This window comes from Triticum aestivum, chromosome 5A (assembly GCF_018294505.1).
Source record: "Triticum aestivum cultivar Chinese Spring chromosome 5A, IWGSC CS RefSeq v2.1, whole genome shotgun sequence".
NCBI lineage: Eukaryota > Viridiplantae > Streptophyta > Magnoliopsida > Poales > Poaceae > Triticum > Triticum aestivum.
The window spans coordinates 219,667,881-219,739,969 of NC_057806.1; positions in this window are offsets into that span (position 1 = coordinate 219,667,881).

Sequence of the window (72,089 nt, forward strand, 5' to 3'; positions counted from 1 at the left end):
GTCCGGCGTGAATTTCTGCCAAAAGCATCCGCCCTTCCTCTTCGAAGATGCACCTTTTAAGGATCTCTGGTAGTGCTTCTTTTATACAACTCTCCCTCATGGACCTTGTAGGCTTTAGATCGCCGCACTATGCAGCGTGCCTCATTTTGGTCCTCGGGAAGTTCCTACCTAGTTAGGTAGGCTAGGAAAGGTTCTGTCCACGGGGTGATGATGGCCATTATTATGTGGGCTGAAGGTGTTATTTCGGTGGCAGAGCCTTCGATTATGTCAGAGTATTCGGTATCGGGCGTTTTGGCCGGGTCTGGACTATTGTTACCGGTGTCCCCTTCCCATACCACGGTTGGCTTAAACAACCTCTCCAAAAATATGTTGGGGGACCGCATCGCGTTTTGCGCCGATGCGGGCGAGGATATCTGCCGCCTGATTGTTTTCCCGAGCCACATGGTGAAATTCGAGCCCCTCAAACCGAGCTGACATCTTTAGGACGGCGTTGCGATATGCCGCCATCTTCGGGTCCTTGGCATCAAAGTCTCCATTTATTTGGGATATTGCGAGGTTCGAATCCCCACGCAGCTCCAGGCGTTGAATGCCCATGGAGACTGCCATCCGAAGACCATGTAACAGGGCTACGTATTCAGCTGCGTTGTTGGAGTCTGTATACAGTATCTGTAGTACGTATTGAACTGTATCTCTGGTTGGGGACGTCAGGACGACGCCAGTCCCAGACCAGCCAGCATTTTGGAGCCGTCAAAGTGCATGATCCAATTGGAGTATGCGCCGTACTCTTAAGGGAGTTTGGCTTCCGTCCATTCGGCAACAAAGTTGGCCAATACTTGCGATTTAATGGCTCGCCGGGGTTTGTATGTTATGTCGAACGGGAGGAGCTCAATGGCCCATTTGGCAATCTGGCCCGTGGCGTCGCGGTTGTTTATAATATCGTTAAGTGGCACTTCCGAGGCTACTGTAATTGAACACTCTTGAAAGTAGTGTCGCAGCTTCCAGGATGCCATGAATACCGCATAGGCTATCTTTTGATAATGTGGGTACCGTGATTTGCATGGAGTGAGGACAGTGGATACATAATATACTGGCTTTTGAAGGGGGAATTCGTGTCCGTCCGTTTCTCGTTCGACGACGAGCACTGCGCTTACAACATGATGAGTTTCTGCAATGTACAACAGCATTGGTTTGCCGATGTTTGGCGCGGCCAGGATTGGGTTGGTTGCCAGTATGGCTTTAATTTATTCCAATCCGGCTGTGGCAGCGTCCGTCCACTCGAAGTGTTCAGTGCACCGAGGGAGGCGATAAAGGGGTAATGCCTTTTCTCCTAAGCGGGAGATAAAGCGTCTTAGAGCCGCCACACATCTGGTTAATTTTTGGATTTGTTTGAGGTCCGTTGGTATAGCCAACTGTGACAGAGCTCGGATTTTGGCCGGATTTGCTTCAATTCCTCTACTGGAGATAATGAAACCTAGGAGCTTTTCGGCTGGTACACCGAAAACGCATTTTTCCAGATTGAGCTTGATGTCGTATGTTCGGAGGTTGTCGAATGTGAGCCTCAAGTCGTCTATTAGAGAGTCAACGTGTTTGGTTTTGACGACCACATGATCTATGTATGCCTCTACTGTTTTGCTGATCTGTTCCTCCAGACATGTCTAAATCATGCGCTGATATGTTGCGCCGGCGTTTTTGAGCCCAAAAGGCATTGTGTTGAAACAGAAGGGGCCGTATGGTGTGATGAATGACATTGCGGCTTGGCGGGACTCCGCCATCTTGATTTGGTGGTAGCCGGAGTATGCGTCGAGGAAACACAATGAATTGTGTTGTGCGGTAGCATCGATAATTTGGTCGATGCGGGGGAGGGGGAAGGGATCCTTTGGGTAAGACTTGTTGAGGTCCTTGAAATTGACACATAGGCGACAGGATTTGTCCTTCTTTGGTACCATCACCAGGTTTGCTAGCTAGTCCAGGTGTTTTATTTCTCTAATGAATCCGGTCTCCAATAACTTGGCTAGTTCCTCTCCCATAGCTTGTCTCTTAGGTTCGGAGAAACGTCGAAGAGTCTGCTTGACCGTTTTGAATCCCTTTATAATATGCAGGCTATGCTTGGCCAGCCTGCGTGGGATTCCTGGCATGTCTGAGGGGTGCCAGGAGAAGATGTCCCAATTCTCGCGCAGGAACTCTCGTAGTGCGGTGTCCACAACGGGGTTTAATTGTGCCCCGATGGAGGCTGTTTTTGTAGGGTCCGTTGGGTGGACTTGGAATTTGACTATTTCATCCGCTGGTTTAAAAGAGGTGGACTTGGATCTCTTGTCAAGTATCACGTCGTCCCTGTCCACTATGGAGCGTAGTGCAATTAATTCCTCGGCCGCGAGGGCTTCCGATAATGCCTCGAGGGCCAATGCGGCTGTTTTGTTTTTGCCGCGGAGTGTTGTGTCCAGATCACTGCCGAGAGTGATGATTCCGTTGGGCCCGGGCATTTTGAGCTTCATGTACCCGTAATGGGGTATAGCTTGGAAGATCATGAACGCCTCCCGCCGCCCTAAAAGGGCATGGTATCCGCTACTGAACGGGGCCACTTGGAATGTAATTTCTTCGGACCTATAGTTCTCCGGCATGCCGAATACCACATCTAGTGTGATTTTCCCAGCACATCATGCTTCCCGACTGGGGATGATTCCTCTGAAGGTTGTGCTGCTTTGCTCAATGCGGTTCTAGTCTATTTCCATTTTTTGAAGAGTTTCCGCATAGATGAGGTTTAATCCACTGCCGCCGTCCATGATTACTTTGGTGAGTCGAAAGCTGTCCACAATTGGACTGAGGACCAGTGCAGCTGGTGCTCGGGCTGTTCGGAATTTAGGTTCGTCACTGGCATTGAAGGTAATAGCCGTGTCACTCCATGGATTTATTGCTGCCACGTGGCAGATTTCGGCAAGGCTACAGAGTGTTCACTTGCGCATATTGTTTGATGCGAAGGTTTCAAAGACTGTTAATACCATATTGTTATCCCCGGGATGGTGCTCTGTGGCATCTGGGATGAGAAGATCCTCACCACTTTTGGCCACCTGCCAGAGTACCCAACATGCTCTAAGGTTGTGTGTTGGTATGGTATCCGTTGTACTATGAATTTTGCAGGGTCCGTTGAGCCATCCCTCCAATACGGTTCCACGCCCTGTAGAGGTTCTTTGCTTCTTCATAATTAAATCGGGTGTCTTATGATAGTGAACCCTTTTACATCAGACTGGGTGTATATTTGCAGCCGGATTATCCCAAAATTTTGTTTTGGTTTTCCAGGCGCTTTCCATCACACAGTACTTTCGTACTATGGACGCCAAGTCGGCGAAGCATGATATGTCATGGCGACTTATGGTGTTAAGGATTCCCTTGTCCGTGTAATTATTACAGAAAAATGAGACTGCGTCTTCCTCGCGATAGTCCTTAACCTTGTTCATCACAAGGAGGAATCTGGCCCAATAATCATGCACTGTTTCCTGGGGCGCTTGCCTGATGTGGGAAAGATCTTTTATGCTTGGGTGGGTGGGTGGATTTAAGTCCGAACCCTTACCCAATCTCAGTCCCGGGGGCCGAGGAGTTTCCAATTTTGGAAGTTCGGGTTCCGGGATGTTGCCCGATAAATCGGGGCCGCCGCCTGACTCTAGGTTCAGGGCTTGGGTGATGTCCTCCCGTAAACGGGTATCCGGCTCAGAGAGCTCAGGAATCCGTACATAATTAGTCCTCAATATAGAGGAAGAATCACCGCATTGTTCCTCCACCACCGCTATATGATGGGTGACCGGTGGAGAGTTAATCTCCCTTTGATCGGGTTTAACCCCAATCCGTTCATAGCCCATAGCGACTCCCAAGGCGGAGATGCGATCCAAGAGCTCGTTTAGAGATGAGAGCTCCATTGAATCCATCTTCTCGGCAAATTCCGAGCCAACGTGGAGGTTGTTCTCGATGACCCGAGAAGTCATCGTCGGTGCAGCAGCCGAACAGGCGGTCATGATGAAACTGCCTAGCCGGAGAGTTTGGCTAACAGGCAGGGCTCGCCCGGCGGTAATGTTGTTTTTAACAACGAGACGAGGCATCCTCCCTTATGGTGACAGCACAGTGGAACTCTCAATGAAAGCACCAATGTCGGTGTCAAAACCGGCGGATCTCGGGTAGGGGGTCCTGAACTGTGCATCTAAGGCAGATGGTGACAGGAGGCAGGGACACGATGTTTACCCAGGTTCGGGCCCTCTTGATGGAGGTAAAACCCTACGTCCTGCTTGATTGTTCTTGATGATATGAGTATTACAAGAGTTGATCTACCACGAGATCAGAGAGGCTAAACCCTAGAAGCTAGCCTATGGTCTGATTGTTGTTGTCCTATGGACTAAAACCCTCTAGTTTATATAGACACCGGAGGGGGCTAGGGTTACACAAGGTCGGTTACAAAGGAGGAGATATACATATTTGTATTCCCTAGCTTGCCTTCTACGCCAAGTAAAGTCCCATCCGGACACGACACGAAGTCTTCAATCTTGTATCTTCATAGTCCAACAGTCCGGCCAAAGGATATAGTCCGGCTGTCCGGAGACCCCCTAATCCAGGACTCCCTCACGCCCACTCACTTCCTTCGAGAGAAACTCTTTCTCTAGAAAGGATCCATTCTTAGCAATGAGTGTCTTGCCTTCGGATTCGTGATACAAGGTGTACCCAACAGTGTCATTTGGGTATCCTATGAAGACACATTTCTCCGATTTGGGTTCGAGCTTATCAAGTTGAACCTTTTTCACATAAGCATCTGAAATGATCGAGAAGAGGTGTCTAGAGGGGGGTGAATAGACTCTAATCAAGAAAATTTGCAGTTTTTAATTCTTTAGGTTCATGTGGACTATTAACACAAGTTTAAACATTCACAATACATATCAAGCAAGCATGCAAGCATAGAAAGAGTATATGAGCAGCGGAAAGTAAAGCATGCAAGTTGCAAGAATGTAAAGAGAAGGGATTGGAGTGTGCAAACGCAATTTGGAGACACGGAGATTTTTGGCGTGGTTCAGATAGGTGGTGCTATTGTACATCCACGTTGATGGAGACTTCAACCCACGAAGGGTAACGGTTGTGCGAGTCCACGGAGGGCTCCACCCACGAAGGGTTCACAAAGAAGCAACCTTGTCTATCCCACCATGGTTGTCGCCCACGAAGGACTTGCCTCACTCGGCTAGATCTTCATGAAGTAGGCGATCTCCTTGCCCTTACAAACTCCTTGGTTCAACTCCACAATCTTGTCGGAGGCTCCCAAGTGACACCTAGCCAATCTAGGAGACACCACTCTCCAAGAAGTAACAAATGGTGTGTTGATGATGAACTCCTTGCTCTTGTGCTTCAAATGATAGTCTCCCCAACACTCAACTCTCTCTCATAGGACTGGATTTGGTAGAAAGAAGATTTGAGTGGAAAGCAACTTGGGGAAGGCTAGAGATCAAGATTCATGTGGTTGGAATGGAATATCTTGACCTCAACACAAGTGTAGGTGGTTCTCTCTCAGAAAATGTGTATTGGAAGTGTAGGCATATTCTGAGGGCTCTCTCCATGAATGAAGAGTGGGTGGAGGGATATTTATAGCCTCCACACGAAATCTAACCGTTACACACAAATCACCGAACTCGGTGGGACCGATCCAGAGAACTCGGTCAGACCGATTTGGTTCATAATGTGACCATTAGGTGTTTCGGTGGGACCGACTGGATCAACTCGATGGGACCGATGTGCTAGGGTTAGGGTAAATCCAAAACTCGGTTTGACCGATTACTCAAACTCGGTGGGACCGATTTGGGTAATAAGCGAAATAGTGAGTTGGCCAGGCAAACTCGATGGGGCCGATTGTATATCTCGGTGGGACAAAAAATATTGCAATAGGTAACAGAGAGTTTGCAAGCCCATCTCGGTTAGACCGAGATCCCATCAGTGAGACCGAACTGATTAGGGTTTCTGGCAGTGGCTATGTCAACTGTACTCGGTGGCCCCGGATAGAAAGAATCGGTGGGGCGGAGTTGGATATTTGGTGTGGGACATATTTGGAAGTGAGAAAGTGGTTGAGGGCTTTGGAGCATATCACTAAGCACTTTGAGCAAGCAAGCCATTAAGCAACACCTCATCCCTTCTTAATAGTATTGGCTTTCCTGTGGACTCAATGTGATCTTGGATCACTAAAATAGAAAATGTAGAGTCCTGAGCTTTGGGCTTGAGCCAATTCTTTGTCCTTAGCATATTGAAGGGGTTCCACATCCTCTAGTACATGCCACTCCATTGTTGAACTTGTCTGAAACATACTAGGTAGAAACATTAGTCCAACAAGAGATATGTTGATATTAATTACCAAAATCACCCAGGGAGCACTTGTGCTTTCACTCTTCCCCTTTTTAGTAATTGATGACAACATACGTCAAAGCTTTAGATAAAGATATAGAGAACAACAAGTAAATCTTTGGAAAGACATGTAACATGCAAAGGATCCCCCTATATGTATGCAATGATATAAACATGAAACATAGGAGCTTGTGAATGCATAAGCATGACAGAGTAAGCCATGTGTTACATGTATCTTGGCTATATGCATCAGAGTAAAAGATATAAATGTAGGAAATGTGCCTTCATGCTCATGAGTCCTTCTTGCAACCAATATGTACATCAGCAAGAAATCCTCATGCACATGACTGTGATGCATATACTTACCTTGTGTTCTTGAGTTGGCTGAGAAGGGAATGGACCTGAGTAAACAAGGTTAGATAACACAGATACATATACTAGCCAGAGCAAACAAAAGAACCACAAAGGTACCAAGACTGAGATGACATGTAGAGTGTGAGTACTGAGTACTCTATTGGATATAGACATGTCCCCAAAGTTAACAGAAAATCGGAGCAAAAGAAAAGACAACAGAGCTAATGCAAGCAGTCAAATATGATCAAATATGAACATGTCTTTCCCCTCTTGAAGACATGTAACTTCTCTCCTCTTGAACACCAAGCATCTGGGGTTTTCTTACTCTCTTCCCCTTGAGTGTTCTCTCCCCCTATAGAAATGACTAAGCATAGAGCTTTGATGTGATCTCTCTCTCCCCCTTTGACATCAATTTCCAAGAAGGGATCTTCTAGATTTTTTTTATTACAGCAGGGTTTGGTCCTTGAGTCACAAAGCAAGTTGAATGCGATGCTGGTAGAGGACAAGAGTCGTTGAGTGGAGCTGGAGCGAAAATGAATGCAGGAATAAGTGGCAAGTTGTCTTTCCTGTAGTGAAATCGATAGCACCGAGTTGTTTGCTTCGGTGGCACCGAGCGAATTTGGTTGGGCTGAAGGAAACAAACCAGTGTGACCGAGTCCATCACAGAGAAAACACTTCTTTCCTCAGCTCACTAGGCACTTAAGATCTCACAAGGATTTTCAAGGAATTTGCTGAAAGATTTGCAATGAATTAGATGCAGAAAATGCAGAATGACAAGAAAGGAAAGAGATAAAAAGATCTAGATGATGTTTTTTTGAAAGGGGAAAACACATATGCATGAGACAAATGCAAGAGGAAACACAAGAGAACTTCATCTAGAATTGGGCGGTTACAAAGTCACCTATGTTAGAGTATATTGACTTAGGAGTCTAGTGAGGTCACTTGATCTTTGGTCATACTCATCGTTTAAGCTCAAAATGGGGTTACCATTTTTCGTTTAAGCATCTTGATATATTCACATATTGTTGAGTTGCTTTAACCCATGACTTGGAGTAAAGCTTCTCTAAGATGGAATAACATACCTTGGGTGGCGGTGTTGATCTTGATCATGTAGTTGAACTTGTGTGGGTTGCTCAAGGTTGATGTAGCTCATCAAGAGTTGGGAGCACCACCTTGGAATTTTGAGTTCATCTTCCTACATGGGTTAGCTTTTGCAAGGAAGAGCACTTGTGTATCCAAAATGACAATCATAAATCTTAATGTAGAATGTGCCAAAGGATATGTTTGAAGAGTTTTGTGCTTCCTTGTCTTCAACCACCATTATGTAGAGACTTCATGATGTAGATATTGCTCAAGATATGAGTGAGTTGCAATCTCATGGATTTAGATTCATCCAAGTACCTACAAGGGTTAGATAGCATGCAAGGGTGCAAAAATATCCAAGACATATAGGTAGAATCATGAAAGAAATATCAATGATTAGTCAAAGGCTCATGACTTGCATGTATTCAAATGGAGTTCCTACTCCAAGTTTGAAGCATCAATGATGTTCAATTCACCTCTCAAACGGCAAAAGACTTTCTCATCAAGCGGTCTGGTAAATATATCCGCTAATTGCTTATCGATGCGAACATGCTTAAGATCAATGTCCCCTTTGGCAACATGATCTCGAATGTAATGATGACAAACTTCAATATGCTTAGTTCGAGAATTTTGCACAGGATTGTGAGCAATATTAATAGCAATTTCATTGTCACAAAGCAATGGAACATGTTTCACATATATCCCATAATCTTTAAGAGTTTGGGTCATCCAAAGTAATTGAGCACAACATGATCTAGCAGCAATGTATTCCGCTTTGGTGGTGGATAAGGATACCGAGTTTTGTTTCTTGGAGGACCAAGACACAAGAGATCTACCAAGAAATTGACAAATACCCGAAGTGTACTTTATATCAACCTTGTCTCCGGCATAGTCCGAATCGGAGTAACCAACAAGATCGAAAGAAGACCTCTTAGGATACCAAATGCCAAAATTTTATGTGTGTATTAAGTATCTCACTATCCTATTCACAGCCTTAAGATGACACTATTTAGGGGCCGTTTGATATCGTGCACACATGCACACACTTAGCATAATATCAGGACAAGAGGCACATAGATATAACAATGAACCAATCATAGAGCGGTAAACTTTTTGATCAACCGGTTCACCATCTTTGGTCAAATCAAGATGTCCACTAGTAGGCATGGGTGTAGACATACCTTTGCATTCTTGCATATTGAACTTCTTGAATAAGTCCTTGGTGTACTTTGTTTGAGAGATAAAGGTACCTTCCTTAGTTTGCTTGATTTGTAAGCCAAGAAAGAATTTGAGTTCAGTCATCATAGACATCTCAAACTTCTCCGACATTAGCTTTCCAAACTTCTCACTAAAACGAGGGTTAGTTGAACCAAATATAATATCATCAACATAAATTTGGCACACAAATAGTTCTCCATTAACCCTTTTAGTAAAAAGAGTAGAATCAATTTTACCAATTTCAAAGCCTTTTTCAATAAGGAACTTGGTCAAGCATTTATACCATGCTCTAGGGGCTTGTTTAAGACCATAAAGGGCTTTGTGAAGTTTGTAAACATGATTAGGTTTCTTAGGACTGACAAAGCCGGGAGGTTGCTTAATGTAAACTTCCTCCTCAATTTCACCATTTAGAAAAGAACTTTTAATGTCCATTTGGTACAAGGTGATATCATGGTGATTAGCATAAGCAAGTAACATGCGAATGGACTCAAGTCTAGAAATGGGAGCATATGTCTCACCATAGTCTGTACCTTTGACTTGAGTGTAACCTTCGGCGACTAGGCGGGCTTTGTTGCGGATGACTCGACCATCTTCATCTTGCTTGTTGCGAACACCCATTTGGTACCAATGTTGTTGTGGTTGTTGTCGGGCTTCTCAACCAATGTCCACACTTGATTTCTCTCAAAGTTCTGTAGCTCTTCATGCATATCCCTAATCCAATCCGAATCTTCCAATGCTTCTTCAACCTTCATAGGTTCAATGCTAGAGATGAATGAGTAATGTTCACAAAAGTTAGCCAAATGAGTTTAGAGCGAGTGATTCTCTCGGTTTGGATATCCTTGTAGATTTGCTCGACGGGATGATCTTTAGCGATTCTTGCTCGAACTCATGGAAGTTTTGGCTTGGCTCAGGCTGGAACATCCTCTTCATCTTGATATTCTTCTTGGCCTTCTTCATTGTTGACGTTGTCATTCTCTTGTCATGGTGGAGAAGGAGGTTGTTGACGTTCATCTTGGTGTACTTCCTTGTTTTCTTCATCTTGGTGTGCCCCACTTGTGGATGCTTCCATATCAATTCTTGGTTCACCTTGTCGTGAGTTGGAAGCTTCCACTTGGATGGACGAGGTACTCTCCTTCACCTCCGTTGGACGAATCTTGCCAATAGACAAGTCTTGGATTGCTTCCGAAGGGTCTTTGTCTCCTACATCAATTGGCAATTGCTCTACTTGCAAGCCGTTAGATTCATCAAACTTCACATCTACCGTCTCTTCAACCTTTCGGGTGAAATTGTTGTAGACACGGTAAGTGTGAGAGTTTGAGCCATAACCAAGTAGGAAACCGTCATGAGATTTAGGAGCAAATTTCGAACGACGATGCTTATCAAGAATGTAGCACTTTGAGCCGAATACTCGAAAGTATCCAACTTGGGGTTTGTTACCGGTGAGGAGCTCGTATGCCATCTTGCCGATTAGCTTGTGAAGATACAAGCGATTTGTTGCATGACAAGCTGTCTCAACTGCTTTCGCCCAAAAGTGTTTTGGATTCTTGTACTCTGAGGGAGTCCTGGATTAGGGGGTCCTCGGACTGCCGGACTATATAGTTTGGCCGGACTGTTGGACTATGACGATACAAGATTGCAAACTTTGTCTCGTGTCCGGGTGGGACTCTCCTTTGGGTGGAAGGCAAGCTTGGCAATTCGGATATGTAGATCTCCTCCCTTGTAACCAGCTCTGTGTAACCTAGCTCCCTCCGGTGTCTATATAAACCAGAGGGTTTAGTCCGTAGGACGACAATAATCATAATCATAGGCTACCTTCTAGGGTTTATCCTCTACAATCTCGTGGTAGATCAACTCTTGTAATACTTATATCATCAAGATCAATCAAGCAGGAAGTAGGGTATTACCTCCATCGAGAGGTCCCGAACCTGGGTAAACATTGTGTCCCCCGCCTCCTATTACCATCCACCTTAGACGCACAGTTCGGGACCCCCTACCCGAGATCCGCCGGTTTTGACATCGACATTGGTGCTTTCATTGAGAGTTCCACTGTGCCGCCATGATAAGGCTTGATGGCTCATCTTTTTGTCAAGGACAACATTACCTCGGGGGGAGCCCTGGCTGTAGGCCAAACTCTCCGACTAGGCGGCTTCGTCATGACTGCCCGTTCGGCCATCGCGCCGATGATGACTTCTCGGGTCATCAAAAACAGCCTCCACGTCGGCTCGGGATTCGCCTAGAAGATGGATCCAATAGAGCTCTCTTACTTGAAAGAGCTCTTGGATCGGATCGCCGCCCTGGGAGTCGCAACGGACTATGATCGGATCGGGCTTAAACCCAACCAAAGGGAGATTAACTCTCCGCCGGTCACCCATCAGTTAGCGGTGGTGGAGGAGCAATGTAGCAATTCTTCCTCAAATTTGAGGACAAACTATGTTCAGATTCCCGAGCTCTCCGAGCCGGATACCCGTCCATGGGAGGACATGGCCCAAGCTTGGAACGTAGAATCAGACAGCGGGCCAGAACTATTGGGCAACATCCGGGAGTCCAAACTGCCAAGCTCGGAAATTCCTCCGCCCTTGGGTCTCAGATCGGGTCAGGGTTCGGACCTAAATCTGCCCGCCCACCTAGACTCAAGTGATCTTTCCCAGATTAGACAAGAGCCCCAAGAGACAGTACATCACTATTGGGCCAGATTCCTCCTTGCAATGAGCAAGGTCAAGGATTGTCGCGAGGAAGATGCAATTTCATTCTTTTGCAAAAATTGCATGGACAAGGGAATCCTCAACGCCATAAGTCGCCGTGACATTGCACACTTTGCTGACTTGGCGGCCATAGTACGGAAGTACTGTGCGATGGAAAGTGCCTGGAAAACCCAAACAAAATTCTGGGACCCCCCGGCTCTCACTAACCCCCCCCCCCCTCGTCCGAACTAAAAGGGTGTACTCTCGTAAGTCACCCGATCCAATTACAAAGAAACAAAAGCCCACTACAGGGCGTAGAACTGTATTGGAGGGATGGCTCAATGGGCCATGCAAAATTCACAACACAGCGGATACCATGCCAACACACAGCCTTAGAGCATGTTGGATACTCCGGCAGGTGGCCAAGAGTGGCGAGGATATCCCCATCAACAATACAACAGAGCACCATCCCGTGGAAAAATAACAATACAATATTGACAGTATTCTAGACCTTCGCCTCAAATAATAGGCGCAAGCGAACACTCAGCAGCCTTGCCGAAGTCTGCCACGTTGCAGCAATAAATCCATGGAACGACACAGCCATAACCTTCAATGCCAGTGATGAACCTCAATTCCGAACAGCCCGAGCACCATCCGCTTTGGTCCTTAGTCCAATTGTGGACGGCTTCCGGCTTACTAAGGTGCTCATGGACGGTGGCAGCAGATTAAACCTCATCTACGAGGAAACTCTTAGCAAAATGGAAATAGACAAGAGCCGCATTGAGGAAAGCAGCACGACCTTCAGAGGAATCATCCCTAGTCGGGAGGCACGATGTGCGGGAAAAATCACACTAGATGTGGTATTCGGCACGCCGGAGAATTATAGGTCCGAAGAAATCACATTCCAAGTGGCCCCGTTCAGTAGCGGAGACCACACCCTTTTTGGGCGGGAGGCATTCACGATCTTCCAAGCTATACCCCATTACGGGTATATGAAGCTCAAAATGCCCAGGCCCAATGGAATCATCACTCTGGCTAGTGATCTGTACATAGCACTCCACGACGAAAATAAAACCGCTGCACTAGCCCTCGAGGCGTTATCCGAAGCCCTTGCGACCGAAGAACTAACTGCGCTGCACTCCACGGTGGACAGGGACGATGTGATACTCGACAAAAGACTCAAGTCCACCTCTTTTAAACCAGTGGACGAAATAATCAAATTCCAGGTCCACCCAACGGACCCTACAAAAATAGCATCCATCGGGGCACAGCTGAACCCCACAACAAACGCCGCACTACAGGAGTTCTTGCATGAGAATTGGGACATCTTCGCCTGGCATCCTTCAGACATGCCAGGAATCCCATGCAGGCTGGCCGAGCATAGTCTTAACATTCTAAAGGGGTTCGAGCCAGTCAGGCAGACTCTTCGGCGTTTCTCTGAGCCTAAGCGACAAGCCATGGGAGAAGAGCTAGCCAAGTTACTCGAGGCCGGATTCATTAGAGAAATAAAACATCCGGACTAGCTAGCAAACCTGGTGATGGTACAAAAGAAGGACAAATCTTGGTGCCTATGTGTCGATTTCAAGGACCTTAACAAGGCTTGCCCCAAGGATCCTTGCCCCCTCCCCTGCATCGATCAAATTATCGACGCTATTGCAGGACACGACTCATTGTGCTTCCTCGACGCATACTTCGGATACCATCAAATTAAGATGGCAGAGCCCGATCAAGCCCCAACGACATTCATCACTCCATACGGCCCCTTCTGTTTTAACACCATGCCTTTCGGGCTCAAAAACGCCGATGCAACCTATCAACGCATGATTCAGACATGCCTAGAAACACAAATCAGCAAAATAGTGGAGGCATACGTAGACGATGTGGTCATTAAAACAAGACACGTCGAATCCTTAATAGATGAATTGAGGCTCACGTTTGACAATCTCCGAACATATGACATCAAGCTCAATCTGGAAAAATGCGTTTTCAGCGTGCCCGCCGGAAAGCTCTTGGGCTTCATCGTCTCCAATAGAGGAATTGAAGCAAATCCGGCTAAAATCCGAGCTTTCTCACAGTTGGCTATCCCAACAGACCTCAAGCAAATCTAGAAGTTAACTGGAAGTGTGGCTGCCTTAAGCCGCGTTATCTCCCGATTAGGAGAAAAGGCACTATATCTTTATCGCCTTCTTCGACGCACCGTACACTTTGAGTGGACGGATGCGGCCATGGCCGGATTGGAAGAAATAAAAGCCGTATTGGCCAGCAACCCAATCTTGGCCAAGCCAAATGTCGGTGAACCAACGCTGTTATATATAGCAGCAACACACCAAGTTATAAGCGCATTGCTCGTCCTCGAACAAGAGAGGACGGACATAAGTTCCCACTTCAAAAGCCGGTATACTACGTATACACCGTCCTCACTCCATGCAAATCACAGTACCCACATTATCAAAAGATAGCATATGCGGTCTTCATGGCATCCCGGAAACTATGACACTACTTTCAAGAGTGTTCAATTACGGTGGCCTCCGAAGTACCACTCAATGACATAATAAATAACCGCGATGCCACGGGCCGGATTGCTAAATGGGCTATCGAGCTCCTCCCGTTCGACATAACATATAAACCACAGCGAGCCATTAAGTCGCAAGTACTAGCTGATTTCGTTGCCGAATGGACGGAAGCGGAACTCCCTAAAGAGTACGGCCCATATTCCAATTGGATCATGCACTTTGACGGCTCTAAGATGCTGGTTGGTCTAGGGGCAGGCGTCATCCTGACATCCCCCATCGGAGATATAGTCCAATACATACTCCAAATATTATACTCACACTCCAACAAAGCAGCAGAATATGAGGCCCTGTTGCATGGTCTCCGGATGGCAATCTCCATGGGCATTCAACGCCTAGAGGTGCGGGGGGATTCGAACCTCGCAATAGCTCAAATAAATGGAGACTTTGACGCCAAGGAGCCAAAAATGACGGCTTACTGCAACGCCGTCCTCAAAATGTCAGCTCGGTTCGAGGGCCTCGAATTCCACAATGTGGTCCGAGAAAACAATCAAGCGGCATATATCCTCGCCCGCATCAGTGCTAAGCGCGACCCTGTCCCACCTAATATCTTCTTGGAAAGGTTGTTTAAGCCATCCGTGGTGTGGGAAGGGGAGACCAGCAAAAACAGTCCAGATCCGGTCACAACACCAGACCCCGAACACTCTGACGTAATCGGAGGCTCTGCCATCGAAATAACACCTTCAGCCACATGATTATGGTTATCATCTCCCCGTGGACAGAACCCTTCTTGGCTTACCTAACTAGGCAAGAACTCCCTGATGACTCAAACGAGGCACATTGCATTGTGCGGTGGTCTAAAGCCTACAAGGTCCACGAGGGAGAGCTTTATAAGAAAAGCACTACCAGAGTACTTCAAAGGTGCATCTCCGAAGAGGAAGGACGGCAACTTTTGGCAGAAATTCATTCTGGACTTGGCGGCCACCATGCCGCAGCTCGGTCTCTTGTAAGCAAGGCCTTCCGTACATGTTTTTACTGGCCAACGGCCCGAGGAGACGCACAGGACCTTGTTCAACGTTGCATCGGTTGCCAGCTTTTTGCAAACCAAAGCCATCTGCTAGCTACCGATCTCCAAACAATCCCCATTACTTGGCCCTTTGCGGTCTGGGGGCTTGATATGGTCAGACCCCTTAAAGGGGGAAGCCATAAGAAAAAATACCTATTGGTCATGGTGGATAAATTCACCAAATGGATAGAAGCCAAACCAGTTAAAACAGCCGAGTCCGGACCAGTGATAGACTTCATATCCGGGGTTGTACACCGTTACGGTGCCCCCACAGCATCATCACCGATAACGGCTCGAACTTTACAGCCGACAATGTAAAAACTTGGTGGAGCAACATGGGCATTAAGCTCGATTATGTCTCTGCCTATCACCCACAAACTAACGGTCAAGTCAAGCGAGCAAATGGTCTTATCATGAGCAGCATTAAACCTAGATTAGTGCGATCCCTGAAGGGAATCAGATACGCACTGGGTGGAGGAGCTTTACTCCGTACTATGGGGGCTACAGACCACGCCGAATCACACTACTGGATACACACCATTCTTTATGGTGTACGGCGCAGAGGCGGTACTGCACTGCGGCATCATTCATGACTCACCTCGAGTGCGCATGTACGAAGAGAAAGAAGCCGAGCTTGATCGGCAGGACAGTTTGGACGCCCTGGAGGAGGAGCGTGATGTGGCAAAAGCCTGCTCCGCATTCTATCAGCAACAGGCTCGGCGGTATCAAAGTAGAGAAGTACGGGCCAAAACTTATAACATTGGGGAACTCCTTATACGCCTATCGAAGAAGAAAACGAACAAGCTCAAACCCAAATGGGAAGGTCCCTTCGTTGTTGACACAGTTTTGACCGGTGGAGCATACCGTCTGCGGGATGCATCGGACAATCGACTTGAGCCAAACCCATGGAACGCAGCCAGACTCCGAAGGTTGTATGCCTAGTGCCGGACTCTGTGTTCGTCTCCTTACCTCCTTCAATTTTTTATATATTCGTTATCTGTCTTTTCTTTCTTTCTTTCTTTCTTCCCTTTTTCTTCACGGCCTTAAAAGGTTAAAATGTGTCTTGACTACACAGTCTTGATACGCTAGGCGTGCTCATTATACCTGGTGGCTTCTTATACAGAAGCTTAATATAACTATATTCAGGGCTCTATGCCCCCCGCACATGTGTTACTTTCCCACATGTACATTTTCTTCGCCATTATATGCATCGATATGACATAAGTTTTGGACAAGGTGGGTTGCCTGGCTCTTGTGTTTATGCCCTACGTTCCCGTTAATTCGGCTAGGGCATAAGGGGAGCACCTCTGCGATTGTTACCGCCGGGTCAGCCGGATGTGTACCTCAGACTGGGTGAAGCCGAAAGCTAGCGTTCTTAAGGGAATACTCGATTGGTGAACAAAAGATGACTTTTATTTATTGTAATACATGCCCCCAGATCTTTATATCCTGCGTCTCTTTTCGCAGTTCGGACATGCACATTAATGCATGCGTACCCAGGGAAAGGAACCCTTAACGGAACTATTCTCCCCGGAAGATGTTTCTTACTATCCATGTAATATAACATAGCTAGTTGGGTACTTCTCTGTTCAAGCACTTATGACCCCTACTCCCGGTTTCCACGCGTACCCCAGTTTTTACATAACTGAGCAGGTATTCGGATACACTCCGGACTGTCGGGTCCGGAGGTCGAAGCGAAAAGGTCCTCCATGACAAATGATTTACAATCCGGCTAGGGACAATATATGTCACTTGATGTACACAGTCACTTAGACTGACTAAATTCTTCTTCTATACCATCCAACAGGCTGTCTAGCCTACAATCCTATTGGGAATACTTTGCGGCTAATTTCACCTGGTCATACACCAAACTGACAGAGATCTCTTTCCCATCAGACCCCATAGGTCCGGCCTCGACCATGTGGTTCGGGTCAGCCTTGGTATATCACGTCTTCACCATGGCCCAGGCTTCCCTTACACCTTGTCGGCAGGCTGATACCTTCCATAATTGGAAGCGCTGCCGTGCTCCCTTGAGCATCTCTACAAGCTCCCCCGTGCCTCCTGGCAGGGAGGCGGATGGCCACAAGGCTTGGGAAATGCCCTGCATCACCTGCCGAACTTGTTCGTGCAGTTGTGAGAGCTCTGGCAGAAGATCACCCGCAAACCTGGGCATCTCCTCTACAGGTCGACCCGTCAGCATACCTACAGATATAACTCTGTTAGCCAGTTTCTTCGCCGAACTCTATAAAAGTTCGTTCAAGCACTTACTAAAAATGCTGCGTCGAAGCCTCTTATTCTCCTTTACGGACGCAGCAAGTTGGGCCCGAACATCTTTCAGTTCAATGCCCAGCCGGGTATTGGCATCTTGGAGATCGTTTTTCTCCCGCCTAACCTGCATAAGCACGTGCTCACCAGCCTTTAGCTATCGTTGAGCATGTTTCTCATCCCCTCGCACGACCTCCGGATTCACTCCGGGATCATCTGCAGAATCTATTCTTAGATTTGCATGCATGCCAAATACTAACTGGTACATGTCATTCTTTTAGATAGAAACAAGTGTTACCAGATGGGGCCTTCTCGGACTCCTTCATTGCGGAAACTCTGGCCCGTAGCTGGGCTTTGCACTCCTCCACCTCTTGAGACAACTGGGTATTCTTCTCCGTAAGAACCTACGCAAACAGTGATCCTTAAATCAGTTGTGCCAACTATTTCAAGTCTCAGGGGCTACTGATATACATAATTATTAGATTTTCTTACCCGTATATCCTTTACATACTGGTCCGTGGCTCGGGCAAGACCATTTTGAGCAGCTCGGATGTACGCGTCTCCTGAGTTGAAGGCATCAAACGCCTCTTGAGAGAAACAAGCGTCGCGGAGTATGGCCCAGCGACGCCTGTGATTCATGGCACTCTCCACTTAGGAATTCGTAGCAAACATCCTATCTGCATCCTCTGTAGGAGGAACATCCGGTGTTGGCCCCATGTTAGTGTCTGCCTCTAAGTCCGGCTCCGGAGCCCAGCTGGTGGAGGCTGGGCCAGCAGGCTCTCCGAATATGGTCCGACAAGCATTTTTCCTGCCAGGAACCATGGACGTTATTATATTTTAAAAGACGACAACCACGGAGCTGGGTTCTTTTTCATACCTCTGTGATGGCGTCTCAGTCCTAACCGCCTTCCTTTTAAGCCTACCCGGCTTCGGTGCCCCTTGTTTGTGAGTCACTGCAGGTGCGACATGGCGTCCCGAGGGCCTTCCCTGTAATACACCATTTGTGTGCGGTAGCCGAAGTGCGAAAAAAGGGATCCTTCTCGGAAGTTGGGACTCCGGTTTTACTTACATGTGATGTAGGGAGCAGTCCAGGATAATCGGGTATGATGGACACCAAGGCACCGTTGGAGCTTAACTAATGGAACGTCCTATCGATGAGCTCCACAAATATGTCCAGATCTTCTTCGAGTCCGGGGTCGAGGGCCCGGTCAGGGTCCTTTGGTTGTGGAGACGGGTTGTGGACCTCCCTCACAGCTTTTCGCAGTTCCTGCTATGAAATAGCAAGGTAAATACTTATGACGAAGAATGCTGGAAGGTCTGGGGTAGAAAGTAGCTGCTCACCCAGTTTGGGGGGTTGTACATGGAGAATCCATCCCGTGGCTTAATGCGGATGAACTCCTCTTCCTCACCTTTATATAAATCAGAAAGTATTTTCGCTAGAGCAGCGATGGAGTCCGGTCCCTTACGACCATAGCGGGTGGCATCGTCTTCTCCATTAAAGTGCCACATGGGTTGTCCCCGATATTGAAGTGGCTGCACCCCCCGCATTGTACATATTGACATAAGCTCGATTATTGTCAATCCTAATTTGGCCAGCATTTTTATCTGGCCCATCAGGTAAAGGACCTCTCTGTTATCTTCCTCCTGGGGGCTCCAAGGGCGCCAACTGCGGCGTTTCTTCAAAGGGGCGTTATTGAACTCAGGAAGGCCCATCCAAATAGGGTCCGGAAGGGGGATGTCCTCCATATAAAACCACTCCGAAGGCCAGTCTTCGGATGTCTTCTTCGGAGTACCAAACAGGTATCCGGTCCCGGCGATGCGCCATATCTCGGCTCTGCCCACTTGATATATTGACCCCTCCTGTGTACGGGGTACGAGGCAGAATATCCTCTTCCATAGCTCGAAATGAGCTTCACGGCCCAAAAACAGCTCGCAAAGGGCGACGTAGTCAGCGATGTGTAATATGGAGGCAGGAGTAAAGTTATGTAGCTGGAGGCCGTAGAACTCCAGGAGCCCGTGGAGGAATGGATGGATTGGAAATCCAAGCCCCCTTAATAAGTAAGGGACAAGGCATACCCGCTCCCCCATGGATGGGTTGGGAAAGCTCTCTGCTTGCTCCCCGCCGTTGTAAGTGGCAAGTCCGGCTCGAACGGGGACCATATACGCTGGAGGGAGAAACCCCTGGGTCTGTAACTCTACTAATTGGCTGTGGGGGACGAAACACTTCTTCCAATTGCTTGGATTAGGGCTATGGGAGCGAGAGGAGGAGCTGCGATGGCTGGCCATGATGGGATGTACTTTTCCGGGCGCGCTCCGATGGATACTCGTTGTGGGAGGATGGTGTGATCTGGATCTGAGGATCCCTGTCTCTTTAAATAGACGATTTACTCACATGGTTAGGGTGGCAAGTGTAAAAATGCCCCGACTTCTCGCATTCGCTCAACACATGGAGGATAGCCATTATTAGGCATAGAAGCCAAGGAGTGCAACATCCATGGGAAGCCGAACACTACTCGACAAGTATTCGGAATTTGGAGAAGAACCTGCCTTGCAATGCCGAAGACAATCTGTGCGCCGGACTCATCGTCATTGAAGCCTAGTTTAGGAGCTACTGAGGGAGTCCTGGATTAGGGGGTCCTCGAACTACCGGACTATATACTTTGGCCGGACTATTGGACTATGAAGATACAAGATTGAAGACTTCGTCCCGTGTCTGGGTGGGACTCTCCTTTGCGTGGAAGCCAAGCTTGGCAATTTGGATATGTAGATCTCCTCCCTTGTAACCGACTCTATGTAACCCTAGCCCCCTCCGTGTCTATATAAACCGGAGGGTTTATTCCGTAGGACGACAACAATCATAATCATAGGCTAGCTTCTAGGGTTTAGCCTCTACGATCTCGTGGTACATCAACTCCTGTAATATTTATATCATCAAGATCAATCAAGCAGGAAGTAGGGTATTACCTCCATCGAGAGGGCCCGAACCTGGGTACACATTGTGTCCCCCGCCTCGTGTTACCATCCGCCTTAGATGCACAGTTCGGGACCCCCTACCCGAGATCCGCCAGTTTTGACACCGACATACTCATCAAGCATTGTTCTTGCCTTCTCAATAAGAGTCCGGTTCTTCCTCTCAACAACTCCATTTTTTGTGGTGTGTACGTAGTTGAGAACTCATGTGAAATCCCCTCTTCATCAAGAAAGATATCCAAATTTGCGTTCTGAACTCCGTTCCGTTGTCGCTCCGAACCTTCTTGATTTTCACGTCAAATTGATTTTGGGCCTTCCTAGGAAAGTTTTTGAAGATCTTTTGGACCTGCGATTTGTCATCAAGAAAGAACACCCACGTAAATCTTGAAAAAACATGAACTATGACTAGACCAAATGAGTTACCACCGAGACTCTTGTAGGCATTGGGACCAAAGATATCCATGTGAAGTAGCTCGAGTGGTCTTCTAATGGTCATGATGTTCTTCGCGAGATGACTTCCTCCAACATGTTTTCTTGCCTGACAAGCACTAAAGAGTCTATCCTTATTAAATATGACATCTTTTATTACAAGGATATGATCACCTTTAATAAGCTTATCATGATTTCACATACGCACATGACCTAGTCTTCTATGCCACAACCAGCCTTTACAAGATTTAGCAATTAAGCAATTCTAGGTTGAGCCTTTTTAGTGAAATCAACAATGTAAAGATCACCTCTACGTATATTGGTAAAGACCATTTTACGGTTGTGTCTACGAAACACTTGGCAATCTACCTCAGTAAACAGGACATTGAAACCGAAATTAGCAAGTCTAGATACTGAAAGCAAATTGCACCCAAGAGATTCAACGAGCATGACATTTTGTATGTAGCTATCATGTGAGATGGCCACCTTAACTAGGCCAACCACCTTACCCTTTGAGTTATCACCAAAGGTGATATACTTTCGAGGGCCGTCGTTTTCAGCAACCTCACGGAACATATCTTTATCTCTGGTCATATGATTAGTACATCCACTATCAAGGACCCATTCCTTCCCTCCAGCCATGTAGCCGCGAAGATTTGCCATAAGACCAAAGTGTCTCATTGCATCATCAAGATCAGAATCACTATCATCATCCTCGTCATAGTATCCATGTTCAACATCATCTTGTGATCGATCAACTCCTAGAGAGGGTAATTCATTAGATAGATTTTCATTTCTATGGTTGTCTTTATGAATTCTAATAGCTTTGGGAATGATATTGCTAATGATTCCAACATCTCCTTTGGCACTCATAAGATTTGTAAGTTCAAATAAGCAGTCACCAAATTTGGAATCATTGAAATTCATCTTAATCAAGGCAATGGACTTATGAAGAATCTCATCTAAGTTCTTCAAGGAATAGTTTGGAAAACGTTCCTCATGGAATCTCCATATAGTGTAGGCACAATCAAGAGTAGGCAAACGTCCAATCAAGTTTCTAGGCAAGCCTCTAGTGATAAGATCAACAGTTCTAAGGTTGCGGATCATGTCAATAGACTCATCAAGGGTAGGATGCAAAGGATCAACATGAGGTGCACAACGGCTAGTAATGTACTTGTTCAAATGATATTCATTGAAAATCTCAAGCATTTCATTTTTCCACTCATAGAAGAACTCTCCATCAAGAATGGGAACTCTACGTCTAAGACTCCCCAAAGTAGACACATCCATCTTCCTCCAAAGGTGTTTAAACCAAGGCAATGGAGACCAATTCTCTGATACCAATTGAAAGGATCGAGAAGAGGGGCCTAGAGGGGGGTAGAGGGGGGTGAATAGACTCTAATCAAGAAAAGTTGCAGTTTTTAATTCTTTAGGTTCATGTGGAGTATTAGCACAAGTTCAAACATTCACAATACATATCAAGCAAGCATGCAAGCATACAAAGAGTATATTAGCAGCGGAAAGTAAAGCATGCAAGTTGCAAGAATGTAAAGAGAAGGGATTGGAGTGTGCAAACGCAATTTGGAGACATGGAGATTTTTGGCGTGGTTTCGATAGGTGGTGCTATCGTACATCCACGTTGATGGAGACTTCAACCCACGAAGGGTAATTGTTGCGCGAGTAAACGAAGGGTTCACGAAGAAGCAACCTTGTCTATCCCACCGTGGCCGTCGCCCACGAAGGACTTGCCTCACTCGGGTAGATCTTCATGAACTAGGCGATCTCCATGCCCTTACAAACTCCTTGGTTCAACTCCACAATCTTGTCGAAGGCTCCCAAGTGACACCTAGCCAATCTAGGAGACACCACTCTCCAAGAAGTAACAAATGGTGTGTTGATGATGAACTCCTTGCTCTTGTGCTTCAAATGATAGTCTCCCGAACACTCAACTCTCTCTCATAGGATTGGATTTGGTAGAAATAACATTTGAGTGGAAAGAAACTTGGGGAAGGCTAGAGATCAAGATTTATGTGGTTGGAATGGAATATCTTGACCCCAACACAAGTGTAGGTGGTTCTCTCTCACAAAATGTGTATTGGAAGTGTAGGCATGTTCTGAGGGCTCTCTCCATGAATGAAGAGTGGGTGGAGGGGTACTTATAGCCTCCACACAAAATCTAACCGTTAGACACAAATCACCGAACTCGATGGGACCAATCCAGAGAACTCGGTCAGACCGATTTGGTTCATAATGTGACCGTTAGGTGTTTCAGTGGGACCGACTGTATCAACTCGGTGGGACCGATGTGCTAGGGTTAGGGTAAATCCAAAACTCGGTTTGACCGATTACTCAAACTCGGTGGGACCGATTTGGGTAATAAGAGAAACAGAGAGTTGGCCAAGAAAACTCGGTGGGGCCAATTGTATATCTCGGTGGGACCGAAAATACTGCAATAGCTAACAGAGAGTTTGCAAGCCCATCTCGGTGAGACCGAGATCCCGTCGGTGAGACCGAACTGATTAGGGTTTCTAGCAGTGGTTATGTCAACTAAACTCGGTGGCGCCGGATAGAAAGAATCGGTGGGGCCGAGTTGGATATTTGGTGTGGGACATATTTGGAAGTGATAAAGTGGTTCAGGGCTTTGGAGCATATCACTAAGCACTTTGAGCAAGCAAGCCATTAAGCAACACCTCATCCCTTCTTAATAGTATTGGCTTTCCTATGGACTCAATGTGATCTTGGATCACTAAAATAGAAAATGTAGAGTCCTAAGCTTTGAACTTGAGCCAATTCCTTGTCCTTAGCATATTGAAGGGGTTCCACATCCTCTAGTCCATGCCACTCCATTGTTGAACTTGTCTGAAACATACTTGGTAGAAACATTAGACCAACAAGAGATATGTTGACATTAATTACCAAAATCACCCAGGGAGCACTTGTGCTTTCAGCATCGCAGCCCTAAACTTTAACAAACGACAACTTTGGTTTCTTGCCAAACCATTGTTCATAAGGTGTCATCTCAACGGATTTAGATGGTGCCCTATTTAACGTGAATGTAGTCGTCTCTAAAGCATAACCCCAAAACGATAGCAGTAAATCAGTAAGAGACATCATAGATCACACCATATCTAGTAATGTATGATTACGACGTTCGGACACACCATTACACTGTGGTGTTCCGGGTGGCGTGAGTTGCAAAACTATTCCGCATTGTTTCAAATGAAGGCCAAACTTGTAACTCAAATATTCTCCTCCACTATCAGACCGTAGAAACTTTATTTTCTTGTCACGATGATTTTCCTCTTCCCTCTGAAATTCTTTGAACTTTTCAAATGTTTTAGACTTATGTTTCATCAAGTAGATATACCCATATCTGCTCAAATCATATATGAAGGTGAGAAAATAATGATACCCGCCGCGAGCTTCAATATTCATTGGACCACACACATCAGTATGTATGATTTCGAATAAATCTGTTGCTCGCTCCATAGTTCCGTAGAACGGCATTTTAGTCATCTTGCCCATGAGGCATGGTTCACAAGTACCAAGTGATTCATAATCAAGTGATTCCGAAAGTCCATTAGAATGGAGTTTCTTCATGCGCTTTACACCAATATGACTTAAATGGTAGTGCCACAAATAAGTTGCACTATCATTATCAACTCTGTATTTTTTAGCTTCAATATTATGAATATGTGTATCACTACTATCAACATTCATCAAAAATAGACCACTCTTCAAGGGTGCATGACCATAAAAGATATTACTCATAGAAATAGAACAACCATTATTCTCAGATTTAAATGAATAATTATCTCGCATTAAACAAGATCCAGATATAATGTTCATGCTCAACGCTAGCACTAAATGACAATTATTCAGGTCTAAAATTAATCCCGAAGGTAGATGTAGAGGTAACGTGCTGACCGTGATCACATCGACTTTGGAACCATTTCTCAGGCGCATCGTCACCTCGTCCTTAGCCAATCGTCGCTTAATCCGTAGCCCCTGTTTCGAATTGCAAATATTAGCAACAGAACCAATATTAAATACCCAGGTGCTACTGCGAGCATTAGTAAGGTACACATCAATATCATGTATATCACATATACCTTTGTTCACCTTGCCATCCTTCTTATCCGTCAAATACTTGGGGAAGTTCCGCTTCTAGTGACCAGTCCCTTTGCAGTAGAAGCACTCAGTCTCAGGCTTAGGTCCAGACTTGGGCTTCTTCACTTGAGCAGCAACTTGCTTGCTGTTCTTCTTGAAGTTCCCCTTCTTCCCTTTACCCTTTTTCTTGAAACTGGTGGTCTTGTTTACCATCAATACTTGATGCTCCTTCTTGATTTCTACCTGCACAGCCTTTAGCATTGCAAAGAGCTCGAGAATCGTCTTACCCATCCCTTGCATATTATAGTTCATCACGAAGCTCTTGTAGCTTGGTTGCAGTGATTGAAGAACTCTGTCAATGACACTATCAACAGGAAGATTAAGTCCTAGTTGAGTCAAGTGGTTGTCGTACCCATACATTCTGAGTATATGTTCACTGACACAACTATTCTCCTCGATCATGCAGCTGTAGAACTTATTGGAGACTTCATATCTCTCAATCCGGGCATTTGCTTGAAATATTAACTTCAACTCCTGGAACATCTCATATGCTCCATGACATTCGAAACATCGTTCAAGTCTCGGTTCTAAGACATAAAGCATGGCACACTGAACTATCCAGTAGTCATCAGCTTTGCTCTGCTAGACGTTCATAACATCTGGCGTTGCTCCTGCAGCGGGTTTGGCACCTAGCGGTGCTTCCAGGACGTAATTCTACTGTGCAGCACGATGAACTTTCGCAACGTGCATACTGAGGGAGAACACTTATACCTTGAAATTTAGTGAGAGATCATCTTATAATGCTACCGTTGATCTAAGCAAAATGAGATGCATAAAAGATAAACATCACATCCATTCAATATAAGTGATATGATATGGCCATCATCATCTTGTGCCTGTGATCTCCATCTTCAAAGCACCGTCATGATCACCATCGTCGCCGGCTTGACACCTTGATCTCCACCGAAGCATCATCGTCGTCACGCCAACTATTGCCTCCATGACTATCGCTACCGCTTAGTGATAAAGTAAAGCAATTACATGCCGATTGCAGTTCATACAATAAAGAGACAACCATATGGCTCCTGCCAGTTGCCAATAACTATGTTACAAAACATGATCATCTCATACAATAAATTTAGCATCATGTCTTGACCATATCACGTCACGACATGCCCTGCAAAAACAAGTTAGACGTCCTCTACTTTGTTGTTGCAAGTTTTACGTGGCTGCTACGGGCTGAGCAAGAACCGTTCTTACCTACGCATAAAAAAACCACAACGTGGTATATTGATTGCTTTTTGATCTTCAGAAAGACCCTGTTCATTGAATCTGATTCAACTAAAGCTGGAGAAACAGACACCCACTAGCCACATGTGTGCGAAGCACGTCCGTAGAACCAGTCTCGCGTAAGCATACGCGTAATGTCGGTCTGGGCCGCTTCATCCAACAATGCCGCTGAATCAAGATTCATCTAGTGACGGCAAGCAATATGTATGTACCCACGCCCACAACTCCTTTGTGTTCTACTCGTGCATATAATATCTATGCATAAAACTGGCTCAGATGCCACTATTGGGGAACATAGTAATTTCAAAAAAATCCTACGCACACGCAAGATCATGGTGATGCATAGCAACGAGAGGGGAGACTATCGTCCACGTACCCTCGAAGACCATAAGTGGAAGCATTATGAGAATGCAGTTGATGTAGTCGCACGTCTTCATGATCCGACCGATCCATGTACCGAATGCACGACACCTCTGAGTTCAGCACACGTTTAGCTCGATGAAGTCCCATGTACTCCTATCCAGCAGAGCTTTGCGGGAGAGTTCCGTCAGCACGACGGCGTGATGACGGTGATGATGTTGCTACCGCCCTAGGACTTCGCCTAAGCACCGCTACGATATGATCGAGGTGGATTATGGTGGAGGGGGGCACCGCACACGGCTGGGAACAATCAACTTGTGTGTCTTTGGGTGCCGCCGCCCCCTTATATAAAGGAGCAAGGGGGAGGCCAGCCGGCCTTGGTGCGCCCCAAGGAGAGGAGGAATCCTCCACCTAGTAGGAGTAGGATTCATCATTTCCTAGTCCTACTAGGAAGGGGGAAGGGGGAAGGAAAGAGAGGGAGAGGGAAAGAGGGGCTGTGCCCCCTCCCCTAGTCCAATTCAGACTCGCGCCACCTCCTGGGCTGCAGCCCTCTCTCTCCCCTCAGGCCCACTAAGGCCCAATACTTCCTCGAGGGGTTCCGGTAACCCCTCCGGCACTCTGGTTTTCTCCGAAACAATCCGGAACACTTCCGGTGTCCGAATATAGCCGTCCAATATATCAATCTTTACGCGTCGACCACTTCAAGACTCCTCGTCATGTCCGTGATCACATTCGGGACTCCAAACTACCTTCGGTACATCAAAACACATAAACCCATAATACCGATCGTCACCGAACTTTAAGCGTGCGGACCCTACGGGTTTGAGAACTATGTAGACATGACCAAGACTCGTCTCCGGTCAATAACCAATAGCGGAACCTGGATGCTCATTTTGGTTCCTACATATTCTACGAAGATCTTTATCGGTCAAACCGCATAACAACATATGTTGTTCCCTTTGTGATCGGTATGTTACTTGCCCGAGATTCGATCGTCGGTATCCTCATACCTAGTTCAATATCGTTATCGGCAAGTCTCTTTACTCGTTACGTAATGCATCATCCCGTAACTAACTCATTAGTCACAATGCTTGCAGGGCTTATAGTGATGTGCATTACCGAGAGGGCCCAGAGATACCTCTTCGACAATCGGAGTGACAAATCCTAATCTCGATCTATGCCAACTCAACAAGCACCATCGGAGACACTTGTAGAGAACCTTTATAATCACCCAGTTACGTTGTGACGTTTGGTAGCACACAAAGTGTTCCTCCGGTACTCGGGAGTTGCATAATCTCATAGTCATAGGAACATGTATAAGTCATGAAGAAAGCAATAGCAACAAACTAAACGATCATCGTGCTAAGCTAACGGATGGGTCAAGTAAATCACATCATTCTCTAATGATGTGATCCCGTTAATCAAATGACAACTCATGTCTATGGATAGGAAACATAACCATCATTGATTCAATGAGCTAGTCAAGTAGAGGCAAACTAGTGACACTCTGTTTGTCTATGTATTCACACATGTACTAAGTTTCCGGTTAATACAATTCTAGCATGAATAATAAACATTTATCATGATATAAGGAAATATAAATAACAAATTTATTATTGCCTCTAGGGTATAGTTCCTTCAGCAGGGCGGTGAACCTCGAGGCCCTAGGGGTGATCAGGTCGACCTAGGGCAGCCCATAGCCACCGCGCGCCCTAACGGGGTCCCTCCCGGGCGTGTGGGGTTTCGGGTCCTCAGAAGCACCCTCCGGATTGCTTGCATACCGCGCTTCCGGACGGGTCTCCTTCGACATGAGCTGCGGTGCATCACCCCCAGCGTCGAGGGTATACGGTGACGTGTTCGTGTGCGAACACACTTTTTGGCGACTCCGCTGGGGATGAAGCTTTGAACGGTATCCACCCCGTTATTGCTACGAAGAGATCGTCATCTAGGGTTTGCAATCTACAAAGGTAACAAGAATACCGAATTCCCTACTGTAGATGCAATTAATTCATATGGTGTCATTCTATGAGTATACTCTATCGGCCAACCCTAGTTTTTTCAATAATGCATCTAATTATGTGCATAGGCCGATTCAAAGTAATTTACATGCTTCAACTTCTTATGATACTAGTAACATACAACATATGTGTCCTAACTCTCATGCATCGGCAACCCCACAAATCCACATGCCGATGAACAACATGATGGGTTTGGTTAACCAATTTGAAACTCCCGATGTTAAAATTCCAATGGCATACAAGAACGTGTTTCACCCTTTTATTCATCGGCAACTAATTTGCAATATGTGAATCCAACCTTGCTGATGGATAGGAGAATTGGCCATACTGCTACTAGCTATTCGGCCAGTTACTCTCAACCATCATATGCTACACCTCATGACAATAATTTTTCAGCACCATACACAACTGGAGATGTACATAATTCGGCTTCTATCCTTTCTGGTCATAGCCAAATAAATGTAAATTTTACAGGAGCGGTTGTGCCAAATTGTAGAAGATGAGGTAGTCGTGGCTGCATTGAAGAGTTTAGCCCAAAATAAGAGGATTAGTGCTCTTTTCCTTGAACAACATGAAAAAGGGCTATTTCCTGATTATGTGGCAATAAAAACTAGAGTTTTGCAAGAAGATGAATCTTTGCCAATTGATAAAATTGGCGAGAAAAAATATGGTTTTACAACAATGCATATGCCTTCACCTAGTACTACATCATATTATACACCGCCCTACACAATTGCAAAATTTCAGCAACACTCGTGTGTCATTGCCAAAAGAATCTAAAAGCATAGGGGGTCGATCATATCCATAGTGGGATGAAATTGAGAAAAAACTAAAAGCCAATTTTGCCGCTCGCCGCTAGAAACAAATAGAGAAAGAATTGGCTCAAATAAAAGAAGCATTGCCAATTGGTATAATCAATAAAAAGAAGGTTGATTTGGAACATGAAGGTGCTTCAGTTCAAAAAGATGAATCAAGTATTTTATATTCTGAGTCCATCAAATCAAAAGAGGCAAGCATTATTGAGAAAGGGCATGGCAAGCATAGCAAAATGACGATGCTTGATTTTTCTGAAGTTAAGGGAACCTACTTCCTGCCCTATGAGTTCCATGCCATAGAAATTGACAAGCCTCAAGGGCAAGGATAAGTAGCCGAACAAAGTTCGATTCATAAGGACCTTCAAAGTGACAATGCACAGAATGAAGAAAAGGGTGATGAAAAGGCATTGGGGATACATCCAAAGACAGAGAAAAGTATTATTAAAGTGATACAACCATCATGCTCTCCCAATGTATTTGAAGAGGTATGTTTCGCGAGTAATTTACCTATTTTCATATTTATCAGAACTTTATTGTTGATGCATCTATTAGAAAAATCCTCATAATTAATTTTGAAAGACCAATGAAGAAGGGTAATTTACTTGTTAGCAATAAAATTGTTATAGAACATATTGGTCAACCAATGATGCCATTTATAAAGACTGATAATGACTTATTGTTGCAGCCAAAGCTTATCCCGTTGCTTTATCTAAATTTCATATCTATTTGGGTAGCTTTTCTTATTTTGTACTTGGCTTGCACTTGGTCTCAATTGAGACATGTATGTTGTAACTAATTTCATTTTATAAATTTAAAGCCAAGGTTAAATTCTGTTGAGAAAACCGATGCTAGTATAATATCTTTCCCAAAGACATCGGAGATAGAGTGCTAAACACAATGCATATCCGAATGGTGTGATGCAAAATCTGAATCATTCGTTTGCTTAATTCCAAAGCCGTTCTCACAGCAATATTGGATAGAAAATAAAGAGTTTACCTTCAATTCAATCATGTGTGATCAAATATTTGATTTGTTGCTGAAAAATAATTACATAAGAATTCTTGATCACCATGTCAAGCCATCAATTCAATGACGAATGTATTGTAAGTTGCATGATTCGTTCAAGCATAGTTTTGAGGATTGCAAAATGTTTCGTCAAATAGTTAAATCAGCCATTGATAAAGGACGATTGAAATTTGTTGAAATACCAAGAGATGACCAGTCTATTCTGATTGGTCCCGATGGCAAAATGTTTTTGCATCGGCTGCTTCAAGGCGATCCATTTAAAGAGAAGGTAAAAACTGCAGGTGATGGGATCAAGCTTTCAAGGAAAGAAGTTTTTGAAGAGCATAATGAACATAATCTTGAGGACGAGAATTCCATCAAAGCTACAATGGAGACGCCAAGGACTGGGGGCAGCAAGCAAATGCAATGATCGACGAAAGCAAACCAAAAGAAAATAAAGGCCGAAATAAGCGCAAGTGTAAGAGATCAAAAATCACCTTCGCTGAACTATTGGATAAATATCAAAAGAAGAGTGAAGAGAAGAATGTTGGTCGGCCAAATCATGCAAAGAAACCAAGATCACCCCCATGGCGCAAATGTGAGGATCGGTATTGGCAAAGTGAGAATTTTGATGCAACATATTCATATCCTCATTTTGTGCCACCAATGCCATGGGTGCCTCCCTATGCTCATATAGATCCATATCCAACATGGGATAGGTATGATACAAGGGCACATTCTCCATCTTATTTTAGACCATCTCACCAATATTATGCAGCTCCGAGAAGATTAACATTTGAACAATCACATTTTAAAGACCGTTTCAATTACAAGGGATCGGTCCAGAACTCAAGGAAGAAGAAAGAGGTGGTCAAACAAGTTTACTGTGTTAAAAGAGATGGTCGTAAGAGTGAAACTTCAGATTTGATCTCAAATGAAAAAGAGCCAATTAAAATGTTGACATAGGCTACGAAAGGCAATGAGACAAAGCAACCAATTATTGAGAATCAAAGTGCCAAATGTGAAGAAAATAACTTGAGAGTGCACAAGGCCAAAAAGCAATTGCCATTGGTCAAAACGGAATCACAGCTGAGATGCCCACTCGGCTCATCGTATTGGCAAAAGAGGGAATTACAAAAACTTAGTGCACAAGAACTTGAAGAAAGGAACATGAAAGCACAAGTGCTCCCTAGGTGGTTTTGGTAATTAATGACAACATATCTCTTGTTGGACTAACACTTTTACCTAGTATGGTTCAGGTAAGTTCAACAATGAAGTGGCATGGACTAGAGGATGTGGAACCCCTTCAAAATGCTAAGGACAAAGGATTGACTCAAGCTCAAAGCTCAAGACTCTACGTTTTATATTTTAGTGATCCAAGATCACATTGAGTCTATAGGAAACGCCAATACTATCTAGGAGGGATGAGGTGTTGTTTAATGAGGTTCTTGCTTCATAGTGCTTAGTGATATGCTCCAAAACCCTCAACTACCTTCCCACATCCACATATGACCTAAACCAAAAGTCAAACTCGGCCCTACCGATTCTTTCTATCTGGAACCACCGAGTTCAGTTAACATAGCCATTTCCAGAAACCCTAATCAGTTCGTCCTCACCGATGGGATCTCGGTCTCACCGAGATGGGCTTGCAAACTCTCTGTTACCTGTTGCAATATTTTTGGTCCCACCGAGATATGCAATCGGTCCCACCGAGTTTGCTTGGCCAACTCTCTGTTTCGCTTATTACCCAAATCGGTCCCACCGAGTCTGAGTAATCGGTCAAACCGAGTTTTGGTTTTACCCTAACCCTAGCACATCGGTTCCACCGAGTTGATCTAGTCGGCCCCACCGAAAATCCTAATGGTCACTAGGTTTGCTAAATCGGTCAGACCTAGTTTTTCACTTCGGTCTCACCGAGATTGCTAAATTGTCTGTAACGGTTAGTTTTTGTGTGGGGGCTATATATACCCCTCCACCTACCCATTTTCTGAGAGAGAACATACCTAAACTTCCAATACACATTTTCTGAGAGAGAACCACCTACTCATGTGTTGAGGCCAAGATATTCCATTCCTACCATATGAATCTTGATCTCTAGCCTTCCCCAAGTTGCTTTGCACTCAAATTTTCTTTCCACCAAATCCATATCCTGTGAGAGAGAGAGTTGAGTGTTGGGGATGTTGGAAATATGCCCTAGAGGCAATAATAAAAGGATTATTATTATATTTCCTTGTTCATGATAATTGTCTTTTATTCATGCTATAATTGTGTTATCCGGAAATCATAATACATGTGTGAATACATAGACACCAACATGTCCCTAGTAAGCCTCTAGTTGACTAGCTCGTTGATCAACAGATAGTCATGGTTTCCTGACTATGGACATTGGATGTCATTGATAACGAGATCACGTCATTAGGAGAATGATGTGATGGACAAGACCCAATCCTAAACATAGCACAAGATCGTATAGTTCGTTTGCTAGAGTTTTTCCAATGTCAAGTATCTTTTCCTTAGACCATGAGATCATGTAACTCCCAGATACCGTAGGAGTGCTTTGGGTGTACCAAACGTCACAACGTAACTGGGTGACTATAAAGGTATACTACGGGTATCTCCGAAAGTGTCTATTGGGTTGACACGGATCAAGACTGGGATTTGTCACTCCATATGACGGAGAGGTATCTCTGGGCCCACTCGGTAATGCATCATCATAATGAGCTCAAAGTGACCAAGTGTCTGGTCACGGGATCATGCATTACTGTACGAGTAAAGTGACTTACCGGTAACGAGATTGAACGAGGTATTGGGATACCGACGATCGAATCTCGGGCAAGTAATGTATCGATTGACAAAGGGAATTGTATACGGGGTTGCTTGAATCCTCGACATCGTGGTTCATCCGATGAGATCATCGAGGAGCATGTGGGAGCCAACATGGGTATCCAAATCCCGCTGTTGGTTATTGACTGGAGAGTCGTCTCGGTCATGTCTACATGTCTCCTGAACCCGTAGGGTCTACACACTTAAGGTTCGGTGACGCTAGGGCTGTAGAGATATAAGTATGCAGTAACCGGAAAGTTGTTCGGAGTCCCGGATGAGATCCCGGACGTCACGAGGAGTTCTGCAATGGTCCGGAGGTGAAGAATTATATATAGGAAGTGCAGTTTCGGCCATCGGGAGAGTTTCGGGGGTCAACGGTATTGTACCGGGACCACCGGAAGGGTCCCGGGGGTCCACCGGGTGGGGCCACCCATCTCGGAGGGCCCCATGGCTGAAGTGGGGAGGGAACCAGCCCATAGTGGGCTGGTGCACCCCCCCTTGGGCCCCCCATGTGCCTAGGGTTGGGAACCCTAGGGGAGGGGGCGCCTCCACTTGCCTTGGGGGGCACTCCACCCCCTTGGCCGCCGCCCCCTAGGAGATCCCATCTCTTAGGGCCGGCGCGCCCCCCTAGGTGGGCCTATATAAAAGGGGGGAGGGAGGGCAGCCCCACCCTGAAGCTTTGGCGCCTCCCTCTCCCCTGCTACACCTCTCCCTCTCGCAGAAGCTTGGCGAAGCCCTGCTGCGGTGACTGCTGCATCCACCACCACGCCGTCGTGCTGCTGGATCTTCATCAACCTCTCCTTCCCCTTGATGGATCAAGAAGGAGGAGACGTCACGCTGACCGTACGTGTGTTGAACACGGAGGTGTCGTCCGTTCGGCGCTAGGATCTCCGGTGATTTGGATCACGACGAGTATGACTCCTTCATCCCCGTTCTTTGAACGCTTCCGCTCGCGATCTACAAAGGTATGTAGATGCATCCGATCACTCGTTGCTAGATGAACTCATAGATGGATCTTGGTGAAAACGTAGGAAATTTTTTGTTTTCTGCAACGTTCCCAAACAATGGCATCATGAGCTAGGTCTCTGCGTAGTTCTCTTTGCACGAGTAGAACACAATTTGTTGTGGGCGTAGTTGTTGTCAACTTTCTTGCCGCTACTAGTCTTATTTTGCTTCAGCGGTATTGTGGGATGAAGCGGCCCGGACCAACCTTACACGTACGCTTACGTGAGACCGGTTCCACCGACTGACATGCACTAGTTGCATAAGGTGGCTGGCGGGTGTCTGTCTCTCCCACTTTAGTTGGAGCGGATTCGACGAAAAGGGTCCTTATGAAGGGTAAATAGAAGTTGACAAATCACGTTGTGGCTTTAACGTTGGTAAGAAAACGTTCTTGCTAGAACCCTCTTGCAGCCACGTAAAACTTGCAACAACAATTAGAGGACGTCTAACTTGTTTTTGCAGCAAGTGTTTTGTGATGTGATATGGCCAAAGTTGTGATGAATGATGAATGATATATGTGATTTATGTGATCATGTTCTTGTAATAGGAATCACGACTTGCATGTCGATGAGTATGACAACCGGCAGGAGCCATAGGAGTTGTCTTTATTTTTTATTATGACCTGCGTGTCAACATAAACGTCATGTAATTACTTTACTTTATTGCTAAAGCGTTAGCCATAGTAGTAGAAGTAATAGATGATGAGACAACTTCAAGAAGACATGATGATGGAGATCATGATGATGGAGATCATGGTGTCATGCCGGTGACAACGATGATCATGGAGCCCCGAAGATGGAGATCAAAAGGAGCAAATGATAATGGCCATATCATGTCACTATTTGATTGCATGTGATGTTTATCATGTTTTACATCTTATTTGCTTAGAACGATGGTAGCTTAAATAAGATGATCCCTCGTAATAATTTCAAGAAAGTGTTCCCCCTAACTGTGCACCGTTGCGAAGGTTCGTTGTTTCGAAGCACCACGTGATGATCGGGTGTGATAGATTCTAACGTTCGAATACAACGGGTGTAAGCCAGATTTACACACGCAATACACTTAGGTTGACTTGACGAGCCTAGCATGTACAGACATGGCCTCGGAACACAGAAGACCGAAAGGTCGAGCATGAGTCGTATAGAAGATATGATCAACATGAAGATGTTCACCGATGTTGACTAGTCCGTCTCACGTGATGATCGGACACGGCCTAGTTAACTCGGATCATGTTATACTTAGATGACTGGAGGGATGTCTATATGAGTGGGAGTTCATTGAATAATTTGATTAGATGAACTTAATTATCATGAACTTAGTCTAAATCTTTAAAATATGTCTTGTAGATCAAATGGCCCATGTTGTCCTCAACTTCAACGCGTTCCTAGAGAAAACCAAGCTGAAAGACGATGGCAACAACTATACGGACTGGGTCCGGAACCTGAGGATCATCCTCATAGCTGCCAAGAAAGATTATGTCCTAGAAGCACCGCTAGGTGACGCACCCGTCCCACAGAACCAACACGTTATGAAAGCTTGGCAGACACGTGCTGATGATTACTCCCTCGTTCAGTGCGGCATGCTTTACAGCTTAGAACCGGGGCTCCAAAAGCGTTTTGAGAGACATGGAGCATATGAGATGTTCGAAGAGCTGAAAATGGTTTTTCAAGCTCATGCCCGGGTCGAGAGATATGAAGTCTCCGACAAGTTCTTCAGCTGTAAGATGGAGGAAAATAGTTCCGTCAGTGAGCACATACTCAAAATGTCTGGGTTGCATAACCACTTGACTCAGCTGGGAGTTAATCTCCCAGATGACACGGTCATTGACAGAATCCTTCAGTCGCTTCCACCGAGCTACAAGAGCTTTGTGATGAACTTCAATATGCAGGGGATGGAAAAGACCATTCCTGAGGTATATTCAATGCTGAAATCGGCAGAGGTAGAAGTCAAAAAGGAACATCAAGTGTTGATGGTGAATAAAACCACTAAGTTCAAGAAAGGCAAGGGTAAGAAGAACTTCAAGAAGGATGGCAAGGGAGTTGCCGCGCCCGGTAAGCAAGCTACCAGGAAGAAGCCAAAGAATGGACCCAAGCCCGAGACTGAGTGTTTTTATTGCAAGGGAAGTGGTCACTGGAAGCGGAACTGCCCCAAATACTTAGCAGACAAGAAGGCCGGCAACACGAAATGTATATGTGATATACATGTAATTGATGTGTACCTTACCAGTACTCGTAGTAGCTCCTGGGTATTTGATACCGGTGCGGTTGCTCACATTTGTAACTCGAAGCAGGAGCTGCAGAATAAACGGAGACTGGCGAAGGACGAGGTGACGATGCGCGTCGGGAATGGTTCCAAGGTCGATGTGATCGCCGTCGGCATGCTACCTCTACATTTACCTACAGGATTAGTTTTAAACCTCAATAATTGTTATTTAGTGCCAGCTTTGAGCATGAACATTGTATCAGGATCTCGTTTAATTCGAGATGGCTACTCATTTAAATCCAAGAATAATGGTTGTTCTATTTATATGAGAGATATGTTTTGTGGTCATGCTCCGATGGTGAATGGTTTATTCTTAATGAATCTCGAGCGTAATGCTACACATATTCATAGTGTGAATACCAAAAGATGTAAGGTTGATAATGATAGTCCCACATACTTGTGGCACTGCCGCCTAGGTCACATAGGTGTCAAACGCATGAAGAAGCTCCATGCAGATGGACTTTTAGAGTCTCTTGATTATGAATCATTTGACACGTGCGAACCATGCCTCATGGGTAAAATGACCAAGACTCCGTTCTCAGGAACAATGGAGCGAGCAACCAACTTATTGGAAATCATACATACTAATGTGTGCGGTCCAGTGAGTGTTGAGGCTCGCGGTGGCTATCGTTATGTTCTCACCCTCACTGATGACTTGAGTAGATATGGGTATGTCTACTTAATGAAACACAAGTCTGAGACATTTGAAAAGTTCAAGGAATTTCGAAGTGAGGTTGAGAATCAATGTGACAGGAAAATCAAGTTCTTGCGATCAAATCGTGGGGGAGAATACTTGAGTCACGAATTTGGCACACACTTAAGAATATGTGGAATAGTTTCACAACTCACGCCGCCTGGAACACCTCAACGTAATGGTGTGTCCGAACGTCGTAATCGCACTCTATTAGATATGGTGCGATCTATGATGTCTCTTACCGATTTACCGCTGTCATTTTGGGGCTATGCTTTAGAGACTGCCGCATTCACTCCGTCAAAATCCGTTGAGACGACACCATATGAATTATGGTTTGGGAAGAAACCTAAGCTGTCATTTCTAAAAGTTTGGGGATGCGATGCTTATGTCAAGAAACTTCAACCTGAAAAGCTCGAAGCCAAATCAGAAAAATGCGTCTTCATAGGATACCCTAAATAAACTGTTGGGTATACCTTCTACCTCAGATCCGAAGGCAAGATCTTCGTTGCCAAGAATGGGTCCTTTCTAGAGAAAGGGTTTCTCTCGAAAGAAATAAGTGGGAGGAAGGTAGAACTTGATGAAGTATTACCTCTTGAACCGATAAGTGGCGCAGCTCAAGAAAATGTTCCTGAGGTGCCTGCACCGACTAGAGAGAAAGTTGATGATGATGATCATGAAACTTCAGATCAAGTTGCTACTGAACTTCGTAGGTCCACAAGGACACGTTCCGCACCAGAGTGGTACGGCAACCCTGTCTTGGAAATCATGTTGTTAGACAACGGTGAACCTTCAAACTATGAAGAAGCGATGGCGGGCCCGGATTCCGACAAATGGTTGGAAGCCATGAAATCCGAGATAGGATCCATGTATGAAAACGAAGTATGGACTTTGACTAACTTGCCCGTTGATCGACGAGCCATAGAAAATAAATGGATCTTTAAGAAGAAGACAGACGCGGATGGTAATGTGACCATCTATAAAGCTCGGCTTATCGCTAAGGGTTATCGACAAGTTCAAGGGGTTGACTACGATGAGACTTTCTCACCCGTAGCGAAGCTGAAGTCCGTCCGAATCATGTTAGCAATTGCCGCATTCTATGATTATGAGATATGGCAAATGGACGTCAAAACGGCATTCCTTAATGGTTTCCTTAAGGAAGAATTGTATATGATGCAGCCGGAAGGTTTTGTCGATCCTAAGAATGCTGACAAGGTGTGCAAGCTCCAACGCTCGATTTATGGGCTGGTGCAAGCATCTCGGAGTTGGAACATTCGTTTTGATGAGATGATCAAAGCGTTTTGGTTTATGCAGATTTATGGAGAAGCCTGCATTTACAAGAAAGTGAGTGGGAGCTGTGTAGCATTTCTCATATTGTATGTGGATGACATACTGTTGCTGGGAAATGATATAGAATTCTTGGGAAGCATAAAGGCCTACTTGAACATGTGTTTTTCAATGAAGGACCTTGGAGAAGCTGCTTATAAATTAGGCATCAAGATCTATAGAGATAGATCGAGACGCCTCATTGGTCTTTCACAGAGTACGTACCTTGACAAGATATTGAAGAAGTTCAAAATGGATCAGCCAAAGAAGGGGTTCTTGGCTGTATTGCAAGGTACGAGATTGAGCACGGCTCAATGCCCGACCACGGCAGAATATAGAGAAAAGATGAGTGTTGTCCCCTATGCCTCGGCCATAGGGTCTATCATGTATGCTATGCTGTGTACCAGACCTGATGTAAACCTTGCCGTAAGTTTGGTAGGAAGGTACCAAAGTAATCCCGGCATGGAACACTGGATAGCGGTCAAGAATATCCTGAAGTACCTGAAAAGGACCAAGGAAATGTTTCTTGTTTATGGAGGTGACGAAGAGCTCGTCGTAAAGGGTTACGTCGATGCTAGCTTCGCCACAGATCTGGATGACTCTAAGTCACAAACCGGATACGTGTATATTTTGAATGGAGGGGCAGTAAGCTGGTGCAGTTGCAAGCAAAGTGTTGTGGCGGAATCTACATGTGAAGCGGAGTACATGGCAGCCTCGGAGGCAGCACAAGAAGCAGTCTGGGTGAAGGAGTTCATTACCGACCTAGGAGTCATACCCAATGCGTCGGGCCCGATGACTCTCTTCTATGACAACACTAGAGCTATTGCCCTTGCCAAGGAGCCCAGGTTTCATAGGAAGACCAGGCATATCAAGCGTCGCTTCAACTCCATTCGTGAAAGTGTTCAAAATGGAGACATAGAGATTTGTAAAGTACATACGGACCTGAATGTATCAGATCCGTTGACTAAACCTCTCCCTAGAGCAAAACATGATCAACACCAGAACTGCATGGGTGTTTGATTCATCACAATGTAACTAGAATATTGACTCTAGTGCAAGTGGGAGACTGTTGGAAATATGCCCTAGAGGCAATAATAAAAGGATTATTATTATATTTCCTTGTTCATGATAATTGTCTTTTATTCATGCTATAATTGTGTTATCCGGAAATTGTAATACATGTGTGAATACATAGACACCAACATGTCCCTAGTAAGCCTCTAGTTGACTATCTCGTTGATCAACAGATAGTCATGGTTTCCTAACTATGGACACTAGATGTCATTGATAACGAGATCACATCATTAGGAGAATGATGTGATGGACAAGACCCAATCCTAAACATAGCACAAGATCGTATAGTTCGTTTGCTAGAGTTTTTCCAATGTCAAGTATCTTTTCCTTAGACCATGAGATCGTGTAACTCCCGGATACCGTATGAGTGCTTTGGGTGTACCAAACGTCACAACATAACTGGGTGACTATAAAGGTATACTACGGGTATCTCCGAAAGTGTCTGTTGGCTTGACACGGATCAAGACTGGGATTTGTCACTCCATATGACGAAGAGGTATCTCTGGGCCCACTTGGTAATGCATCATCATAATGAGCTCAAAGTGACCAAGTGTCTGGTCACGGGATCATGCATTACGGTACGAGTAAAGTGACTTGCCGGTAACGAGATTGAACGAGGTATTGGGATACCGACGATCGAATCTCGGGCACGTAACGTACCGATTGACAAAGGGAATTGTATACGGGGTTGCTTCAATCCTCGACATCGTGGTTCATCCGATAAGATCATCGAGGAGCATGTGGGAGCCAACATGGGTATCCAGATCCCGCTGTTGGTTATTGACCGGAGAGTCGTCTCGGTCATGTCTACATGTCTCCCGAACCCATAGGGTCTACACACTTAAGGTTCGGTGACGCTAGGGTTGTAGAGATATAAGTATGCAGTAACCCGAAAGTTGTTCGGAGTCCCGGATGAGATCCCGGACGTCACGAGTAGTTCCGGAATGGTCCGGAGGTGAAGAATTATATATAGGAAGTGCAGTTTCGGCCATCGGGAGAGTTTCGGGGGTCAACGGTATTGTACCGGGACCCCCGGAAGGGTCCCGGGGGTCCACCGGGTGGGGCCACCCATCCCAGAGGGCCCCATGGGCTGAAGTGGGGAGGCAACCAGCCCATAGTGGGCTGGTGCGCCCCCCCCTTGGGCCCCCCATGCGCCTAGGGTTGGGAACACTAGGGGAGGGGGCGCCTCCACTTGCCTTGGGGGGCACTCCACCCCCTTGGCCGCTGCCCCCCTAGGAGATCCCATCTCTTAGGGCCGGCGCACCCCCCTAGGGGGGCCTATATAAAAGGGGGGAGGGAGGGCAGCCGCACCCTGAAGCTTTGGCGCCTCCCTCTCCCCTGCTACACCTCTCCCTCTCGCAGAAGCTCGGTGAAGCCGTGCTGCGGTGACTGCTGCATCCACCACCACGCCGTCATGCTGCTGGATCTTCATCAACCTCTCCTTCCCCTTGCTGGATCAAGAAGGAGGAGACGTCACGTTGACCGTACGTGTGTTGAACGCGGAGGTGCCGTCCGTTCGGTGCTAGGATCTCCGGTGATTTGCATCACGACGAGTACGACTCCTTCATCCCCGTTCTTTGAACGCTTCCGCTCGCGATCTACAAAGGTATGTAGATGCATCCGATCACTCGTTGCTAGATGAACTCATAGATGGATCTTGGTGAAAACATAGGAAATTGTTTGTTTTCTGCAATGTTCCCCAACAGGGGATACTTTCAGTTGAAGCACAAGAGCAAGGAGTTCATCATCAACACACCATTTGTTACTTCTTGGAGAGTGGTGTCTCCTAGATTGGCTAGGTGTCACTTGGGAGCCTCCGACAAACATTGTGGAGTTGAACCAAGGAGTTTGTAAGGGCAAGGAGATCGCCTACTTCGTGAAGAACTACCGGTAGTGAGGCAAGTCCTTCATGGGCGATGGCCATGATGGGATAGACAAGGTTTCTTCTTCGTGGACCCTTCGTGGGTGGAGCCCTCCATGGACTCGCGCAACCGTTACCCTCCGTGTGTTGAAGTCTCCATCAACGTGGATGTACGATAGCACCATCTATCGGAACCACGACAAAAACATCTGTGTCTCCAATTGCGTTTGAATTCTCCAAACCCTTCCCTTTACATTCTTGCAAGTTGCATGCTTTTCTTTCCGCTGCTCATATACTCTTTGCATGCTTGCTTGATATGTTTTGTGTTTGTTAAACTAAATCCTAAACTCCACTTCAACTTAAAGAAATTAAAAACTGCAACTTTTGGCACTTAGTGTCACACCCCCCCTCTAGACACCTCTTCTTGATCCTTTCAATTGGTATCAGAGCCAGGTTTCCATTGCCTTGGTTTAAACACCATTGGAGGAAGATGGATGAGTCTACTTTGGGGAGTCTTAGGCGTAGAGTGCCTATTCTTGATGGAGAATATTTTCATGAGTGGAAAAATGAAATGCTTGAGATTTTTAATGAATATCACTTGAACAAGTATATTGCTAGCCCTTGTGCACCTCATGTTGATCCCATGCATCCTACCCTTGATGAATCAATTGACATGATTCGCAATCTTAGAACTGTTAATGTTATCACTAGAGGCTTGCCTAGAAACTTGATTGGATGTTTGCCGACTCTTAAGTGTGCCTACAACATATGGAAATTTCTTGAGGAACACGTTCCTAATTATTCCTTGAAAGATCTAGATGAAATCCTTCATAAGTCTATTGCCTTGATTAAGATGAGTTCCAATGATCCCAAATTTGGCGACTGCTTAATTGAGCTTACTAATCTGACGAGTGCCAAAGGAGATGTTGGAATCATTAGCAATATCATTTCCAGAGCTATTAGAATTCATAAGGATAACTATAGAAATGATCATTTATCTAATGAATTCCCCTCTCTAGGAATTGATCAATCACAAGATGATGTTGAACATGAATACTCGGATGGGGATGATGATGATAGTGACTATGATCTCGATGATGCGATGAGACACTTTGGTCTTATGGCAAATCTTCGCGGCTACATGGCTGGAGGAAAGGAATGGGTCCTTGATAGTGGATGTACTAATCATATGACCGGAGATAAAGACATGTTCCGTGAGCTTGCTGAAAATGACGACCCTCAAAGTATGTCACTTTTGGTGATAATTCAAAGGGTAAGGTGGTTTGCCTTGGTAAGGTGGCCATCTCACATGATAGCTCCATATAAAATGTCATGCTCATTGAATCTCTTGGCTACAACTCACTTTCAGTATCTAGACTTGCTAATTTCGGTTTCAATGTTCTATTTACTGAAGTAGACTGCCAAGTGTTTCATAGAGATAATCATAAAATGGTCTTTACCGGTATACGTAGAGGAGATCTTTACATTGTTGATTTCACTAAAAAGGCTCAACCTAAAACTTTCTTAATTGCTAAATCTTCTAAAGGATGGTTGTGGCATAGAAGGCTAGGCCATGTGGGCATGCGAAACCTTGACAAACTCATTAAAGGAAATCATATCCTTGGCGTTCATGATGTCATATTTGACAAGGATAGACTTTGTAGTGCTTGTCAACCAGGGAAACAAGTTGGAGGAAGTCATGGCGCTAAGAACATCATGACCACAAGAAGACCACTCGACCTACTTCACATGGATCTCTTTGGTCCAAATGCCTACAAGAGTCTCCGTGGTAACTCATTTGGTCTGGTCATAGTTGATGATTTTTCAAGATTTACGTGGGTGTTCTTTCTTGATGACAAATCGCAGGTCCAAAAGATCTTCAAAAACTTTGCTAGGAAGGCCCAAAATCAATTTGACGTGAAGATCAAGAAGGTTCAGAGCGACAACAGAACGGAGTTCAAGAACGCAAATGTGGACACCTTTCTTGACGAAGAAGGGATCGCACATGAGTTCTCGGCTATGTACACACCTCAGCAAAATGGAGTTGTTGAGAGGAAGAACCGGACTCTTATCGAGATGGCAAGAACGATGCTTGATGAGTACAAGACGCCAAAACACTTTTGGGCGGAAGCGGTTGAGACAGCTTGTCATGCAACAAATCGCTTGTATCTTCACAAGCTACTCGGCAAGACGGCATACGAGCTCCTCACTGGTAACAAACCCCAAGTTGGATACTTTCGAGTATTCGGCTCAAAATTCTACATTCTTGATAAGCATCGTCGTTCTAAATTTGCTCCTAAGTCTCATGAAGGTTTCCTACTTGGTTATGGCTCAAACTCTCACACACACCATGTCTACAATAATTTCACCCGAAAGGTTGAAGAAATGGTAGATGTGATGTTTGATGAATCTAACGGCTCGCAAGTAGAGCAATTGCTAATTGATGTAGGAGACAAAGATCCCTCGGAAGAAATCCAAGACTTGTCTATTGGCAAGATTCATCCAATGTAGGTGAAGGAGAGTACCTCGTCCGTCCAAGTGGAAGCTTCTACCTGACGACAAGGTGAACCAAGAGTTGATACGGAAGCATCCACGAGTGGGACACACCAAGAAGAAGAGAACGAGGAAGTGCACCAAGACGAACGTCAACAACCTCCTTATCCACCATGATAAGAGGACGACAACGCCAACAATGAAGAAGGCCAAGAAGAAGAACAAGATGAAGAAGATTTTCAACAAAGACCCAAGCAAAAGCTTTCACGAGTTCGAGCAAGAATTGCTAAAGATCATCCCGTGGAGCAAATCTACAATGAGATCCAAACCGGGAGAATCACTCGCTCAAAAACTCGTTTAGCTAACTTTTGTGAACACTATTCATTCATCTCTCATATTGAACCTATGAAGGTTGAAGAAGCATTGGAAGATTCGGATTGGATAAACGCTATGCATGAAGAGCTACACAACTTTGAGAGAAATCAAGTGTGGACATTGGTTGAAAAGACCGACAACAACTACAACATTATCGGTAACAAATGGGTGTTTCGCAATAAGAAAGATGAAGATGGACAAGTGGTTCGCAACAAAGCGCGTCTCGTCGCCCAAGGCTACACACAAGTCGAAGGTATGGACTATGGTGAGACATATGCTCTCGTTGCTAGACTTGAGTCCATTCGCATCTTACTTGCCTATGCTAATCACCATAATATCTCCTTGTACCAAATGGACATTAAAAGTGCTTTTCTAAATGGTGAAATTGAAGAGGAAGTTTATGTTAAGCAACCTCCCGGCTTTGTCAACCCTAAGAAACCTAATCATGTTTACAAGCTTCACAAAGCCCTTTATGGTCTTAAACAAGCTCCCGGAGCATGGTATAAATGCTTGACCAAGTTCCTTATTGAAAAAGGCTTTGAAATTGGAAAAATAGATTCTAATGTTTTTACTAAAAGGGTTAATGGAGAACTATTTGTATGCCAAATTTATGTTGATGATATTATATTTGGATCAACTAACCCTCATTTTAGTGAAAAGTTTGGGAAGCTAATGTCGGAGAAGTTTGAGATGTCTATGATGAGTGAACTCAAATTCTATCTTGGTTTGCAAATCAAGCAAACTAAGGAAGGCACCTTTGTCTCTCAAATGAAGTACACCAAGGACTTATTCAAGAAGTTCAGTATGCAAGAATGCAGAGGTATGACTACACCCATGCCTACTAGTGGACACCTTGATTTGACCAAAGATGGTGAACCGGTTGATCAAAAGGTTTATCGCTCTATGATTGGTTCATTATTATATCTATGTGCTTCACGTCCCGATATCATGTTAAATGTGTGCATGTGTGCACGATATCAAGCTTCTCCTAAGGAATGTCATCTTAAGGCCATAAAAAGGATAGTGAGATACTTAATTCATACACCAAATTTTGGCATTTGGTATCCAAAGAGGGCTTCCTTTGATCTTGTTGGCTACTCCGACTCGGACTATGCCTGTGACAAGGTTGATAGAAAGCCCACTTCGGGTACTTGTCAATTCCTTGGTAGATCTCTTGTGTCTTGGTCTTCCAAGAAACAAAACTCGGTATCCTTATCCACCGCCGAAGCGGAATACATTGCCGCTGGTTCATGTTGTGCTCAATTACTTTGGATGACCCAAACTCTTAAAGATTATGGGATATATGTGAAACATGTTCCATTACTTTGTGACAATGAAAGTGCTATCAAGATTGCTCACAATCCCGTGCAACACTCTCGAACTAAGCATATCGAAGTTCGTCATCATTTTATTCGAGATCATGTTGCTAAGGGTGACATAAACCTTAAGCATGTTCGCATCGATAAGCAATTATCGGATATATTCACCAAACCACTTGATGAGAAAGTGTTTTGCGGGTTAAGAGGTGAATTTAACATCATTGACGCTTCAAACTTGGAGTAGGAACTCCATTGGATACATGCAAGATTTGAGCTTACGACTAATCTCTTGATATTTCTCCTATGATGATTATCTTATGTCTTGAAAATTTGCATCTTGCATGTTACCTAACCCTTGTAGGTACTTGGATGAATCTAATTCTATAGGATTGCAATTCACTCACATCTTGAGCAATCTCTACATCATCACGTCACTACACAATGGTGATTGATGACAAGGAAGCATGAAACCTTTCAAACATATCCTTTGACAAATTCTATGTTGAGTTTCATGATTGTCATGTTGGATACACAAGTGCTCTTCCTTGAGAAAACTAACCCATGTAGGTAGATGAACTCAAAATCCAAAGGGTTCTCCCAACTCTTGATGGGCTACATCAACCTAGAGCAACCCAACAAGTTCAACTACATGATCAAGATCAACACCGCCATCCAAGGTATGTTATTCCATCTTAGAGTAGCTTTACTCCAAGTCATGAGTCAAACCAACTCAACAAGATGTGAATACATCAAGATACTTAAACAAAAAATGGTAACCCCATTTTTGAGCTTAAATGATGAGTACGACCTATGATCAAGTGATCTCACTTGACTCCTAAGTCAATGTACTCTAACATAGGTGACTTTGTCACCGCCCAACTCTAGATGAAGTTCTCTTGTGTTCTTTTCTGTGTTCTTCCACTTGTCTCATGCATATTTGTTTCCCCTTTCAAACTTCATCTAGACCTTTTAGTTTCTTTTCTTTGTACTTTGTTCTGCATTTTTCTGCATCCAATTCATTGCAAATCTTTGTGAGATCTTATTTGTCTATTGAGCTGAGGTGACAAGTGTTTTTCTGTGATGAACTCGGTTCCACCGGTTTCATGTTTCCGGTCTAACCGAAGATTCTCCGAGCAATCGAAGCATACGATTCGGTGACATCGATTTCACTACAGGAAAAACATTTTGCCATTTCTTCCTGCTTTATTCTTGATCCAGCTCCACTCAATGAATCTTGTCCTCTGCAAGCATCACATTTACCTTAATGCTTTGTACTGTGATTCAAGGACCGAACCCATTCACAACAAATTCCAGAAGACCCTTCTTGGAAATTGATGTCAAAGGTGGGGAGAGAGAGATCACATCAAAGCTTAATCATATCTCTAGGGGGAGAGATCTCTATGGGAGGGAATACTCCAGCAAAGGGTAATCTTCAAGTATCCCAGATGCTTGATGTTCAAGAGGAGAGATGCCACATGTTCTTGGTGGAAAGACATGTTCATATGTGCTTATTTGCATTAGCTCTGTTCATTTGTTTCTTTGAGCTCTGTTTTTCTGTTCCCTATCTTCTCCCAGTATCCCATGCTAGATTCAGGGGGAGCAAGACATCCAAGGGAAAGAAAATTCTTAAAGTCATTGCATATCATTCTCTTTGGGGACATGTCAATACCTATCATGGTACTCTGTACTCACTCTACATGTCATCCCAGTCTTGGTACTCTTGTGGTTTATTTTGTTTGCTCTAGCTAGTAGGTGCATCTGTGTTATCTAACCTTGTTTACGCAGGTTCATCCCATCCTAGCCAACTCAAGACCACAAGGTAAGTATATGCATCATGGTCATGTGTATGAGAAATTCTTGCCGATGTACATACTGTTTGCAAGAAGGACTCATGGGCATGAAGATACATTTCTCATATTTTCATCACTTTCTCTGATGCATATAGCCAAGATACATGCAACACATTGCTACTCTGTCATGGTTATGCTCTCACATGCTTCTATATACCATATTCACATGATTGCATACAAGTAGGGGGAGCCTATTGTTGTTACATGTCTTTCCAAAGCTTTACTTGATATTCTCTATATCTTTATCTAAATCTTTGATGTATGTTGCCATCAATTACCAAAAAGGGGGAGATTGAAAGCACAAGTGCTCCCTAGGTGGTTTTGTTAATTAATGACAACATATCTCTTGTTGGACTAACACTTTTACCTAGTATGGTTCAGATAAGTTCAACAATGAAGTGGCATGGACTAGAGAATGTGGAACCCCTTCAAAATGCTAAGGACAAAGGATTGGCTCAAGCTCAAAGCTCAACACTCTACATTTTATATTTTAGTGATCCAAGATCACATTGAGTCTATAGGAAAAGCCAATACTATCAAGGAGGGATGAGGTGTTGTTTAATGAGGTTCTTGCTTCATAGTGCTTAGTGATATGCTCCAAAACCCTCAACTACCTTCCCACATCCACATATGATCTAAACCAAAAGTCAAACTCGGCCCTACCGATTCTTTCTATCCGGAGCCACCGAGTTCAGTTGACATAGCCATTGCCAGAAACCCTAATCAGTTCGGTCTCACCGATGGGATCTCGGTCTCACCGAGATGGGCTTGCAAACTCTCTGTTACCTGTTGCAATATTTTATGTCCCACCGAGATATGCAATCGGTCCCACCGAGTTTGCTTGGCCAACTCTCTATTTTGCTTATTACCCAAATTGGTCCCACCGAGTCTGAGTAATCGGCCAAACCGAGTTTTGGTTTTACCCTAACCCTAGCACATCGGTTCCACCGAGTTGATCTAGTCGGTCCCACCGAAAACCCTAACGGTCACTAGGTTTGCTAAATCAGTCAGACCGAGTTTTTCACTTTGGTCTCACCGAGATTGGTAAATTGTGTGTAATGGTTAGTTTTTGTGTGGAGGCTATATATACCCCTCCACCCACTCTTCATTCGTTGAGGCCAAGATATTCCATTCCTACCATATGAATCTTCATCTCTAGCCTTCCCCAAGTTGCTTTCCACTCAAATCGTCTTTCCACCAAATCCATATCCTGTGAGAGGGAGTTGAGTGTTGGGGAGACTATCAGTTGAAGCACAAGAGCAAGGAGTTCATCATCAACACACCGTTTGTTACTTCTTGGAGAGTGGTGTCTCCTAGATTGGCTAGGTTTCACTTGGGAGCCTCCGACAAAGATTGTGGAGTTGAACCAAGGAGTTTGTAAGGGCAAGGAGATCTCCTACTTCGTGAAGATCTACCACTAGTGAGGCAAGTCCTTCATGGGCGATGGCCATGATGGGATAGACAAGGTGGCTTCTTCGTGGACCCTTCGTGGGTGGAGCCCTCCGTGGACTCGCGCAACCGTTACCCTCCGTGGGTTGAAATCTCCATCAACGTGGATTTATGATAGCACCATCTATCGGAACCACGACAAAAACATTCGTGTCTCCAATTGCATTTGAATTCTCCAAACCCTTCCCTTTACATTCTTGCAAGTTGCATGCTTTACTTTCCGCTGCTCATATACTCTTTGCATGCTTGCTTGATATGTATTGTGTTTGTTAAACTAGTGCCTAAACTCCACTTCAACTTAAAGAAACTAAAAACTGCAACTTTTGGCACTTAGTGTCTAATCACCCCCCTCTAGACACCTCTTCTCGATCCTTTCAGAACATGGCATGGGTTCCCAAAGGAAGTGCTCAAAATAAGAATTATGTGCAAGCTTCGACTACAAGAAGTGCGCCAAAGGTGAAGAAGGAAAAGAGTGAAAACTATGAAGGACCAAGATTAAGGTTTCACCATCTTCGGTCTACACATTGTCCATATTCTTCCACTGTGCCATTAACGCCTATGCCGGAGAATTCGTCATCATGTATTATTGGTAACCCTCAATGAGCTTATTTTAATCCATGGATCCAATATAATTTCTAACATCATGAAAGGGTATTACCAAGTCACTATACATTTTATTAGCTACAAGTTTGTTGCTGACCCAAATGGCCGAAATACTTGATTTGTCATTTCATTTGTTTATTTCGGCTATATGTGCTTTGAATGAAGTTTACATGGTAATGGCTAGTATTTATCTATCATCCTAAGAGTATGTCAATGCATGGCCGGTACAATATTCTAACATCGTCCTTAGTTTGATTGGAGAGCGAGACAAGGTACGCGCTCATGGAGATTTATATTTATACTTGAATGGAGTTGAGACAAGATGACCGATTTCATTGAATACATGATGCATATACCAATTCATAGTTACAGACTTGGCTAGGGGGCTTATACTTTGTTTGGATATGTTTTGGCTTATGCGTCTTTGAGATCTATAAGAGGCCAAATCATAGTTGATTTTATTACTTCAAATCAGATTAATGACATGCATACTATTGATACTAGCCTTGTCTCTTTAATACTATGGAGATTATGTTTTGATGGTTCAATACGTAGCAATGGCCGAAGTGTTGGTGGTATTTATATATCTCCTGATGGTACTATTTTGGAAGCCTCATGCCACTTAGAATATTTTTATGCACGACAAATCAAAGCCGAATATGCACCATTATTCGGATTGAATCTTTTACTTTCTATAGGTGCTATACATATTGAGGCTTTTGGTGATTCGTTATGAGTAGTGCAAAAAATATCCAAGGGTTATCAATGTTTTGATGAATCACTTATAGTTTATATTGGGGTATGTCTAGATGCAAAATTTACCTTGAGTTGCTTTAAAATTGTTTATATATTTAGACATGAGAATTTGAAAGAGTTGGCACAACAAGCATTCGGCTACTATGTTAATCATGGTGTATTGTATTTCTCTCAATAGCTGATGCTTCGTCTTGTCAATAGAGGTAAGGCCGAAACAAAGTCCATAGCTTCGGCCACCAATGAAATTTTTATGCAGGCGGAAATAAGGATTGGGGAAAGTTTTGTTGATTATCTACAAAATCCTAGCAAAAGGGTAAACAATATGGTTCAGAGGATGACCTTGAGATACATATCCATGGATCTTTATCCTCGGATTGTTAATGAAGTTGAGAAGGTTTCTCCCAAGTTTGGATCAAGCATTAAAAAATGATAATGGCCGATATATAATTATTGCCCTAAGCATATAACTGGCCGATGGAGTGTTGACATCGTTCTTAGAACCAACACGACACAAGTTATTTTTCGGCACGCTAGCTTTGCTGAAAAACAGGGGGGCATGTGTTGACGCTCAAAAGTGGCACGATCATAAAGAGTAGCTTGAAGCTATGTCAAGATTAATGCAAACCTATTGTTGAATGTCACCATGGGATGGCTCTCTTCGAGAAGATCAAGATGGATATGAAGATGGTCTAAAACAGAGCTCGGATGCAAAAGTTATGACAAGTTCAGAGATGCTCATGTTGAAAAAAGATTAGGGAATGTCTTGAAACCCAATTAAGGTACCCTCAGATGAAAAAAGTTTCAACATGAAAGTTGTGCGTCTCGTCGAAGCGGTTGATTTTGATATAAGAAATGTCACAATCGGTGTTCATATGCAAAAAGTTACAGCCGAAAATGCGCGGCTGAATCAGGATGGCCGGACACTCTGGGAATGATCATCCGGGTTTTGGATTTCTCCGAGTTTGGCCGGAGACTCCAAGGATATTTGACCGGGTTTTGGATTTTTCTGCCATAGACTTCGGAAAACAACCGAAAACTCCCTCAAGATGGCCTCTGATCAAAAAACATTCAACATGAAAGTTGTTCGTCTCGTCGGAACGGTGAAGATTGCTTTTGGGCTCGTTTTCCTCCGAGGACGTTTTCTGCCTCAAACGTGGCCTGCAAGGTACAGCCAGGTTGTAAACCGAACAATTTTGGAAAGTTCGGATTTCGAATTTGACTAGGGTTTTGGATGTGGATCCAAGCCTTTTCCTTGCATGGGAAGTCCAGCCACCTCTTATATACCTAAGGGCGATGGCCGATTGAACAACACACAATCAACAAAATCATCTACCACTTTTTATCTTTTTCCTTTTCTCCTTAACCCTAGTTCTTCTTCTTCCTCGTTCTTCGTCTGTTCTTCTTATTGCAGGGCGGAGAACCTCGAGGCCCTAGGGGCGATTAGGTCGATCTAGGGAAGCCCATAGCCGCCGCGCGCCCTGGGGTCCCTCCCGGGCGTGTGGGGTTTCGGGTCCTCAAAAGCACCTACCGGATTGCTTGCGTACCGCGCTTCCGGACGGGTCTCTTTCGACGTGAGATGCGGTGCATCACCCCCGGCGTCGAGGTTACATGGTGACGTGTCATGTGTGAACACCATCTTTCGTTGTGCCGCCGCCCAGACGGAGCATAGGTCACCGCCACCATGCCCGTCTTCAATGAGCGCGGGCTCGTCCCACCAGCGCCCAGCGAGGCCCAAATGGTGGTGTCTTCCGGCGAGTCTGGCGATGAGGAGATGTCCGATTTGGAGGTGACCCGGGAGGGGAGGGGAAGACTTCTCCTCCACGCGTAGTAGATCTCCTCTTCACCCTCCCTAATGACGACGAACCCAGCGAGCACCCGGTGAGGGAGCCACCGAGCCTTGCCGGGGTCACCACGAGGTCCAGGGGCACCACCCAAAGCATATCAGTGTTGATGACTCGAGGCGGTGCCTCCGCCTCGCAGCCTACTGGTGCTGCCATTGATCCGATCGCCACCTCCTCATATTCCCCTGGGGCTCGCACACCGGTGCCCCAGCCCACGAAGTCTCCGGGCTTGGTGCATCAGAAAAGGCCGAGGGAGTACGCCGTCATGGACCAGTTAGTGCTCCGTCTTGATATTTCGTTCTTGCCCTTGCCCCTGTTTCTTGATGCTTCTCCCCTGTGCTATTAGGCCAAACCTGGTGGTGAAGAAGAAGAAGGAAGGGGCCATGGCCCTCGGGATCCAGCAGCCTGCCACGGTTGCGCCACCCGCCGGGTGGAAGGACGGGGGTGGCTCCCATGCTTCAACGGCCGGGTTTCCCTCACGAGACTCGGGGGGCATTCTCAGGAGAAGGCGATCTTCATGGCCGAGCCGGCTCTGGAGGCGCCCGCCCCTAGCTTGCCTACTGAGGCTTTGAAGGCTCAGGAGCCCCCGGCCTCTTCTGCCGCCGCCAAGCTGCAGGTCTTGGCGCCAACGCCGCTTCCTCCTCTTCTCATCACGCTGCCGGGCCGTGATCCTTCTGCCCTACCCGACGCTCTGGAGGAGGCCCTTTCCATGCTGACCCAGCTTCGGGACGACCTTCAAGGTGCCGACCGTCGCCTAGCGACAGGGCATTTGGAGTTGGTCTTAGGGTGGTTGCGATTTGACACGTCTGTCAGGGCAGCCTTGAGCCAGGCCATAGCAAGCTCAGAGGAAGGCGAGCGAGCCGCGGGCCTGGCCGCTGCTGCCCGCGACGTGGCACTCAAGGATGCCGAGACTGCCAAAGAGCGCTGCCGGTCGGCAGATGCCGAGCTGGAGACCATGCGCAACAAGCACACCATCAAGGCTCGTCAACACGAGGCATGGGAGAAGAAGATGAAGGCTCGGGAAGACGCAGCCGCAAGTTGTGATACCGAGCTGGAGCAGTCGGCGCGGGCGTAGGCGCGGAGCGCAGCCGCCTGGAGGAGCTGGCGAAGAAGGTGGAGGCGGAGAAGGCTAACATGGAAGTCAAGGCGAAGGTTCTCGTTGAAGATCGTGTTGCCTTCAAGTCCCGCGAGGCACCGCGGGAGCTCTATGGGAAGGGCTTAAAGAAGCCTTTGTTGTCCGACGAGGAAGGCCCCGCCGAGCTACTCCCTAATCCTGTCATGGCGCTCGAGGGCATCGTTAATGGGGTCGGCTCCATGGTGGAGGGGGAAGCCCGCGCGCTCTCTTCCTCGGCTCTGACATGCGTCTTTAGCCATCTTCATCTTTGCGATACCGGCGTTTGTTGGGTTCTATGGTAGGGTGCGTTGACTGCAAATTAAAATTTTCCTACGCGCAGAATAACAGGAACATGCTATGGGAGATGACTCACAAATCGTTACCACTAGACGCGCAGTGCCGTGCAGCAGAAGAAGAGTTGGTGCAGCGCGTCTGCGTGCATCGTCTCCTCCTCGTCCGATCTCCTTCATACAGTCAGTCGTCGGTTCCCACGTACAGGTTCGCCGGAGCGGTGCAATTGCACTGCCTCTAATGGTATCCACGCATGTAGGAGGAACACCATGTGGCGGACTGCTAAGTACGATCACATAGTCGGCGGTCGAGTGGAGGTGGCTATTCGCAACACATGCAAACCCTAGTGACAGCACTGAACTGCATGGTTGGTAGCGGCCCCTACCAAGGCATGCCGAACACCAAGCAGACCATGAAGCCGGTTAGGCGAACCTGTACATCATACTTCCATTCCTTTTGCCACACGATATATGTTGTCGGGCTCAAGGCGAGTATGTCATCCTTGTGCTAGCCCGACCTCTTACTCGTTCCAGTGATGCCGACCACAAACCAGATTATCTCATAATCCTTGTCGCATGGCCATGCTTATCCTGGTCGGATAACACGAGGGGCCCAATAGACTAAGGCATAGCCTAGTGGTGGGAAGGGGCTGATGCCTTCCCACCCACCCAGGTTCAAGGCATGGTACTTGCAATTTGGGTTTGTTGCACCAATTATACTGTAGGGTGTTCCCTTACAGTCTTTATGTCAAAAAAAACATGAGGGGCCCAGAGTATATCTCTCCTAATCCGAGGGGCAAATCCCATCTTGCTTGACCATATCTCCAGCATGGGTTTGGACAAGGCCGAAACCTACCTTTGTAACTACCCAGTCACGGAGTAGCGTTTGGTTGGCCCAAAGCAAGTCTATAACCATCCCGAGTATATGCGCCAGCTCAGGTCTTAGGACATAGAATGTATGCTGTCCTAGCGACTCACAGATGACATATCACTGCGTCTCATAGTTGGGTTTGTCCGACTCGGACCTTATCTCAACTAGGATTCGACGCAGATCCTTCCAAGTCCATATTATCCGGTTAGCATCCAATGCTCCATGGCTAGTGAGACCAAGCCATCGACCGTGTCATATGCTAGTCTAGTTGGCTGCAAGTCCACACAGCCCTTTCGACTAGGGACCTTTTAGGACAGTCATCATACAATGTATAGTCCCACAAACAAGTCACGTACTTGCTGATAAACATCATTGATAATGTCAAAGGACTATCTTTATTCACAAACACGAAGGAAATATTATCATACATGATTGCCTCTAGGGCTTATCTCCAACAGTCTCCCACTTGCACTAGAGTCAATCAAATAGACATCGAACGCCCATAGCTCTAACATGCTCCTCATGCTTTGGTTGTGGAAGTGGCTTAGTTAACGGATCTGAAACATTTGCATCCGTGTGAATTTTGCATAACTCAACATCACCATTCTTTACGATTTTCATATCAGGTAATATTTTCCGATCTATGTGTCCGGTCTTGTGGTGATCCCTCGGCTCCTTGGCTTGTGCGATGGCACCAGAATTATCACAATAATGGTCCAACGATTTTACCAAGGCTGGTAAAATACCAAGATCATCCAGAAAGTTCTGGATCCAAACACCTTCCTTTGCAACTTCACAAGCCGCAATGAATTCGGCTTCTGTGGTAGAATCGGCCACGGTATCTTGCTTGGAACTCATCCAGCTCACTGCTCCTCCGTTCATGACATACACGAATCCAGACTGTGATTGACAATCATCTTTGTCCGTCTGGAAACTAGCATCGGTGTAACCTCTTATCACAAGCTTTTCCTCACCGCCATAAACTAGGAACATCTCTTTAGTCCATTTCAGGTACTTCAAAATAGTCTTTACCGCTGCCCAGTGACTCTCACCTGGGTTGGACTGGATATACTTGTTAGGCTTATTGCAAAAGCAACATCAGACCATGTACATATCATGGCATACATGATGAATCCAATTGCCGAGGCATACAGAATCTGACTCATCCCGCTTCGCTCATCAGATGTCAAAGGTCTCTGAGTCTCGCTTAGCCATATACCATGTGAGACAGGCAAGAACCCTTTCTTGGCCTCACTCATGTTGAACCGCTTCAACACTTTATCTATGTACGTGCTTTCGCTCAAGCCGAGCAGCCTCCTCGATCTATCTCTATAGATCTTGATGCCTAAAATGTAAACTGCCTCACCAAGGTCCTTCATTGAAAACTTGCCATTCAATGATTCCTTGACCGAGTTCAGCATCGAAACATCATTTCCGATCAGTAGTATGTCATCCACAAACAAGATCAAAACACAATCGAGCTCCCACTTAAATGCTTGTATAAACAAGCGTCCTCGTCGCTTTTGATGAAACCGAGACCAGTGACGACCTCATCAAAACGATTGTTCTAACTCCGAGATGCTTGCCTCAACCCATAAATGGATTTCTTGAGCTTGCATACTTTACTAGTACTAGTCGGATCGACAAAACCCTTGGGCTGTACCATATACATGTCCTCGGTTAAATTTCTGTGAAGGAAAGCCGTCTTGACATCCATCTGCCATATCTCGTAATCGAAATATGCAGCTATAGCTAGTACGATCCTCACCAACTTCAGCTTCTCTACCGGCGAGTAAGTCTCGTCGTAGTCAATTCCTTGAACTTGTCAATAACCTTTAGAGACAAGCCAAGCTTTGTGGATCTGAACATTTCCATCCACATCGGGTTTCTTCTTGAAGACCAATTTGTAGCCAATGGCCTTTATGCCAGGCGGCGGATCAACCAAGTCCCGGACTTGATTTTCATCCATGGACTTTAACTTGGATCTCATGGAGTCTAGCCATGCCTCAGAATCTAGGCTCACCATCGCTTCCGCATACGTGGTCAGCTCGTTGCTTTCTAGCAACAATACATCACGCACTCTGCACAATCTTTCCGACCTTCGTGGTTCCGGTGCCGCTTCCACTACGGTCCCTGACTAACTCCGGTATGATCTCATCACCCACCGAGCCGTCCCAGAGTGGTACTCGAATTTCTTTGAGTTGGACTATCCTCCCACTTGCCTCCTGACTGAGAAACTCTTTCTCAAGGAAAACCCCGTTCTGAGCAACAAACACTTTGTTCTCTTTCCGGTTGTAGAAGCCATATCCCAGGGTTTCCCTCGGATATCCCACGAATATGAATTTATCCGACTTGAGTGTAAGATTGTCTGACATAAGTCACTTGAAAAATGCTTCACAACCCCAAATCTTTGGAAAAGACAAACTGGGACTCTTCTTGGTCCATATCTCATGTGGTGTCTTATCTACGGATTTTGATGGTACCCTGTTAAGTGTGAAAGCTGTAGTTTCTAGACCGTATCCCTAGAATGACAAGGGTAAATCCAATTTGCTCATCATTGATCGGACCATGTCCAACAAGGTCCTATTCCTCTGTTCCGACACGCCATTTCTCTATGGCGTACCCGGGGGTGTGAGCTGAGGTACAATGCCTCGACTTTTCAGATGATCATCAAACTCCTGGCTCATGTACTCACCTCCATGATCTGATCGTAGAAGTTTTATAGTCTTGCGGAGTTGATTCTCAACCTCATTTTGAAACTCTTTGAACTTTTCAAAAGCTTCCGACTTGTGCCTCATCAAATATATATATCCATATCTACTCAAGTCATCGGTAAAAGTCATGAAGTACTGATAGCCACCTGTGGCAGTTGTGCTCATTGGACCACACACATCACTATGTATAAGTTCTAGTACCTCAGACGCCCTCTCGCAACTGTTTGCGAAAGGAGACTTAGTCATCTTGCCGAGCAAGCATGATTCGCATGTCTCAAAGGACTCAAAGTCGGACGAAGTTAGGAGCCCATCATCATGGAGCTTATTTATGTGTTTTAGACTAATGTGTCCAAGCCGGCAATGCCAGAAGTATGTCGGATTTATCTCATGAGGCTTATGCCTCTTGACGTTCACGTTATAGACCTGTTTATGTTCTAGATTCAATATAAATAGCCATTCAACAATGGGTGCATAGCCGTGGAAAATACCATTCAAATACAACGAACAACTATTATCCTTTAAATTGAATTCATAACCCTGACTCATCAAGCATGAGGCAGAAATAATGTTCTGACTAAGTGCAGGAATGTAATAACAATTATTCAATTCCAAAATAAAGCCAGAAGGAAGCTAGAGCTGCATCATGCCGACCTCCAACGCAGCAACTCTAGCTTTGTTGCCGACCCTGATGTCAATATCCCCTTGTGCCACACGTCTAGTTCTTACCAGCCCCTGCATCGAGTTGCAAATATGAACAACTAATCTGATATCAAATACCCAAGAGCTACTAGATATGTCAGCAACGTAAATGTCTATAACATATGCAACAAGTGTACCTTTGCCCGAAGAAGCATTTCCGGCCTTCTTGCCATGCTCTTCAAGCCACTTGCTACAGTTCCTCTTCCAGTGACCGGTCTCCTTGCAATGATAGAAAATTGTCTTCGAGTCCAGTCCAGACTTCGGCGTACCGGCAGAGGTTACCGTCTCCTTCCCTTTGCCTTAGCCTTTTTCTTGGACCAACTCTTCTTGAACTTAGCCGATTTATGCACCATCAACACTTGATGCGTGCCTTTCTTAATATCCTGCTCTGCCACTTTGAGCATCCCATGTAATTCAGTGAGCTTCTTATCCATGCCATGCATATGATAGTTCGAGATGAACATCCCATAGCTGGGCGGAAGAGAACCCAGAACTGCATCAGTGCTAGCTCATGGAAGAGCGAGAAGCCCAAACGATCCAAAGCTTGCACATATCCGATCATCTTGATCACATGTGGGCTCAGTGGATCACCTTCCTTCAGCTTGCAATCCGTCAAGGATCACCATACGTTGAACCTTTTGGTCCTAGCATGTGTCTAAAACATGCCCTTGAGACTCTCGATCATATCGTAAGCCTCAACATTTTCGATATGTTGTTGCAAACCAGGCTCCATACAAGCCAGCATCAGATAGCTGATCTCCATTGATTCATCAACAAGTTTCTGGTAGGCATTCTTAGTTGTGGTATTAGCATTATCGGCATGTTCCTCTGGAAGTGGATCCTCTATAACATGTTCCTCTTTATCATGCTTGAGAACAATTCTCATATTTCTATACCAGGTGGTAAAGTTTGTTCCATTCAATTTATCCTTTTCCAGAATTGATTTCAATGCAAAGTTGGGCTGAGCAGGTAGTGCCATTGATGTACAACAGAAAATATGCAATCACTAAGCAATGTGTTTATGTACAGTAATTCGAGCCTTAAATATAAATAATCCCAGTGAAGTTGGCATCCGGCTAGCACATGCGACTAGTGAGCTTTAGCATCACTGCTAGGCAACATGTGTATCCGGTAAGCAACTCCTTGCTAATCGTATCTCTATACGACTCCTATCGTTCGAGGAGGTATCTCATACCCTGGCCCCCAACCTTGTTTGCGACAAGGACCAAAACCATTTTGATAGCCTTGTCAAGTTAACCTGATGCAGTGCATGTCCATGTCCGACACGAACCCTTCAGTTCAAGGACACCTAGCAGCACCCCAATTTTATGAGCCCGCTACTAGATGTACTTGACGTGCGAAGGTGCAACATCGGGGATGACAATGCACTTGATATTCTTGAGGGATCTTTCTACCATTTTAACATGCATGGAAACAAAGAAGCATAACAATCACAAGTAAGACATATATTGTGAAATAGTATGGCTCCTTCATGGATGTTCTTCTAGGTCAGCTTCGACTCCGATGACCATCTAGGAACTCCATCTTGTTTGTCACGCCGGGACGCCAAGCCACCAACCTGATCTCTATTATCCAACTACTACAACTAGTAATTAATTTTACATAGAGTCACAAGTCGACATGCAGGTTGTTATACAATATAATGACATCACTTTGGCTCCTGTCGGCTGACAAACATGACACGTAACCCATGTATAATTTACACACATGCATCACATACACATGAGCCATACTATTCACATCAAACCTGCAAAACAAAGTTATGAATAGAATCGCATTCTACCAGTTTGAGTGATTGTGTACGAAATACAAGGCGCTACGTACATGGCGGTCTGATCACAAATCACATCTGAACTCCGATCATGCCGAATTTTTCAATCTGACCGATCTTATCGATCATTGCAAGTCCGATTCAGATTTACATTTCACTGTTAACCCTGATGGCGGACACCGACCGATAGGGGTAGGTTGTGTCATGACCTTATCGACTCCGATCATCAGAAAACATAGCCACATCGATCCCCATGTGCAATTGATCTCATCAACCGTGCACACAGCCGAACTCATCAACGACAACAAATCTCATCTATCGCCTCCACACATCTAATATGCATACGATCCAAATTCAAATCCTATAGCAAAGGCTCTGATACAACTGTTGGGTTCTATGGTAGGTTGCATTGACTGCAAATTAAAATTTTCCTACACGTAGAACAACATGAACATGCTACGGGAGATGAATCACATATCGTTAACACTAGACGCGCAGCGTTGTGCAGCGGAAGAAGAGTTCGGGCAGTGCGTCCGCGTGGATTGTCTCCCCCTTGTCTGATCTCCCTCGTACAGCCGGTCGTCGGTTCCCACATACAGGTTCATCGGAGCGGCGCAAGTGCACCGCCTCTAACGGTATCTGCCCGTGCAGGAGGAAGACCATGTGGTGGACTGCTAGGTCTGATCACACAATCGGCGGTCGAGTAGAGGTGGCTATTCGCAACCCATGCAAACCTTAGTGACAGCGCCGGAGCAATCAATTGCCAGAGTGTGCCGCACCCCCACCTTATATAGGCGTCCCTCGTGGGCTCAACACTTGGGCTGCGCATGGACCCTAAAGCCCATAAATCTACTCAGTGAGAATCCGAACACAGCTCGGATCACATCCGACCAGTGTTCTCGGATCCGACCTTGTAGGTTCCTTCAATTAAGCGTGCGACCCCTTAGGTTCAAGTCCGCTTGGTCGCAGTTCGGATTACCTCCGAACTGCATGGTTGGTAGCGGCCCCTAGCAAGGCGTGCCGAACACCAAGCAGACTATGAAGCTGGTTAGGCGAACCTGTATATCATACTTCCATTCCTTTTGCCACACGATTTATGTCGTCGGGCTCAAGGCGAGTCTGGCATCCTTGTGCTAGCCCAACTTCTTTCTCGTTCCAGTGATGCCGACCACAAACCAGATTATCTCATAATCCTTGTCACGAGGCCATGCTTATCCTGGTTGGATTACATGAGGCACCCAGAGTATATCTCTCCTGATCGGCGGGGAAATCACATCTTGCTGGACCATCTCTCGCAGCATGGGTCTGGACAAGCCCAAAACCTAACTTTATAAATACCCAGTCACGAAGTAGCATTGGCTAGCCCAAAGCAAGTATGTCACCATCCCGAGTACATGCACCAGCTCAGGTCTTAGGACATAGAATGTATGTTGTACTAGAGACTCACAGATGACATATCGTTGCGTCTCATAGTTGGGTCTGTCTGACTCGGACCTTATCTCAACTCGGATCTGACTACGTCGAATCCGACCAGATCCTTCCGAGTCCATATTATCCGGTTAGCATCCAATGCTCCATGGATAGTGAGACCAAGCCATCGGCCGTTTCATGTCCTAGTCTAGTCGGGTGCGAGTCCACACAGCCCTTTCGACTAGGGACCTTTTATGATAGTCATCATACAATGTATAGTCCCACAAACAAGTCACGTACCTGCTGAGACACATCATTGATAATGTCCAAGGACTAACTTTATTCATAAATGCATAGGAAATATCATCATACATGATTTCCTCTAGGGCATATCTCCAACAGCGTTGACCTCAATGCCCTGGTAGAGCCTGTGGATGAGAAGCACTGCGTAGCTGCTGCTGATGCCGTGAAGGACTGGGTAGAGGCCCTGCTGGAGAAGTTCCTCGCCGTCGACCCTGCGCCCCTAGTTGGTGATACCGCCGTTCCTGCAGCAACGGCTGACGGTGATGCCGACGTCGAAAGGACACCCCTTGCGTGTGACGGCGGCGCCCAAGGATGAAGAGAAGGCTTGCTGGTGCCACTCCCCTCCACTTTTATTTCCTGACACATGCACCGTGGCTCGTGGAGGTGTTAAAACTTGTGTTTGGCATTTCAAGAACAGTATGGCTTGTAATAATTTGTTATGGTTCTGCAATTTTCCTTCCCATTGCTTTAGCATTCTGTGTCGGCAGGGCCCGGCCGCAAGAGTGCCTCAGCCGTCGTTGGGTCGTCCAGATCACCCGGACGAGGCCAAGGGGTCAGGGCTACAAGACCAGTTAGGCTCCTGAGTAGCGATGCTCAAGAGTCCCCATTGACGTGCAAACAACCCATGGGAAGGGAATATGCAAGTAGGCCTTAGCATTCTGTGTCAGCAGGGCCCGCCCCCGCGCATACCTCAGCCGCCGTTTGGTCCTCCGGATCACTAGGATGAGGCCAAGGGGTGAGCGGCTACGTGACTAGCTAGGCTCCTGAGTCACGATGCTCAGGAGTCCCCCTTGACATATGAACAAACCTCCATACCTATCCTCGCCGAGGTCCCGCTTGGGAGGTGCGCGCGACGACCAGGTCCGAGGGACCTGGCAAGGTGGCATGCGCCAGGCGTGACCTGGGCGCAGCCCCCGTGCCCAGCCCCTCGTGTGGCTATCCTGAAGGGAAGAGTAGCTATGAGGCCGGACACTGAGCCTGGTGGCTCCCTAAGGTTGATGCGGCCAAGGGGCCGCCCTCAGTTGTTTATCACCAGCGCGGGGCGTAGCTCTTCCGCACTTGCACGAGCATAGCCGGTCCTCGACCGTGTCGACTGCCAGCGCGGAGCATGGTGCTTCCACCCGGTGCATGGGTGGGGGCCCCCTCTGAGTGGAGCCCTCAGGGCATGTACAACCCCACTCTGACACGTGGCTTGCACGGCAGGGCTAGACGAGGTGTGTCTAGGCACTCGGGAGCCAGCACGGGACTCATGAGGCCCTACCTCAAGGCAGGTTGCACCGGAATTTGATAACTTACAGGTGAGATGGTCATGCGAGATGGTTAGACAACCTGCACGGAATGAATCTCCAGAGGTGATCAGATGAGAAGGTGAAACACCAATGACTCAAGGAGGTCACGTGAATGGGGCCGGCCCGCCAGACAGAGCTCAGCCGTTGGGTTTGTCGACGCTGCAGGGACGGACCCGAGCATAGACGTCATGTCCCGTCTTCTCATGCGAAAATCCTGAAGGAAGACAACCGGCGCCCGGTTCTCGTGTTGACGAGTCACCGGGTCGCGCGCCCTGAATCGCTCATCCGTGATTAGATCATGCGAGAACAAGGCACCAAGGGCCATGGGAGGTGACGTACACGGGAGCTGGCCCGCGAGCCAGAGCTCAGCCTCTTGGGTTTTAGCGACGCTGCAGGGATAGACCCGAGGACAGACGCTGTGCCAGTCCCTAATCACGAGGCATTTGCAGGCGAGCTTGCAAGGGCCCACGACGTTCATAGTATCGACGTACCGGACAGGTAGGTGATAATCATAAGGTAACTCATGCAAGGAGGCAAGCTAGTTCAGATAAATGCAAAGACGATACATGCCGTAGTGATGGACCCATGCGGCCTGGGGATGATGCAGCCCAAGGGGCGCCCTGAACAGGGTAAGCTAGCGATGCAAAAGGGATACACGTCATAGGGACAGGCCCGTGCGACTTGGGGATAATGCTGCAAAAGGGGCGCCCCCAACTGAATGAATCAAAAAGATTCACCTGGTACCGCTGTTGGAGAGGTGTTGAAGTGGCTGAAGACACATGCTGAAGGAGTTGCTCCTCATGAGTCGCCCGGGTCCTGAGCCTCGACAGCCATCGGGGGCTCGGGCGGCTCATGAAGAACTGTTGCCATCTCTGCCAGAACTGCGTGATGTCGGGCCTCCTGAGCCGCCAGAACGCTCCGCAGGTGGCGCTGGAAGGTGACGGCCGTGTTCAGCAAGCCAAATGGCATGCGAACATAGCTGTGAGGTGGACCCTCGCACTGACCTATGAGATGCCGCCCTGTTGAGTCCTGGGATGTCTACGCAGAGGCGCAGCTCGTCGTCCCCGCCAGGATGAGGAGATGTGCCAGGTGGTGTGCGGCCATCACCGCACATGATTCTCGCTTCTTGAAGCTCCTCGATCACCTTGGTGATGAACTCCTGAGCACCAGGCACTCCACGGCTTGTGCCCTTGTGAGGGAAGTGTGTGTTGAAGCATGCCTCCACGTGGTGCTCGAGCGCCTCCCTCGTGACATTGGCTAGGTCAGAGGCCCTCCAGAAAAGATCCCCCGAGCCCAGCTTGAGGAGGGCACCGGGCACTCCTTCATATACGAGAGAGGGCAGCGCCCCATCCATGGGCGCATGCCCTAAGGCGGTGCCGTTGGAGACTCCTCCGTCCTGAAGCCCTTGGCAGAGCAGCTGCTTCTTCTTCTTGGGGAAAGCCTCACGAGGTTAGATGGCGCCTTCGTTATCTGGGTCTTCGGCCACTTCAGTCTGGTAAGCGCACTCGAGAGAGCACACTGTGTCCCTTTCCTCGCAGGCGATCGTGATGACACCGTAGCTTCCTGCCATCTTGAGGCCATTGTAGCCATGATGACTCACTGCCATAAACTTGGCCAGGGCTGGATACCCAAGGATTGCATTGTATGGCAGGCGGATCTGGGCGACATTGAATTCGATGAGCTCGGTGCGGTAGTTGTCGCGCTTGCCGAAGGCGACAGGGAGGCGGACCTGCCTTATCGGGGTGGCGGAGCCGCCGGTCACCCCTGAGAAGGGCTTGGTTGGCTGCAGCTGATCATACGGCACTTGGAGGCGGTCGAACATTTCAACAGGAAGGACATTGAGCTGTGCACCAATGTCGATGAGGGTCTTGGTGACGAGGACATTGCTGATGATGTGTGTGCAGAGCATTGGGAGGGCGCCGACAGTTGCAGCGCACTTGAGCTGGTTGGATGAGCTGAAGGTAATGGTGTGCTTGGACCACCTGAGTGGGTGCATCGCCTCGAGCCTGGGGAGCGCCACGTTCACCTCATGAGCAAACTGCTTGAAGATGCGCTCAGAGGCTGGAGCCTGAGCGCCACCCAAGATGCAAGCGATGGCGCGCGGTCCCTAGAAACCCCCTGTCGGTGTCAAAACCGGCGGATCTCAGGTAGGGGGTCCCGAACTGTGCGTCTAAGGCGGATGGTAACAGGAGGCAGGGGACATGATGTTTACCCAGGTTCGGGCCCTCTTGATGGAGGTAATACCCTACGTCCTGCTTGATTGTTCTTGATAATATGAGTAGTACAAGAGTTGATCTACCACGAGATCGACGAGGCTAAACCCTAGAAGCTAGCCAATGGTATGATTGTTGTTGTTGGTCCTACGGACCAAACCCTCCGATTTATATAGACACCGGAGGGGGCTAGGGTTACACATAGTCAGTTACAAGGAATGAGATCTACATATTCATTCTGCCAAGCTTGCCTTCCATGCCAAGGAGAGTCCCATCCAGACACGGGACGAAGTCTTCAATCTTGTATCTTCATAGTCCAACAGTCCGGCCAAAGGATATAGTCCGGTTGTCCGGATACCCCCTAATCCAAGACTCCCTCAGTAGCCCCTGAACCAGGCTTCAATGATGATGAGTCCGGCGCGCAGATTGTCTTCGGCATTGCAAGGCAGGTTCCTCCCCCGAAAATACATCCTAGAAGATTTTGAACACGAGGATCGTGTCCGGCTCTGCAAAACAAGTTCCACATACCACCATAGAGAGAATAATATTTCCATAAATCGAATCTATTGACGTGCCCCGTAGTGTGACATCACACCACAGCCAGGTCTTTATTCGAATCGTTTTTCATAACCAATCTCAGCATGTTTCGCAAGGCAGTTTCCTTGGCACGTCTTGTCGAAGCAGAGATCGTGTCCCCATTATTATGAGATTCTCATCAATACGGACGTGGGTAACCCAACCATGCCTATCGGTAGGACTCCTAGATCTTAGGCAAGTCCCAAATGGCCACGAGGAGTGTAGCGACCCGACCCGAATGGGTCAAGTCTCTGTGCTTAAGTGTCATCCCTGGATCGGTATGCTGACACACACAGTACTCGAGGATTTATAACAGAGGTAAATCACATGTAAAAGTAACGTAAATACTATTACCTCAAATCCAAAATAGCGGAAGTAACAAGGTTGTGGATTCCCATCAACACCAACGGCAAAGTTGAGTGTAGAAATCGTAACCCTAACGTATCACTTACTCATCATAAGATAATCCTGCAATGTGAGACGTTGCAGCCACAGAGGGTCAGTACATTGAATGTACTGGCAAATTCACACCATAGAGAATGATGAATAAAGGCTATCACTACATGCATATTTGGCCGGTGGAAAAGCTCTACGGTTATATGGTTTTTGCGAAAAGCCAATTTTTCCCTACTACAAAGGAATACATTTTATTTAACTATCATGGTGGTTGTTGAACATTGAGAATGGTTGACAGCATTCTCAATCCCAATTAAGTAACATCATTAAACCCAACAATATTCATTTAAAGTAACGTGATGAGATCAACAGGATAATCCAAGAACTAGATACTCAAGATGTCCATAACCGGGGACACGACTAATCATGATTAGTTTATACACTCTGCAGAGGTTTGCGCACTTTTCCCCACAAGACTCGATCTCCTCCGTTGGTTTCCTCGCACTACATGGTGTTTGAGAAACGGATGACCGAGACATAGCCTTTCAGAAGCGCTAGCACCTTACGTTGGATAGACCAGTACACCTACTTTCCCCTACATCTGCTAGTCTACCCTGTAAGAGTTCGCACGACTTAATCAACTATGCCAGAGCCCATAATGGCTTGTGGCTGCACATGGAAGTTTCTAGTATGAATAATCTCATGATCCCTTTGAGCCTGGGTGGCGGACCGTAGGATGATCACATGGTATATCCCCGGGATCTCCTAGGACAACACTGGTATATCCCCAGGTGTCCGGGCAAGTCCACTGGTATATCCCCAGGGTGCCCCTAGCAATCCACCCAGATGTGTATTCAAGTTGCCACCTTAAGTTGAACCATTAAATAACAGTCTCACATCTGTCATGGATTTCACTCATACCCAACCACGTCTACGAGCATAGCATGGCAATATAAGCATAACGTAAAAGTAACTCCCAAGGGTTTGATAATAATCAGGTAATAGGTACTACCTCAACTACTTCCCATCCCACAATTTAATTAGATCCTAATCATGCAATGTTTGAGGATTGATCTAATGCAATAAAGACTGGGTATGAAAGGGATATGATCAAAGTGTGAACTTACCTGCAATGTTGATGAAGATGATTCGCACTCAAAACTCTTAATAGTTCTACTCGTCACACTCCGGTCAATCTATGGTAAGCAAGCAATAGTAACCACACATAAGCAATCACTCAAAAGATCAAAAGAACGAAGAAGACGATTCGGAAACATCAAAACCAAGCAAAATAACTCTTGCAACATAAAACAATTTCTAATAGTACCAAAATTATGTGAATTTGGCCTTATTAGAATGTTTAGGTCAAGAGCTTCGATTTGCAAAAAGAATCAACTCAAACGGAGCTACGAAACTCAAGTTATGATCAAACGAAGTTTGAATTCAAATCTGATCTAATTCAAATTTTAAACTTTTCGAAAAAATGTTTGAGTTGGATTACTGGATGGAGGAGATCGTAACGAAGACATGAGCGTTGGTTTCGTTGGATTTGGACTAACGAGCAAAAAGTTATGCTTGTTTGAAGAACAGGGGCTATTCTCCAAATAAGTTATTCACAAACCGGTCCCTGGCCGAAATAACAGAAAAAGAGAAAAAAAAACTAAAAGACGAACGTTCGTTTTCTATACCTAACCAGCGAACGTTCTCTAAGTAGATCCCTTTGAAAGAAAATCGGTTTTATAAAAAAAACGTCCTAGGTTTTTTTTAAGAACCGGACTAAACCGAGAATAAACCGGGGTGGTTACCGGTTCGGGGCGGTTTTCCATCGAAAACCGCCGGCGGCAGTTAGCGACGGACTCCGGCGAGGGTGTCGCGGCTCCGGCGACTGCGAGGAGCGGCGACAGCGGCAGGTGGCGGCGCAGCTAAGGCGGCAGGTGGCAGCGCACGGCGGCGAGGCAAGCGAGCAGCGGCGGCGGGGCGAAGTGCGGCGCGGGGCGGCGCAACGCGGCAAGGAGGCGAGGTCGAGGGCGCAGCGTCGGGCCCGCCTTTTAAAGGCCACGGGAGGAGGCGAGGGGTGGCGTGGGGAAGGGGGCAGAGGAGGCGGCGGCGCGGCGGACTCCGGGGAAGGAGTCCCCGTCGGAGACGGAAGGGACGGTGGCGGGGAGCTGGGCCGGCCCAGTCGGCAATGGGAAACCCTTTTTTTATAAACCTTTTTTTTCAAAGAAATTAAAATAATAGAAACAAAATAACTAAAAATATTACATAGGCATATAATATATCAAAATTTTCAGAAAAAGATTTTCTACGACATGAACATTTTTCTAGCATTAAATAAAATACACACAAAATCAGATAATTCAAACAGTGCTACTGGTCTATTAAAATTCAACAAAAATCATTTTAAAAATACCAAAATGATTTCAAATTAATTTTTCTCCAATTTTCTGTTGTAGGGAATCATGTTACCCTAATTTCCATATATTTTATTTTTGGAAAAAAATAATTTGAATAAAACTCAAATAAATCCAAATTGAAAATTAAATTCAAAAGAACTTTGAATTTAATTCTTTGAAACTCCCAACTCATATTTCATATAATTTGAAGAAGTCATTTTATCTTCTCTCATGAAAATCATTGAGTTGCATAAAGTTTCAGAATTGGAAATATTTTTCAAATGAAATTCAAATATTTTCAACAACCCTTTTCATTTAATTTAAATGGAAGAAGTCATGTCATCTTCTCTGTAGGATTTTGGGTTGAAAAGAATTTGAATTCGCGGAGATTAGAAAGCAAATATGAAAGTTTGGGAAAGTCCTTTTATTCCCTCTCATTTAACTTTCAAAAGTTTCGAATTCACTCACTTTCAGTCAATCAATCAAATCTATCTATTTATTATAGCATTCCAAAATTTAGAATTTTGGGATGTTACAAGGAGGACGCTTGATATTCACCCTCTTTATAAAGGGGACAAGGCTTTTTCTTTTTTCCCTCTCGTGCTCAATCAAATCCTTCCCCCGCCTCGAGTTTTAACACCCAAAACTCAGGTCAGGTGCTTCAGACCTTCAACTATGTCCGGATCCAACCTTCAAGGTCGGTGGATGCCTTCCTCCGTCACGGAGGAGGACATCAAGAGGTTGAGAGAGGCCAGATATCTGACCACCGAAATTTCCCATCGGCTGCCCGCCCGAGGGCAGGTTGTCCATACTCCCAAACCCAACGAGAGTGTCGTGTTCGTCTCCCACTTCCTTCGAGGACTAGGCCTCTCTCTAGATCCCTTTGTTAGGGGTCTTATGTTTTATTATGGGCTAGATTTTCACGATCTGGCCCCGGATTCCCTTCTTCACATCTTGACATTTATTGTCGTATGTGAGGCCTTCCTCCGCATTACCCCTCAGTTCGGCCTGTGGCTCAAGACCTTCGATGTGAAGCCGAAGATGATCGAGGGGCAAAATGCAGCATGCGGAGGTGCTTTAATAAGCAAAATCGCTGACGCTCCATGGCCTGAGGGTTGCTTCCCAGAGGTGTCCAGATTGTGGGAGCGGGAGTGGTTCTACATCACAGCTCCCCGAAGTGCCAAGTGGGTAGCTACCCCCACCTTTCGCTCAGGCCCCCCACCACAACTGATGTCATGGATCAGCAGGGGGCTGAGCTGGGGTCCAGCCAAGGACATGCCAATACTGCAAAGCCATATCCGAGATCTCTTTGAGAGAGATTTCAGTCTGGTGATGGTAGTGCAAGTTATGCTAATTCGTCAAGTCCAGCCCTGCAAACGCCGGCCCCTTCGCATGTGGGAATTCAACCCAGTAAGGACCGCGAGCTATTCAACATTTCCTCGGCATGACGCACGAAGAGATGTATAAATTGTTCTTCGGACCACAAATAATGTGTCCGGACATCACTGAGGATGCAGGTCTGAGCTGCAATCGCCCGGATACCCAAGTAAGTAGCCCCGCATCCGAACACACTGTACGTTTATTTATCTCAATGTTGCCCTTAAAAATCCGCTCTTTTGACCAGGAATGGATAGCGATGGCAAAGTTGATCAGGTGTCCGGCCCCCCTCAATGAGACCTCACCAAATCCCGTGCTAACCAGGATGCTGGAGATCGCGCCTTATCAAGTGCTCTCAAGAGATGATAAAGGGGGGAACAAGGAGGCTTGCGCCTCTGCGAAGGAGGTTAGCCGGGGAGGAGGAACTGAAACTTCCTCTCCCCAGGGAAGGAAGAGAACCGCCTCTGAGGACCCGGAGACAATGGTCTCCAAACGGGGGAAGAAATCTCCGCCGGAGGGTCCTGCCATGGGGGATACCCTGGCCGCACCATGCCCTCAAGGGGATCAGCCCTCCACCGAGCTGTATGTAACAGGGTACTTAATAATGAAAATATCTCTCTTTACTTCTGAGGAAAATAATCGAAGCTTTTATCTTGTAGTTCGGATCTTAGCCCTTCTCAGCAGAGCTCGTCTTCAGGGGATCTTCTTCCAGAGATGATGGAGAGCGAAACGCCTCCCCCTGCCACACTGCCTCACGAGGTGGGCGACCCCGAGGTGTCGTCACGGAGGGTTTCTCCTGATTCAGCAAGGCCAGAAGGCAATCTTATGGCCACCCAAAGTCCTCAGTATCCGGCTCTTGAAGAGAGCAATCAAAAGAGTCCGGCACCGTCTGGTGTGCGGTCGGACGTACTAAGGGATCTGCTAGAGCAAGCGGCTATCTCAGAAGAGCACCGCACATTGATGGGTACGGTGATTGAAAGGATTTCGTCCGCCGAAAGCGGGTTGCATGAAGCCTTTATGAGTCTACTGACGGGTTTTGAGGTACACGAAATGATGTACATTGTTGACAGTAGCGCACATTTTTAGATGTGCCCTGTGTAGATAGTAGCCCCTGAGACTCTGGTTGTCATCGAAAACGGCAGCAAACAGAGGATCATAGTCCCAGGTAATAACCAGACCGCCTTTATGTGCAGGTGGTTGAAGCTCCGGTGGCTAGCCGGACTGATGGGTTTGCCGAACTAAGGCGGCAACTGGATGCGGCAGATGCCAACATCGTGCTTGTTAACAAGCGGCTTGACGAGGCACAGGGTAGGTGATTTTTCTAGTGATTGTCACATAATAAGAGTAGCATGATGCCATTATCTTTAATATGTTGTGACTGCAGATGGAGCTGCCACCGTGGAGACCCTTCGGGCGGAGCTTACCCAAGCCAAGGAGCAAGCAAGGAGTAGCAATGCGACCGCTTTAAAGGCGGCCGAAGAGTTAAGGGCCGAACAGGCCGCGCATTGCGAGAGCAAAGAAAAAATAGCCAAGATGGCTATAGAGTTAAAAGATGCTGTTGACCATTACCAGCTTCTTGAAGAAGAAAACCCGGCGAAGGCGACAGACCTGGAAAAGGCCCGGGTGGCTGCCAAGGAAGCCCGCTCCAAAATTAGAGCGACGGAGCAGGAGCTGCATCAAGCTGTGTATATGGTATCTGGGAAGCCCTTCTTGTTGCGGACTAAATTCGGGGATCCGAAGTATGCACCTCTGGACTGACTATGGAGTTCTACGGACGCCTACGTGGATTTGGCTGCAAGTGCTGCTGATGCAGCCTAGTACTTCAAGGATCGGAAAGATCACGAAGTGGAAAAACTGTTTTGGTCACAGTTTCATGCTCCAGCCCGTCCGCTGCTGTGGAATGAGCAAATGGCTGAGTGGGCCGAGCTCTATAGATTATCCGGACTTGCCATGAGGTCCGTTGTGGATCATCTGTGGCCGAGAGGGCCAAGGCCAAATAGCTACTTTAGCTTAGTCCAACAATTCCTTGTTGTTGTGCCACACATCGATGCTGTAAAGAGGTCGGCGTGCCTAGAAGGCTCGCGGATGGCCCTTGCACGTGTCAAAACATACTGGGCGGAGATGGATGCCACCACTGTTGCGGCACAGGGTTCGGCCATAGGCCCAGTGGCTGCTGAGCACTACTTTGAAGAAGTTCTTGAAGGCGCTTGTTCGATAGAGGCTTAGTGCTCGAAGAATATTATGTTTGAGTGACATATATTCCCATTGTAAAAACAATGTTTTATTGAGTTTATCAAGGCTGTATTTATACTTTTGCCCGAAAGTACTATGATGCCTCCTATGCGGCCGTTTATGTATATATGTATATAACCTGAAAGATGGCAGTCGTCGGCTTC